Source organism: Acomys minous (genome assembly GCF_964271855.1).
Source record: "Acomys minous genome assembly, chromosome: 6".
Classification (NCBI taxonomy): Eukaryota; Metazoa; Chordata; class Mammalia; order Rodentia; family Muridae; genus Acomys; species Acomys minous.
Window position 1 is genome coordinate 106,091,871 of NC_140487.1, and position 70,917 is coordinate 106,162,787.

The following is a 70,917-nucleotide window of genomic DNA, read 5'->3' on the forward strand; positions in this document are numbered from 1 at the left end:
TGGTGGGCAGGTGTTACATGCACACAGAGCATTGTATACATTTTAAAAAAACAATCAAAAAACTACATTTACATCTATGCTGTCTCTGTCAGAGACCTATAGAACCCACCTACTGTTCCCCTCCCCCCCTTTTTTTTTTAGTTTTTTCAAGACAGGGTCTCTCTGTGTAGCCTTGGCTGTCCTGGGCTCACTTTGTAGACCAGGCTGGCCTTGAATTCACAGTGATCCGCCTGCCTCTGCCTCCTGAGTGCTGGGATTAAAGGCGTGCACCACCACCGCCCGGCTCCCCTTCCCCTTCTTAACCCACACTATGTGGATGATGCATGCAGGGATCCGTGTCTCTGGGAAAACTGTATGTAAAAATTTATCGGGAGGCAGCTGTCTCCACGGAAGTATGTCTTGCCATAGCTAATTAGAACAAATCCTTAGGACAAATCCTGGGTGTGCTGTAAAACAATGCCCAACTGTGACAGCACCAACGGCCGCAGATGGCTCCCTCTGTCTGAACACCCTGCCTCTGTTGACATTACTCACATAAGCATCTGACGGCTTTCTCCCTAGCTCTCTCACACTCTGGCTATTGTGACTCCCGGATCCTCCAGACATGACCGTCTACCAGCCTGTCCCTGGAGGCCATCTTAGTTTGTCTTCACAGCATTTCTCTTGAACCCGCATTCAGGTTTCCAGCCAAATTCGCTTAACGTCTGGGCGACTGCCTGCCACTTGGATGCTGACCCTGAATACGGATTTTTCTCTCCCCTGTTTTCCCTTCTTTCTTCTCCCTCTTTAAGCCCCAGTCACCGTGGTACGTGGATCAATTCTGGATTGAGTTCATCATGATGCCAGGGATGAAGGGTACCAGCCTCAGACTCAGAAGGACCTGGACCAGCTGCGTTACTGACTAGCTGTGCTGCCTTGGCTGAGTCACCGCCCATCTCTGAGTCCCCATGTCTACACATGCTCACCGGGGGTTACCCAAAGCTGTCTCGCAAGATTGGTGAGCAGACCCCAAGGCAAAAATATGTATTTCATCTGCCATTGGTTTCTGCTGATTGGCAGCTTTTGCTTTTTGTGGATATCACAGACACAAGCTCCCAAATCCTTGTGACTGACTGTGGCGAAGTGACTGAAGGCAGGTGTGCTACACCCCGGCATCCTCAAAACAGTCGGGGAGGGTACCAGACTGATAAATATCTACATGTCAGTGTCACTCAGCCCCAGAGATCAAAGAGCACTGATCCAGTGGACGAAGACCTGGGAATGTTCTCGATTTTGCCATGAAAATATTTCTGGGTCGTTCTCTGGCAACACGGCAACTCTACCTTCCTCCCACACTCAGCGACAAAGTAGCCAATGATCTCTCCGGGGAGACACAGTGCTGAGTGTCAACGGTTACTGTCACCAGAGGATGTCAGCCTTCGGGAAGGCATCCAATCATAGCAGTCAGCCCTGCTTTATCTATTGTGGGATCTTGTGTCCATGTACTCTGGAACTATCTGTCACCTCCTGCAGCGCCCAAGAGTCCGCTCCTGGTTGCCTAGGTTTAGTTACGGGGTCTCTAGGGCCTTGAAGTATGTACCTTGCAATTGTTCCCTTGGTACAGAATAGACTTCCCAGATACCTAGAAGAGCACCTCGGTCTCTGTCCTTCACCTCCCTTTTTTCTGGGGAACACTGAACAGTGCACAGACAGGGCCAATCCAGCACCCAACTCTGATCTCACTTCCTATAACTAGGCACCCCAGACCCACTGACCAACCTCTCCCTGAGCCCTGGGGACACCTGGATGGTGGCTACACCTGGCACCCACCTGGCTCCAGTGAGGACTTCTTGGCTATGATGTTCACAGCAGCTGTGCACACAGCCAGGCTCCGCAATGACCTCTGGGAAGTACTGGGCCAGGGCAGCATGGATCACTCTCGCCATCTGTGGCGACAGGTGCCACCCCTGCTGTAGCCTCAGTGGAAGCAAGTGTCCTGACCAGTCCCCCTTCCCTTTTTCCCCACAATAGGCATGAGGAGGGAGGGCAAGCTCACCTCCTCTTGTTCGGAGAGAAACAGGTAGAAATGAGGCTGAGAGAGCTCAGAGCCACAGCCAGTGCCTGGGCTCTGGCACCCTTAAGAATATGACATTGTGGCTGGAGAGATGGCTCAGTGGTTAAGAGCACTGCCCGCTCTTCCAAAAGTCCTGAGTTCAATTCCCAGCACGCACATGGTGGCTCACAACCATCTACAATGAGATCTGGCGCCCTCTTCTGGTGGGCAGGCATACATGAAGGTGAAACACTGTATACTTAAATAAATAAATCTTTAAAAAAAAAAAAAATATATATATATATATATATAAAACATTGTAAATAATTGGCACATGGTTAGCAGAGACAGAAAACCATATGTTTCTACCAGGCCTAGCCATGGCCAGTGGTTAATGACATGTCTCAAGAAGGACACAGTGGTTGGAGAGACAGCTCAGTGGTATAACATTTACCCGCCTCCAGCAAGGCTGAAGATGAAAAAGAAGAGAGGAAGAGAAGAAAAAGGGAGTAGGAAGAAGAATGGGGATGAGAGGGAGACAGAAGGGGAGGAGGAGTAAGAAGAGGGCGGGGAGAAAGAGAAAGAGGAAGAAGAGGGAGAAGAAGAGGAGGAGGAGACCATTGTTAGATGTAGCTCCTGATCTTGTATCTGACCTGTGAGGCTACAAAGAGAAATGTGATACACAGGTTTACATGCTCAGAAGCACTCACAGCCACACGTGCAGTCAGTGACGATGCCCACCAAAGGCAAACCCCGGGGCCCGCAAGCAGACTCCCAGTTACACAAGGTTACATACAAACATGTAGGCGTGCCCCTGTCCCCCAAGCCTAAGGTGCTACACCCAGACGGCCACTCATCCCCTGGGGCCCATCCTCCTCACCAATTCAAATTTGGCTTCCGAGCTCTCGATTCCCAGGAAGCCCCCTCCAAGATCCAGGAGGCTCATGTGGTGGCCAGCCTTGCGGCCCATCTCAGACACGTGATGGCAGTCAGCGATGGTCTGCCTGTATGTAGCTCTGGGGTGTGTAGCAGTCGGAACCCACATGGAAGCTGAGTACAGCCATTGGTGCGGAAGACACACACACAGGTCAGTGTGAGCACAGATGCACTGAGCAACACCCACCCAGGGACCTCGAGCCTGATGCTAGCCGAGGTGACACTGGCTGACTGTATGTGGCCTTGGTCACTTCAGGTGTCCTCAGGGAGACCCATGTCCTACAGCCACCCTGTCAGGGCTCATGACAGAGTGATACTTTTCCCCCAGCTGCCCACTCCTAATGCCTCTGTTGAAAGGGCTCCTCTTACCTAGAACCCACGTCACCAGAACCCCACAACCCAGTGCCCCCTGAAGATAAGCTGAGAGCCATATCAGGAGAGCCATTTCTCAGCAGACGTAAAACCTGCCTGGCCAGATGCCTCCGAGGGCAAAGGTGCTCACCGCCAAACCTGACTACCTGGGTTCAAGTCCCAAACCCCACATGATGGGAGAAGAAAACTGACTCCTAAAAGTTGTCCTCCGACCTCTACGTTTGCACCATGGCATGTGTACACACACACACACACACACACACACACACACACACACACACACACAAAGAGAGAGACAGAGAGAAAGAGAGAAAGTGTAAAAAAAATTTTAATTAAAAAAATTGTAAGGAGCCTATAATCCCAGCACTCGAGGAGGCAGAGGCAGGCAGATCCCCGTGAGTTCGAGGCCAGCCTGATCTACATCTTCAGGACAGCTAAGGCTACACAGAGAAACCTGTCCCCCCCCACCCCCACAAAAAATTGTAAGGGGCCATGAAAAAAACATAACGAATAAGAGCAGTCTTTTTTTTTTTTTCTAGACAGTATCTCATATAGCACATGCTAGCCTCCAACTTGTTTATATAGCTAAGGATAACCTTGAGCTTCTGACCTCTCTGGCCTCCACTTCTAGAGTGCTGGGACTTTGGGGGGGTATGTACCATGACTGGTTTTATCTAGTCTATCCCAGGCAAACGCTCTACCCACTGAATTAAGTCCCTAGCCCCGCCCCTTTTTAGAGACCAGCTCTCCTGTTGTTCAGTCTGCTGCCTCTGACCCGGTCCTGCCTCTGCCTCCCTGAGAGCTGAGATTGCAGCTGTGTGTCCCACACCCGGGGCTCAGAAAGAATGAAAGGAATGCGTGTATGCAAGAGGAACGAAATGTAAAAAATTAAGAGACTGGATCTGCAAGCGTGATTAGACCCCGAGGGAGAAAGGAAGTCAGCTACACCGATCCTGACTTCATTTAAAATTCCAATCTTTCTCAACACGGAGATTTTTGCATTTGTTTTGATTTTTTTTAAATACTGTTTGAAAATGTTGCATATCTGGACTGTTAAGCTTTTTTTGATGTTTACTTAAATTTTGTCCCCAAGGCCTCGCATCCTCTAGGCTTAGAAAACACACTAAGCAGAGGTGTCCCTGAGAGTCCTTTGCTGCCTAGGGCCAACAATAGAAATCAGGATGGGGAAGGCCAGTGCTCACTTACGCAGCCCCCATCACAGCCAACCCTAGCTCTCTCGCAGCCTGGAGCAGGCGTCCTCGTGCCTCCAACCGGGCTCCATACTTGGCGTTCAGCAGGAAGGTGTTTTGACTACCCTGGGTCTGTATCCAGAGGACCATCCTGGAGGAGGAGGGAGGATGGCAGGGATGCAGGAAACCCTGAGATCCTCCATCCTTCCCACCCATCCCTGCCTAGTTGCTCTCAAGGACTCAACATGGAGAGCAAGGAGCAAGGAGCACTCTTTACAGACTCTGCCAGGCACCAAGTGGGATAGAATCATATAGATATCATATAGATTATATTATATCAGACAAATAGGCTGAGCAGTGGTGGCAGAAGCCTTTAATCCCAGCACTCACACTCAGGAGGCAGAGGCAGGTGGGTCTCTGAGTTCGAGGCCAGCCTGCTCTACAGCTCGAGTTCCAAGGCTACACAGAGAAACTCTGTCTCAAAACAAACAAACAAACAAACAAGCAAAAAGAATCAGAGATGTTACACAGCTTTCCTAAGATCACACAGCATATGGCTTATGAATCTGAAATGTGAGCCTTGGTCTGACTCTAGCATAAGTGCTTCTTTTTTTTTAAAGATTTATTTATTTATTATTATGAATACGGTGCTCTGTCTGCATGTGTACCTGCAGGCCAGAAGAAGGCATCAGATCTCAGAGATGGTTGTGAGCCACTATGTGGTTGCTGGGACTTGAACTCAGGACCTCTGGAGGAGCAGACAGTGCCCTTACTCTCTGAGCCACCTCTCCAGCCCCCATAAGTATTTCTTTTATGACATCAGGATGCCAGACTTCCTCATGCCAACCTCCATCCAGAGTCTGCGCAGAGACAAGGTTTTCTTGGCACTCTTGTGTGCCAGAGAAGGCACTGGGGCAGCCTGACTGAACCCTTAGGCCTGCAGCCCAACCGTCTTTTTTTTTTTTTAAAGATTTATTTATTTATTACATATACAGTGTTCTGCCTGCATGCACACCTGCACACCAGAAAAAGGCACCAGATCACATTAGAGATGGTTGTGAGCCACCCTGTGGTTGCTGGGAATTGAACTCAGGACCTCTGGAAGAGCGGACGGTGCTTTTAACTGCTGAGCCATCTCTCCAGCCCCAGCCCGACCCTCTTGATGCCCAGAGGCTTTCTTGGGACAACCTTCTTCTACCTGGTTGCTGAGGCCCAGACCCATCTGTCGGAGTCCCCTGGCCCACTGTCTCCAGTGGTACCTCTGCCATCTCACCTAGCCCCCCAGGGTGGTGCTGGGCCACCTTAGTTCTTCCTCGCTGTCGAAGGTCAGAAGCTGCACCCCACAGCGGGCTGCATACCGGATGTGGGAGACAGCCTTGCAGGGGTTGGTGAAGATGATTCGGGAGGGGGCCACGCCCAGGGTTAGCACCTGCTCCAGCTCCCCCTGGCATGGGCAAAAGCCAGAGTTGGGGCTGAGCGGCTGCTCCTGCCTTTCCTGAGTCTTTGGGGACAGGACCTTAGCCGGAACTAGTGGGATCATCTTCCAACGAACCCCTGTGGAGCCAGACTCCTCACTGGGAGAGTGTCCAGCCCCACAGAAACCCCAGACAAGTCTCACTCAATACCTGTGGCTCCTCCCGGCACCTCTCACCTGCCTCCTACACTAAAACTCTCCAACCCAGAGGCTGGGCTTTCTTTCCCATCCCCCGGAGTCTGATTCTTACATAACTCAGCCATTTTTGTTATGTGCTTTCTGGTTCCCATATGCTCTCTTGGTCCCTTTGACCTCCTCATCTCTTTCTCGTCTCTTCCTCTCCCAATCCTCTCATGGCCCTGTCTGTCCTTCTGGCCATGTTCAGTATGGACTCTTCCAGAAGCCTCTGCCTGTTCTCTCTCTTATATCCACAATAAAAACCTCCTCAGCCATACCTAGGAGTGGTCATGTCCTCACTGTCATTCAGAGTTGGTCCCATTTTAAAGAAGGAGAAACTGGGCCCAGTGTGGCGCACGCCTTTAATCCCAGCACTCGGGAAGCAGAGGCAGGCGGACTGCTGTGAGTTCGAGGCCAGCCTGGTCTACAAAGCGAGTCCAGGACAGTCAAGGGTACACAGAGAAATCCTGTCTCGAAAAACCAAAATAAATAAATAAATAAATTTAAAAATTAAAAAAATAAAAATAAAATAAAGAAGGAGAAACTGAGGCTCAAAAGGGTAACTGGCCATGCCAGGCAGGTACCCATTCCTTGGTTTAGGTTGTCTGATCTTGTCGCACAGCCAAGTGCAAGGCTGGCCACAGCATGGCTTGCTTGGCTTGTTTGCTTGTTTACTCATTTAAAAGTACCTGAGGGGCTGGGCCTAGGGCTCAGCTGGTAGAGTGCTTACATAACGTGCACAAAGCCCTGGGTCCAATCAGCACCAAATAAACTGTGTGGCCTGTGCCCTGGGAAGGCAGAAATGGGAGGACCAGAAGTTCAAGATCATCCTCAGGCGATGTGGTGAATTCTAAACTGCATTAGACTCAGTCTTTGAACAAATAAAATCCAGCAGCAGCAGCAACAAAAAGTCTTGAGCCTTCAGCGTGCCAGTCACCATCTTAAGGGCCAGAGGCCCCGCTCCTGATCTCCTGACACTGGCAGTATTTCTCCAGAAAGTGATAGGCTCGTGAGGGAGGTGACTGGCAAGCTGGCACAGGCTCACCTGGCTGGCACAGTCAAAGCCAGTGCCCAGAGCAGCCTGGACGAGCAGCACCCAGGGCCTGCTCTTGCACTTTACTGCATAGAAAGGCTAGGCTTGGGGCAGGGCCTGGAGGAAGGTCTGGTGGCGGCTGGCCAGCACATCCGAGTCAGCCACTATGAAGGCGTCTTGGCAGCCCTGTTAGAACAGGAATAAGAGAGCGAGGTGGGGAAACAGGTTAGGTCCTTGAGTCCTTTCCACTCCATGACAAAAATATTACTGTTCCTCCAATTTTCTTTTCTTTTCCTGCCACTTCACTCTGTGGTTTTGTTTTGTTTTGTTTTAGACAGGATTTTACTAGTCCAAACTCCTGCTGTAGCCTTCCTGAATTCTGGGATTACAGGTGTACACCACTACATCTACCTTGTTTCTTCCTTTTTAGGGCCTGCAAAAACAGACTTGAGGTCACACAGCAAGAATATGACAAAGAAGATTTGATTTTTTTATTTTATTTTATTATTGCTTTTAAGACTTAGTCTCTATGTAGCCCTAGCTGTCCTGGAACTTGCTCTGTAGTCCAGACTGGCCTTGAACTTACAGAGATCCACTTGGTTCTGCCTCCTGAGTTCTGGAATTAAAGGAGTGCACCACCATGTCTGGCAAAGAAAAGATTTGAACTCTGGTCTTTTTATCTCTTGAAACAGAGATGCGTGAAGGCAGCCATCTGTCATCCAAAACTGGAGACAGATGACTTCAGCCCCAGACAAAGGCTTGGTTGGGGGTAAACTCCGATGCCAGGGAAGGTTCTGTGGACCAGTCTCTTCCTTCCTCAACTCCTGCTGTCCCTCCCCACAGCCAGGGTGGCCATGTCACTGAAGCCTGGGCCCCATTCAGCCCCCCAGAACTCCACCAAAGCCCTGCTGACATAAGCTTTACAATGAATGGCCTAAGCTTTACTAATGGCCTAGCCACTGACGCAGGTGACAAGCGGCCAATCCCTCAGGGTGGAGAATATGACCCTTCTCCAGGCCCCTTCCTACACGCTTCCATTCAAGATGACAAACGGAGACTCAGTAGAGTTGCACCATAGATCACAGGACATTACAAGTGAGACCTGTGACCCAGTCCCACAGGGGAAGGAGGGGGACTTGCCTCAGGTTGGGTGGTTGGTGGCACCTGGGTTCCCAGAAACAGTCAGAGATCCCTCAGACCAAAGTGGAATCCGTGATGGCCAGAAGGCCCATAGTAGAGGCTGTGTCCGTGACCCATCCACGCATGACTCACCCTGTGGCCGTCATGACCTGCTTCCTCAAGTACAGAGAGCTGGGACAACGGTGCTGCCTGGGCTGCGGGGGGAATATTTGTGGGGTAATCTGGTCCAAACAAGATCTAAGGGAACAGAAAGCCTATCTTCAGACCAAACCTCCAGAGAAGCTCACACCTTCCAAGGTGTGCCCACTGACAGGTGTTGTGGGTGGATGGGGACGCCTGTTGAAAGCAAGCACTGGCCACCTTCAGAAGCAGGAGAGCCCAGAAGCCCTTTCACCTCTCCCCTTAACTCCCCTAATGTGTCCACATCACACCACAGAGGGTGTGGGCCTAGGTATAGGATAAAGACCCCAAAACTCTAGTAAGATGTGGCCCTGCAGGCCGGAGAGTGTGCTGGGCCCTCGTGGTACCTCTTGCTCTGGGCTGCCTATTTAAGTGGGATGGTGAGCCTGCCCATGTTGCTCCATCTTACCTTTCCGCAAGAGCCTCTAAGGCCTCCCTGTGATGGAGCCACCACCTTGGGGGGCAGGGCCGACACTTAGAATATCAGCTGTCACTTTTGGAAGGCGTGCACCCCACCTTCAAGCTACAACCCAAGCAAGTCTGAATATAGTTTCAGCAGAGGATGGTTAAGGAATAGTCCTTTTCATCCATCGTATTATATCCTCTCTTCCTGGGCAGAGTGGGGACACCAGGGGGCTGGTGATGGAAGGGCCCAGTTCGTCCTTCTGATGATGGAAAAGCTAGAGACATGATTGGTCTTTTTTGGGGGGGGGTTGTTTGGTTTTTGTTTTTGTTTTTGTTTTCAAGACAAGGTCTCTCTGTGTGGCCTTGGCTATCCTAGACTCACTTTGTTGACCAGGCTGGCCTCGAACTCACAGAGATCCCCCTGCCTCTGCCTCCTGAGTGCTGGGATTAAAGGTGTGCACCACCACGCCTGGCTGATATGATTGGTCTTAACCCAGAAATTAACCCACTCATTAGTCCCTCCCTACAGCCTGTTTCCTGCCTGCAGCCCCTCCGGGGTCCTCCTCTCCCAGCAGACGGCAAAGGCTGCCTTCCCACTATAGAAATGTGGCCACGGGCGCATCAGTTGACTGTTCTGAGCTTTGGTTTCTTCATCTGGAGAATGGACAAGAGGAGGAAGGAATCCGTGAAATAATGTGCATGCGAGGCCTTGCCGCCGCCGCTGCTGTCTAGACGCCCACTGCTCAGAGGGCATAGAGTCTCCTGTGTTGGTTAAAATGAGAGCAGAAGGAAAAACAGTATGATTTTCCCAACCTATGGAACCTGGCATTCCGCTAGGATCATGGGAAAGAATGATGGATGATCCAAAAATGGACTCTGAGCAGGTCTCAGCCACTGCTCAGCAAGGACAGGCTCACAGAACACATTGTGGATGGTAAAAAGAAGAGCTTGTGCCAATAAAATCAGTGGGAAATTGTTCAGAGAGCTAGACGTGTGGTTTTTATTTTATTTTAGTGTTTGGTGTTGCTATCTGAGCAGCAGGAAATCTAGTAGACGCTTTATATCTAGGGTAAATATTACAATGAAATAGTTGTCCTCTATTGAAGAAGTCATTGTAGAAAACAGTGCTTGTTTCCTGTCATCTACAGAGTTGGTTTTCTGAAAGCGCGTTACAGCCTTTGCACGACCTTGGCCACAAGACAGTCCTGGCACACCTGCAATGTCTTGCATTATTGAGTGCTGAAACCTTCATACTGTACACAGTAAGGACTAAAGTCTCAGGGGTGTGATGTTTTCCTTCAGGAACCATATAGATTAGATTAGGGGCTTTGGTATGAGGAATTTGTTTTACCCAAAAAGCAACTCTTGTGTTGGCTCCAACTTTTCCAATCCTACTTTATTTGGGGTTCTTTAAATGCTTACACCTCCCTTCCAACCCACCTACCCTAGAGGGGACAAAAAGCAGGTTTACGGAAACAGAGGAAGTACACCTTGCTGGATTCAGTTCCTGGGAGCGATTCCCCTGGCATAGTTTGCACAATTTCAGCAGACCAGCAGATCCACCAAAGTTGCTGCTGGAACCTGGAGCAACCAGAACCCAGAACCTCAGCCGAAGCCCAAAGCCTCGAAGTCTTCAAGCCTTCACTGGAGCGGTTTTCTCCTGGAGCATCTTGAAGTGGAGTGATGAACAGCCAAACGATACCAAGACCCAAAAAGCACGCTCCCCCCACGAAGTGGCTCTACCTCTAAGTGGATAAACATCACCTGCTCTCTCACAAGTCTGTTCCCCATATCATACTTGGGATCAAAACAAAAACAGAAGCAACTTAAGGGAGAAGGAACTTACCTCAGCTCCTGAGTTCAAGGAATCCTGGTGAAGTCCTGGCTCTCCTGCCTCCCCGTCCAGGGGCTGAGATTACAGCCAAACCTGGCTTGAGCCCATGTCTTTATTTTCTTTTCTTCTGGAGACAATGCTTCTCTGTGTAGCCTTGGCTGTCCTGGGCTCACTTTGTAGACCAGGCTGGCCTCGAACTCCCAGTGATCCGCCTGCCTCTGCCTCCCAAGCACTGGGATTAAAGGCGTGCGCCACCACGCCCGGCTTGATGCCCTTCTTTCAATCCCTCATCTCCACAGTGGAAGCAAGAAGCTGACTTTCCCAGACACCCTTGGCAGCAAGGTACATGGGGATGTGATAGATACGTAACTACCGAAGAGGTTTTATTATTTCATGTGTGTGAACGTTTTGTCTGCATGTATATCTGCGCACCATGTATGTTGCATGTCCGGCATCCGTTGGGAGTTACAGATGGTTGTGAGCCACCACGTGGGTGTTGGGAATAGAATCCTAGTTGTCCATGTAGCTCCGACACCGGACCTGCTGACCTTCCTTAGAAGCCAACGTATTGCCTGAGAGCCTTTAGTGAGTTCCTTTTCTGCTGAAGCTAGCTAAAAGGATTGATTTTACAGTGGGTTCGCAACTGGGTCAATGGGAATTAATGATGAACAACACATGCGAGACACACACACACACACACACACACACACACACACACGCATACACCTATTCTTAATTACCTAGGAAGGTTGAGTTGAAGGTCAACACTCTGAAAAGAACATGTTGCCACAGTATATAAGAACATTTAAGTCCCCGGTTAAGAAAATTACCTAAAGCATCATGTGGTCGTGCACACCTTTAATCCCAGCACCCAGCAGAGGCAGGTGGATCACTGTGAGTTCAAGGCCAGGGTTCTGTGTAACGGAGAAACCCTGTCTTTAAAAAAAAGCCAAAACAAAACAAAAAAGAAAAGAAAGAAAGAAAGAAAAATGAAATGAAAATTACCTGTTGTCACTTAGATTAAAACTCCCATGAAAGGAAAGCTTTAGTGAGCTGGGGGTGTAGTTCAGTGGTAGCACACTGGCCTAACATACAGAAGGTCCCGGGTTCAATCCTTAGCACCACCCATAAAAAAAAAAGTAAGGCTTTTAGAGACAAAAATACCCTCTGCTCAGAAGTGCCACAAAAGACCTGAGAGACACAGATGGAAGCATGCATTAGGTTCCTCCAATTGGGCTCAAGACTGAGGGGAGAGACACGGCTCTTTGGTTAGCTTCAGTTGTCAGCTTGACAGACCACAGTTATGTGAGGGAGGGCGTGTTAACTGGGGCACTGCTTCCATCAGATTGCCTTGTGGGCAGGCATATCTGTGGGGGGGGGGGCATCTTCTTCATTGCTAATGGATACAGTAATGCCCTGCCCACCGTGGGTGGTACCGTCCCTAGGCAGATAGTCCTGGGGTGTCTAAGAAAGCACGTACCTAGAGTTTAGCACCAGGAGGTGAAGGATGCAGGGCTGCAAAGTTGCTGGGAAAGACCTCACTGATCCAGCTCCTCCCATAGTCACTCAGGGCAGCAAGGAGCAGCCAGCCACACCCAGCTGCTGTGAGGGGGCCCGGTAAACCCAGCATTCTTCTCCTCTGCGGTTCTTCACAGAAAGGCGAACCCGCCCCGGTCCCCTGTACACCCCGGGGCTAGAGCAGCTTCACTATGGTCACACACATCAACAAGGCCCTTGCTTGGCATCTGTATGACTCCTGTGTCCATTTTACATCTTAATCCAGCCTACTGCCTCCTGGCCAGGACCTCCTAGACCTTGACAAGTGAGGGGCGGGGCAGGGCGGGGCAGGGCGGGGCAGGGCGGGGCAGGGGGCGGGGCGGCATGGGGGGGGGCAAGGGGGAGGGCATGAGGTGCAGGAGGTGGAATGAGCTTCTCTTCAGTTTCCCCCTGTACTCTGCTGTCTGTCTGTCAGTCTGTCTGTCTGCAGTGCAAAGAATTCAATAAAGCTTTCTCCTGAATGAGATTCACTCATACCTGGTCAGAAGAGTGGCTTGGGACCCCTGGAACTGGATTTACAGGCTGTTGGGATCTGTGACACGGCGCCGGGAACTGAACCTGGGTCCTCTGTTAAAAGCAGCAAGTGCTCTTAACCACTGAGCCATTTCTGTAGATCTCATCTCCTTCTCTTGTAAATACAAAATGTTTAAGTGGGAGCCTGGGGAGACCAGAAGAGGGTGGGTGTCAGATCCCCAGAAACTGAAGTTACATGGCATTGTGAGCAGCCATGTAGGTGCTGGGAACCAAATTCCAGTCCTTTGGAGGAGCAGTATACACTCTCAACCACCGAGCCATCTCTCCTGCCCCCGTGCAACTGGCACTCTCTGGAGTGGGATTGTAAATTGGTAAAAAGCCACTTTAGAAACCATGTTGATAATACCTACAAGTTAAATGTGTCTGTGCCCTACGGCTTAAGGACTCCATTTGAGAGCGGATGTCCCGTTAGAAATCAGTGGACCTGTACTCACTAGTGTACCTGTCTACCAAAGACATGCACAAAATGGCCAGGCACAGGAGGGAGATTAATAATTTCCTCAAAGTAAAAACCAGCCAAAAATCCATGAGCAGTAGAATCTATAAGCAAATGATAGTCTATTCTATGGACTAGAACATAGGGATGAAAAAGGACAGCGCGAAATGGGAAAACATGAGTGAGTCTTCAACATAATTTTGTTTTGTTTTGTTTTTTCGAGACAGGGTTTCTCTGTGTTACCCTTGGCTGTCCTGGACTCACTTTGTAGACCAGGCTGGCCTCCAACTCACAGCGATCTGCCTGCCTCTGCCTCCCGAGTGCTGGGATTAAAGGTGAGCACCACCGCCCAGCCTGAACCCTTCTTTTGAAAGGCAGAATCTGGGTAACCGAGCTCCTGTGAAAAGAAGGGGAATCTGAGCTAACTGTGTGCCCGGGTCTGGCTCCCTTAACTGTGCACTGCTTCGGGTTCTGCAGGGTCTTGTTAAAGTAAATCCTCTAAAGCTTGCAATGATAGGGACTGGCAGCTTTCCCCTCCTGGGATCGATGTGGTCGCTGTCCCTGGGGGACCGGCCCTCAGAGCAGGAGGGATGGTGAGGTGGGGCAGGGAGGGAGCAGCTGTCATTTCCAGCTCTTTACGAGAGGGCAGCATGGCTCTTGGAGAGAGTCAGAAACGGCTCATCCACCCAGGGAAGAAGATTAATTGTGCTGACAAGGGAGGCGTGACGTGATCCGTGGGCCGGAGGTTCATGAGGCCCGTAAATCTTCCCAAATGACCCCATTATATATCTTGTGACACTGCCAACCACATCAGCTCTGATTTCATATGAAAGTCCAGGGCCTGATACGACAATGTGTGAAAGACAAATTGTGTTCACTTTTTTTTTTTTGCATGTCTATATGTGGTGTATGCATGGATATGTGTTTATGTGTGGATGTAGAACCAAGTGTTCACACAGAGGCCAGGCATCACAGCCTGTAGACAGCAAACTGATCAACCCAGGAGGAGCATACCATGGGTCCCTGGAAGGCCTGAGTGTTCTGACTCCAACTGGTGCCATCTTGGCAGCATCCACCTTGCCTCTGGGGTCACGTGCAGTCACTCAGCCTCCAATGTTCAACAGGACCTCACTTTTCCTTTGAGGGAAAAAGGCTCATCTGTTTCAGGCGTGGACTCTCTTCCCTCTGGCTACTGTGCAATACTTTTCAGAAGCGCGAGGACTCCTATGCTGATGCCAGCCTGGTGTCTCCCTCCATCCTCACTGTCCTGCTCTGCTTTGCTTTAGTAAACACCACACTCTACACTGGTTTGCTTAGGAATAATTTAAAATTGCTACCTATTTAAGTTGCATGTGATGTTCGCACACACACACACACACACACACACACACACACACACACACATATGTGAAATTATTTTTCTCTCTGGAGCTAATAAAGTTTCTCACAGTAGGGCCATTACATCCCACATTTATTGTGTGTGTGTTTATGTTTGTGTTTGTTTTTGTGTGTGTTTGTGTGTGCTTGTGTGTGTGTCAGTGTTGCATGACTTTTCCTGTTGGACACAAACACCATCTATCCACTCCAGATAGGGAACTCATGACAGACCAAATATTCTGCCCTAATCTAGTTTGGTGTGGTGATTTGAATAGGAATGGCCCCCATAGGCTCCTGTGTTTGAATGCTTGGCCCATAGGGAGTGGCACTATTAGGTATAGCCTCTTTGGAGTAGGTGTGGCCTCTTGGGAGTAGGTGTGGCCTCTTGGGAGTAGGTGTGGCCTCTTGGGAGTAGGTGTGTCCTTGTTGGAGGAAGTGTGTCACTATAAGGGCGGGCTCTGAGGTCTCCTCTGCTCAAGCTATGCCTAGTATGGCACACAGTCTCCTTCTGCCTGTGGATCAAGATGTAGAACTCTCAGCCCCTTCTCCAGCACGCTGCCATGCTTCCCGCCATGATGAGAAGGGACTAGCCCTCTGAAACTGTAAGCCAGCCACCAGTGAGATGCTTTCCTTTATAAGAGTTGCCCTGGGGCTGGAGAGATGGCTCAGAGGTTAAAGAGCACAGATTGCTGTTCCAAAAGGTACTGAGTTCAATTCCCAGCAACCACATGGTGGCTCATAACCATCTATTATGAGATCTGGTGCCCTCTTCTGGCCTGCGGGTGTATGTGCAGGCAGAACATTGTATACTTAATAAATGAATAAATCTTTAAAAAAAAAAAAATTGCCCTAGTCATGGTGTCTCCTCACAGCAATGACACCCTAAGACACTTGGTGACTCAATGAGCCTATTGGGCGTCTTCACAGCCATGTGTACCTGAGGGTCACTTACGGGAACATAAGTGCCTGGCACAGCTGCCTCACTGAGAAACCCAGGATTGTGTGAGCGCGAATCTCAGAAGTTGCACCCTGGGAACTCTCGGTCCAACTTGCAGGTGACTCCACTGAGGAGCCTCCTCTGTCAACAGTTATTTGCTGCTTATATAAATTCAGGAACAGGGGTGGGGGAAGCCGGGCATGGTGGCGCAAGCCTTTAATCCAAGCACTCGGGAGGCATAGGCAGGCAGCTGATCCCTGAGTTCGAGGCCAGCCTGGTCTCCAGAACAAGTTCCAGGACAGCCAGGACTTTCTTGTGAGTTTTGTGAACTCCCCCGCTCATTTCACAGAGGCATGTTGGAAACTGGAGGAGGTGGGACAAGGAGACGAGCGAGCATATTCAAGACTGCTCTCATCACGTTTCAGATACACAACCAGCAGGGTCACCATCATCCCCTGCAGTACACTCGGTCACCAGCGCTTACTCACCCTACAGAACTGGAAGCCTGTGCCCTCACCCCACCCATCCCCCTGCCCACTCAGTCCCTTCCCTTGTAGGATCGTTCGCATATCTTGGCCATTGTGAAGGACACTGTGTTAAGCACGGGACAGCAGCCAGCCGCCCTCGGCACACCCAGACGTGGGATTGTGGGTCACATCGTAGTCCTGTTTTTAATGTTTTGAGGACGTCCATGCTGCTTGTTCTACTGACTGGAACTATTTACAACCCCTAGGGACACCTCATGTAAGAGGCCATCTCCCACACACCCTCACCAGTGGGTCCAGTCTTTGGGCCTTTTAATAATGGCCACTCTAACAGGTGTGAAGTAATCCCTCACTATGGATTTAACTCACACTTCCGGGTTGATTAGTCGTTGTGAACAATTTTTAAATAAAATATTTTTTTTGTTGTTGAGATTTTACTTGTTTTTCTTTTATGTGTATGGGTGTTTTGCCTCCGTGTATGCCCAACATTCATACAGTGCAGTACCTCTGGAGACCAGAAGAGGGCATCAGGTGCCCTGGGACTGGAGTTAACAGGTGATTTTGAGTCACTCAGCGGTTGCTAAGACCAGAAGCTGGCACCTCTGGAAGAGCAGCCAGTGCTCATAACTGCTAAGCCATCTCTCCAGCCCCTTGAACATTTTTGCATGTATTTGATGATCTTCTGTTTATTTTCCTTTGATAAACATGTATTCTGGGGGTTTTTTTCTCCCCTCATTCTTTTTCAATCTTCTTCTTCTTTTTAAATTAGTAATTACTTTAAATTTATGATCAAACACGTGCAGCAGACTGGTGAGAAGTCAAGAGACACAACAGGGAAATCCAATGCTGACACTCCCTTCTGGCCTCTGAGGGCACCACGTATTCAGGTAGTAAGTACGTAGTCATGTGTGCAAGCAAGACACTCATACCCACAAAAATAACGAAGATAAATTAAAAACAAATAAAAAAGTGAAGAGCAATCAAAGAGAGACACCTGATATGGACCCTCTGCTTTCCACACACACATATACATGTGCATTGGTATGTGCATCCGTATGCACACATGCACAACACACACACACACACACACACACAGAGGCACCCTTGCAGAGCTGTGTTAGCCGTCTGCAGATAAGCCTGTCTCTGTCCAAGTCAACCATGATTTGCCTTCATGTCCCCAGTTCCCGCAGACGTGTCCTCTTCCTTCTCAGATGGAGATGATGTAACTCACCCAGGGTCCCAAAGACCACAGTCCAGTGTCATGGCTCAGGGCTCCTTTGACAGACAGGCAGGCAGGTAGGCAGACAGTAGAACAGGGACCCTCTCAGGGTGGTGCCTGTGTGTTTCACTGAGCTGTGACTCAGTTTCCTGGATGGCTCCACAGGGGGCTGGAGAAAGTCATCACAGAAGAATCACTGCCACAGCCACTTCTGATCAAGGATGGGGCAAGACCACCCATCCCTACCCTACTCAAAGCAGGGCCTGTGCCCTGATCTCTCTGGGCATGCTCTGGCCTGTTACGGAGCTCCCCTGTCCCCCATCCACTTTTCAGATTAACAAACTGAAGTCGAAAGAGTGCACTGACTCACCTTCGGCACCGGGAGCCTGGGATCTTCTGCTCCTGGAGTTATGTACACGGCGTCTGGTTGTAAAATGGGGACCAAAAGCAACTGCTTCGTGGGGGTGACTGTTAAGGCCAGGTGAGGTAGGAACCTATGAACCCCCCAGGGCTGGTGTTGATACATCTTAACCTCCTGCTGGTGGGAGGGGCCTGGGCTTTACCGGTGGAGCAGGTGCTGTGTGCTGTCAAGTTGGTGTCCAGATGGTGGCGCTATTTTTTTTAACTTATTTGTTTATTATTTGTACAGTATTCTGCCTGCATATACGCCTACACACCAGAAGGGGGCACCCGATCTCGTTATAGATGGTTGTGAGCCACCATGTGGTTGCTGGGAATTGAACTCAGGACTCTTGGAAGAGCAGCCAGTGCTCTTAACCTCTGAGCCATCTCTCCAGCCCCTGGTGGCGCTATTGCAGGGGGACTATAGAAACCGTAAGAGGTGGGGGCCTAACTGGAAAGAGCACATCACAGTCATTCGGAGAGAATGTTGGGGAGGGACCTTGTCCCTGGCTCCTGCCCACCCCCATCTCTGCATCCAGCCCATCACAACAGGACCCACTTCTGTCACATGGTCCTGTCACCATCGCATTTTCCCTCCGAATGGCCCCAGAAACATGGAGCATAAGACCATGGACTAAACCCTCTAGAAGTGTGAACCAAAATAGAGATTTCTTTTTAAAAGTTGCTTCTGCCATGTGTTTTGTCCCAGCAGGGTTAAAAGGTAACAGATGTAGTTTGAAGGATGCTCCAACTAGGGGTCAGGTGCGCCCAGTGGAGACTCCCTCAGGAATCTGATAGGTGCAAACAGTTCTATCTTGTGAAGCACCCAGCTGGTCTCATGGTTTGCCTACTCCCAAGCTCCATTGTATTCTAGCACCTGCTCTATTCACAGATGAAGAAATGAAGCTTAAGAAAATCTGAGATGGGAGCTGGAGAGATGGCTCAGTGGTTAAGAGCACTGTCTGCTCTTCCAGAGGACCTGAGTTCAATTCCCAGCACCCACATGGTGGCTCACAACCATCTATAATGAGATCTGATGCCCTCTTCTGGCCTGCAGGTGTACATGCATATACACAAAATTAAAAATGAATCTTTAAAAGAAAGAAAGAAAAAAATCTGTGATGTTAGCCAGGCACGGTGGTGCACACCTTTAATCTCAGCACTCAGGAGGCAGAGGCAGGTGGATCGCTGTGAGTTCAAGGCAAGCCTGGTCTACAAAGAGAGTCCAGGACAGCCAAGGCTACACAGAGAGATCCTGTCTCAAAACAAAAACAAAAACAGAAACAAAAAAAATCTGTGATGTTTGTGTGGTGCGGCAAGTTTCCGGCTGGTTTTAAACTTGCAACGTGCTTCATTGTCCGCAAACACAGGATCCTCTGGGCACAGGATCAAGTGGGGAGAAGTGAATGTGCTAGGGTCAGGCTGACTGGAATCTATAGACACTGAGTCACAGTGAACAGCAGAGGGCAGTGGGGGACGGGGGGACGGGGGGGGGGGGGAGCCACTGTTGGTATCTTATGAATGAGAAGCTTAAAGTTTACAACTAGGTGTGGTACTGTATGCTTGCAATCCTGACATTTGGGTGTTGGGCATAGTGAGTTTCAGGCCAGCCTGGACAACATGAAAGACTGTCACACACACACACACACACAGAGAGAGAGAGAGAGAGAGAGAGAGAGAGAGAGAGAGAGAGAGAGAGAGAGAGAGAGAGAGAGAGAGAGAGAGAGAAGAGAGGAGAGAGACAGAGCAGAAGACAAAGCCAGGCTTCTCTGCCCTGCTCTGTAACTCACTCACTCCAAGGGTAAAGACAGATGCCTCATGTGTGAGTGTTCACAGACACTGACAGGCTGCTCCGGGAAACAATGTTGCAATGCAATTGCAGGCCAGTTAAGGGAAAACCATTTCCTCCTAGTCAGTAGGAGTTAAAGCAGTTGGGCCAGTCACCTGGCTGAGGGATCGCCCTTCAGCAAGGCACATCCGTCCCCTTTCCCGCCACCCCCCACCCCACCCCACCCAAGCCGTACTGAAGAGATGAGTATTGGACCCTTTAATGAGTGAACATGCTTTCTTTCCCAGAAACTGCTCTCGGCCTGACTCAGAAAGGTGTAACTTCCCTTTCCTCCTCCTCCTCCTCCTCCTCCTCCTCCTCCTCCTCCTCCTCCTCCTCCTCCTCCTCCTCCTCCTCCTCGTCTGTGCCAAGCCTGGCTATACTGTCTCTAACACTGGGCTTCCTTCCTCTTTCTCTGGAACCCTGTCCCCTTCTGCCAAACTGCTGCTGGGTTACCTCGGGGCTGACCTCCATTGCTGGAACACAGGTGAGCAGCCCAAACCTCAGGGCTTTTTCTCTTCCTGGTCTCCATCTCCTTCCTCTAAGAAGATGCCAAGATTTAGGGTTTGCCTGCCCTGTAACTTTTCTTTTACATGTCACTGAAACTGTCCTTAAGCTTTCTTTTGAAACCATTCTTTTTTGTTTTGTTTTGTTTTGTTTTTTTGTTTTTGTTTTTATTTTTGAGACAGGGTTTCTCTGTGTAGCCTTGGCTGTCCTGGACTCACTTTGTAGACCAGGCTGGGCTTGAACTCACAGAGATCCTCCTGCCTCTATCTCCCAAGTGCTGGGATTACAGGTGTGTGCTACTATGCCCAGCCTGAAACCATGCTTATTTTTCTTTTTTCTTTCTTAAGATTTATTATTATGAATACAGTGCGCTGTCTGCATGTACACCCGTAGGGCAGAAGAGGGCATCAGATCATGTGATCATGTTACAGATGGTTGTGAGCCACCATGTGGTTGCTGGGAATTGAACTCAGGACCTCTGGAAGAGGAGTCAGTGCTCTTACCCTCTGAGCCATTCCCCAGCCCCCTGAAACCATTCATAAACGGCCTGGGACTGACAGAAACTGTTAGTCAGAGATTCTCTGCTCCGGAGTCTGAATTGGGCCAGGCTGCGGATGGGATGCCTTAGACCAGTGCTTCCCAACCTGTGGGGTCACTTACCATATGTTTACATTACAATTCCTAAGAGTAGCAAAATTACAGTTATGAAGTAGCCACAAAACAATGTTATGGCTGGGGGTCAGCACAACGCGAGGCACTGTATTAAAGGGCAGCTCTAGGAAGGTTGAGAACCACTGGCTTAGACAGAAGAGGTTAGAACTGATTGAATGAGAGCCAGAATTTAGGGCTGGAGAGATGGCTCAGAGATTTAAGAGCATTGACTGTTCTTCCGAAAGGTCCTGAGTTCAATTCCCAGCAACCGCACGGTGGCTCACAATCATCTATAATGAGATCTAGTGCCATCTGCTGGCCTTCAGGTGTACATGCAGACAGAACACTGTATACATAGTAAATATATAAATCTTTTAAAATAAATAAAGCCTAAATAAATAAATAAATAAAATAAAGCTGAGGCAGAAGAATGGCTATAGCCTGGAATTCAGTGTTGGAGCCTGGGTTGGTCCCTGGGCCTTGAGCGGTGTGATCTTGGGCCTCCAGACACTTGCTCATCTCTGTATGGACATAAAAGGGAGATCCTTGAGGCCAGCGAGACGGCTCAGCAGTCAAGAGCACATGATGTTCTTGAAGAGGACCCACACCGGGCAGCTCACAACCACCTGTGAGTCCAGCTTCAGGAGATCTGACATCTCCCTCTGGCCTTCTATGACACCATATACACATATACATAAAGTGAAATAAAATAAATATTTACCAAAAAAAAAATTTTAAAGGACATGTGTTGGCTGGTTTTATATCAACTTGACCCAAGCTAGCATCCTGAGAAGAGGACACTTCAGTGAAAATGCCTCTATAAGATTGGGCTGGTGGCCGGGCGTGGTGGCGCACGCCTTGAATCCCAGCACTCGGGAGGCAGAGGCAGACGGATCGCTGTGAGTTCGAGGCCAGCCTGGTCTACAAAGCGAGTCTAGGATAGCCAAGGCTAACACAGAGAGACCCTGTCTCAAAAAACCAAAAAAAAAAAAAAAAAAGATTGGGCTGGTGGTCCTGGGTGCTATTAGAAAGCTGGCTGGAGCCGGGCCTGGTGGTGCACACCTTTAATCCCAGCACTCAGGAGGCAGAGGCAGGCGGGTTGCTGTGAGTTCGAGGCCAGTCTGGTCTACAAAGTGAGTCCAGGACAGCCAAGGCTACACAGAGAAACTCTGTCTCAAAAAACCAAAAGCAAAACAAAACAGAACAACAAACAAACAAAAAAGAAAGAAAGAAAGCAGGCTGAGGAGGCCATGAGGAGCAAGCCAGTTAGTTTGCACTGCTTTATGGCCTCTGCATCATTTCCTGCCTCCAGGTTTCTGCCCCGAGTTCCCACAGTGATGGACTAGACTGCTACCACGAAGTGGAGGACGAAGCAAAGCCTTTCCTCCTCAGGTGGCTTTTGATCGGGGTGTTTTGTCACAGCAATAGAACCCCAGCTAACACAGGACCGTTTAAAAATTACAAGCCTCTTCTCAGCTTTCTGTTCTCAAAACACAGACTGAGAAGCCACCAGAGCTAAAGCTCATGCATCCTTTGTAACTCGGTCTCTGCTAAGCAGTAGTAACATTTATTTAACTTTCCCCATTCCTTCCCAGGCAGGCTTTCCGTTTTCTTCCAGCTTTGTTGTAAACAATGCTGCCCAACAGCATCTTTGATATTTTCATCCTGCCTGCATCCTTCCATCCCTGTGTGTATGTGGGGGGGAGGGGGGGGAGATACCTGCATCCTTCCATGCTTGTGTGTGGTACCTGCATCCTGCCATGCCTGTGTGTGTTCCTGCATCCCACCATGTCTGTGTATTTACCTGTATCCTTTCATGCTTATGTGTGTGCCTGCATCCTGCCATGCTTGTATTCTGTTACCTCTATCCTTTTACACTTGTCTTTTGTACTTCCACCCTTCCATACTTATGTTTTGTTCTGTTATACAGATTACAGAATTTTCTAGGTGGAAGCACGTGGGTGGCTTTCATTTAATCAGTATTGTAAGATTGCTTTGGCACTATACAATGAATTCAAGGCCAGTCCATGTAACTTGGTGTCTCAAAATAAAAAATAAAAGTAAAAAAAAAAAAACGTGGCTCAGTATATATATCCCAGTAGTAGAAAACTACTGGTCTGGCAATGAACCTAGAGGCTCTAGGCTTATTCTTTAATACAGAAAACAAATTGCTTTGACAGTTGTAATGACGAAGGACCACAAACAATGGGCATAGGTCCCTTTCTCTGCTCCCCACCCTGACTGTCTCAGTCCAAGTCTCTCCCTGTCACCACTCAACTGGCGAAGATTTCTTTGTTAAGCCTGAATAGAAACTGTGGATAGATAAAAGGTATACAAATACCGCTCCTGGGAGGCTCCCCACCCAATTCGTGTTTGGCTGCTGAGAGCCTGGGCAGCAGAGCCGTGTGAGCAGCGGGAGGGAGCGCCCTCTAGTGTTCAGGCTTCCAGCTCAGGCCTTTTGTCCCTTCCCAGCAGCCTGGTTAGCCTGGGTTGCTGCTGATCAGCGGGTGGTTCCCAGCGCCTACCAGCAGAGCCCGCCGGGTTCAGGACTGTGGGTGCAGCTAGTGGATGGTTCTGAGTCCTCAACAGCCGCTTCTTCAGCTATCAAGTGGCTCCTGTTACTTCAGCCCTTGTACAACGATTGCGGACGCTGTGCTGAGAAGCCAGGGCCTTGGCTCAGCAACCAGGATGTCAGTATCTGTAACACAGCGTCCTCTCTCAAACCGCTGGGCTGTTGCTGCTGTTATAATGATGGTGTCTGCCGCGGCTGCCTTTACGTTACCAGCGGGGCCTGCAGTACTGATAGTAGGCAATTCCGGAGTTTACTGGCCAGGAACGTGTCTCCCTGCCGGATAAGTCAGTGAGCCATTCGTTTTAGACCAATCACAGACCTTGTCTGGGCCGATCACAGATCTGCCTCTGTAGCACCAATCACAGTCTTTAAAGTTTGTGTTTTGGTGCAGTCACGACTTGGCCTCTTACACAGTTCCTCCACCAGGAGAAGGGCTCCTCCCGGGACCAAAATGGAGGAAGAGGTTGCAGGGTTAACTAAAACACCATCTCACCACTACCACCTTCTCCTCCTCCTCCTCCTCCTCCTCCTCCTCCTCCTCCTCCTCCTCCTCCTCCTCCTTCCCCTCCTCCTCCTCCTCCTTCCCCTCCTCCTCCTCCTCCTCCTCCTCCTCCTCTCACTCCTCTTCCTCCTACTGAAGACCGAGCCTCCTGGAGCACAAACTTGACTCAAGCTTGTCATACAGCTAAGGATGGCCTTCTGCTTCCCGTCATGTCTCTACCTGCCAAGTGCTGGGATAACCTATGCGCATGAGCACGCCCATTTCAGTCAGTGCTGGCAGTGAAGCCCAAAGCTCCGTGCATGCTGGGCACACACTCTGCCAAGTGAGCTGCATCCGAAGCCCCAAAGTGCAGGAGATTTTGTGTGTGGTTAATGTTTTTACATTTAAACTTTTATTTTCTATGCATGGGCGTTGGATCCCCGTGAGACGGTTGTGAGCTGCCATGTAGGTGCTGGGAATTGAACCGGATCTTCCGCAAGAGCAACACGTGAACACGTGCTCATAAGTGCTGAGCCATCTCTCCAGCCCCACAGCAAGCAAAGCAGCTTCTTCTTCTTCTTCTTCTTCTTCTTCTTCTTCTTCTTCTTCTTCTTCTTCTTCTTCTTCTTCTTCTTTTTTTTTGGTTTTTTGAGACAGGGTCTCTCTGTAGCCTTGGCTGTCCTGGACTCACTTTGTAGACCAGGCTGGCCTTGAACTCACAGCGATCCGCCCGCCTCTGCCTCCCGAGTGCTGGGATTAAAGGCGTGCGCCACCACTCCCGGCTAAGCAAAGCTTCTTAAATTGTGGGTGGTGACTCCATTCATATACAATCCCATAACTAGAGAGCACTCCTCTCTCTCTCTCTCTCTCTCTCTCTCTCTCTCTCTCTCTCTCTCTCTCTCTCTCTCCCTCTCCCCCCCCCCACACACACACTGGCAACAGGAAAAGGTCTCTGATTGGACAACAACCAAAACTTAATTCAAAACCAAGCGCATACTGAATTTGAGGTGTGTTGCCTTGTGAGACTCCACTGCAGCCTTGGGTCTGAACACATGACACGGACACTTTGGCCAGAGCGTGCCATCGGACCACACAACTCCAGTGCTGCCTGAAAACCTCAGTTCAGATTATACACTGTTGTGTGCTATGAACTGCAGGGTCTTCATTGAACCTCTGCCTCCCGAGTGCTGCAATTAAAGGTCTGCGCCACCACGCCCGGCCTGATTTAATTCTTTATATAAAAACAAACGTATCTATTACATTGGTATACAAATCTGTTTTCATTTTCATAATTAGAAAAAAACATCTGTATGCAAAGAACTATGGTTATATAAACCTTAGATTTACATATGTATATATATATATACACACAGATGTGGAGTTAAGTAAAATTTCTTGCATAAAAGGATGGTGAGTGGGAAAACTATAGGAAGTCTTAACCTACACTTATACATCAAGCCAAGTTAGATCGAAAAGCCTGGTACAAACTGTTCCGAGCAGCCCTGGCTAGGACTGTGCCCTCGGGAACCAAGGCAATCAGCGGCTATCTTTTGTACAGCGGCTGTGGAGTGTTTCAGAAGGCGGCTGCTGGCGTAAAGGGCGGTCAGGCTGGCTGTTTGCTCAAGGCAGCTGAGACAACAGGAGAGTTCAATGGCAGCTAATTGGTGAGTCAAGTTGCCCATTCCCAGGGTCTTCCCTCACATAGAGGGGGATAAACAGCAGAAGAGGTGCTACCAACAAAACTGGTCGTTAACACTAACCATAATTTTTTTTTAATTAAGATTTTTAAAAAAAATTTTAAGCTGGATGTGGTGACACACACCTTTAATCCCAGCACTGGGGAGGTAGAGGCAGAAGGATCTTTTTGAATCTGAGGCCAGCCTGGTCTACAAAGCGAGTTCCAGGACAGCCAGAACTGAAAGAAACACTGTCGTAAAACTTTTGAAAATATTTTATTTTTACATGTTTATTTATTTTTATGTGCATAGTTATTTTGCCTGTAAGTGTGTCTGTGCAAAAGACAAAAAGAAAGTGTTGGGTCCCCTGGGACTGGAATTACAGATCATTGTTAGCTGCTGTGTGGGCACTGGGAAGTGAACCCTGGACCTCTGCAAGAGTAACCAGTGCTCTTACCCGCTGAGCCATCTCTCCAGTCCTCTGTTTGTTTATTTTGAGACACAGTCCCACTCTGTAGCCCTGACTGGCCTGGAACTTGCAGTGTAATCCAGGCTGGTCTAGAACTCACAGAGATCCATCTGCCTTTGCCTCCCAAATGCTGGGATTAAAGGTGTATACCACCACTCCAGGCCTCTCTCCCTCTCCCTCTCCCTCTCCCTCTCTCTCCCTCTCTCTCTCTCTCTCCTTTCTTTCTTTGTATGTGACAGGGTTTCTCTGTGTAGCCACGGTTGTCTTGGACTCACTCTGTAGACCAGGCTGGTCTCAAACTCACAATGATCCTCCTCCTGGCTTTGCCTCCTGAGTGCTGGGACTATAGGTGTGTGCCACCACTCACAGTGCCTCCAGGACTTATTTCTTTACCTACCTATTTATTTGTGTGTGTGTGTGTCTGCTTATCCATATGTGCACCATGTACATGCAGTGCCCACGGAGGCCAGAAGAGGGCGTTGTATTCTCTGGAACTAGAGTCACAGGCAGTTGTGTCACTCAAGGTGGGTGCTAAGTACCAAACTCTGGTCCTCTGCAAGAGCAGCAAGTGCTCTTAACCACTGATCTGCCTCACAGGCCCCTCTTTAAGATTTAAGAGACAAGATGCAAAAGCACTCTATAAAAATCACTGCAGCAGGCATCTTTCTGTATGCTGCTGCCCCCTGGTGGACGGAGTGCTCACTGCTGAGGTTTGATGGCGGCAGGCCCTCCAGGAGAGTAAGAGGCGTTCCTTTCCCTACGTCTGCCCTGGGACCCTGGGGTGACACTGACTGTGACATGGGTCACCGCTGGGCACTAGCAACACTCTGGTTTTGTCTGTTTGCTTGCCCCTCACGACAACATCCTGGCGACTGTGTGATGATCGCAAAAGCTAGTGCTGTTGCCTGGTTCTGCCCTCTGTTCCCTATGTAGACACTGGATTCCTTCCTGCTTGAGTTTTTCTACTAGACCAGAGATTGCAATTGCACAAAGAGCAGTGTTTCCAGATCCCGGGAAGAATCACCTTCATCTGGGCTGGTTGGCGTTTAACTCTGCACTGTCCTGGATAGCTTTTGGGGTGTTTTGTTTTGTTGTTTGGTTGGTTGTTTTTTGGGGGGAGGGGTTGTTTGTTTGTTTGCTTGTTTTTGGTGAGACAGGGTTTCTCTGTGTAGCCTTGGTTGTTGTGGACTCACTTTGTAGACCAGGCTGGCCTCGAACTCACAGCGATCCGCCTGCCTCTGCCTCCCAAGGGCTGGGATTAAAGGTGTGCACCACCACACCCGGCTTTTCTCTGGGCTCTTACGGCGTCAATCCCAAGTACCGTGTGCAACAAGAGGAGGGGTACAGTGATGAGGTCCAGACTATAAATATGGGTCAGAGGGAGCCGAACTCCAGGTCACACACTGGACACATGGGCCCTTTCAGCTCATAACCCCCGCCCTCTATCCTGCCCACCATGATCTCCAAGACCCTCACTCCCAGGCATGGTGTCCCAGTCACCAGCCCCCAAGCTGGCTAAGGAGGTATGCGGGGGCGGCTTCACACCAAGGCTGAGGAACACAGGACATGGAAGGCGCACACATGTACAGGCGTGTTTATTGGATGAAGTCTCAGAGACTCGGTAAGGCACATGGTCTAGGAAGGGGGTCGGCTCCGGAGGCCTGGAGCACAGGCCTTGGTGTGGGCACTGCAGTGGGGTGCGCACCCCCTGCCAGCTGAGAAGCTCTGGGCCACTCTCTCTTTTCACGCCCTCTTCTGGAGACCCTGAGAGCAAGGTCTACTTCTGTCCCAAGGGTGGGTGTGCATGGCCGGGAAAGTGGGACTTGGGTCAGAGCAGAATGTCCCACGGACCCTGGAGTCCCAGGACTAGGGCAGGTCCTGGAAGAGGGTGGGTAGGCGTGACCAAAGGTGGGCGTGACCAAAGGTGGGCGTGACCAAAGGTGGGCGTGACCAAAGGTGGTGGGCTGGCACCAGGTGGGCAGGCTGCAGGGCATTCTCAGCTGAAGTCTCTGTTGGGCAGGATCAGGGGGGCCACCAGGGTCCACAGGTAGAGGAACAGCCCCGCCCAGCTGGCGCAGATCTTCACCCACACGGAGGTCCACGTGCTGATCATCTTCTGGGTCTCACCAGGGCTGGAACACAGCATTGGGCTCATGAGCCTGGCCCCCTGCGCCCTCAGTCTTGTCCCCTGACCTGGTGAGCCAGCTGAGACATCTAAATTCAATGCTAGCCCTTACCCTGTGACTCCAATCCCCGTGTCTCACGCTGGAGACACCTGGCCTGTGACCCTGGGCCACAGAACCAATCTTGACTATAGTTCTAGGCCTTGGCTTGACCTGACTTCCTGGCCGCTCACTTTGTCGGCCCTGAGCCAGGCATAGTGTTGTACACCTATAGTCCCAGCACTTAGGAGGCAGAGGCAAGAAGATCAGGAGTTCAAGACTACCCTTGGCTACAGAAGAAATTCAACAGACCATCTTGGGCTATAGGAGACCCTGTATCAAAACCAAAGCAAACAAGTCCAAGGCCCACTGGCCTCAGCAAGGAGGATCTCAAGTTCAAGGCTTGCTTGGGCTACACAGAGAAACCCCATCTTTAGTATGTTGTCAACTAGTCCTTTGACTCTTCATCCCTGAGGACTGATGAATTCCTGACCTTAATCCTGCTTGACCTTGACTTTGGTTCTCCCCCCCCCCCTTTTTTTTTTTTGGTTTTTTGAGACAGGTTTCTCTGTGTAGCTTTGGCTGTCCTGGAACTCACTTGCAGACCAGGCTGGCCTCGAACTCACAAAGATCAACCTGCCTCTGCCCCCGAAGGGCTGGGATTAAAGGCGAGTGCCACCACATCTGGCTTGGCTTTGGTTCTTAATCCACTAAGTCAGCCTTGGCCCCTGACCTTATTACCCTGACTTCCCTTCCTCGTCCCTTTACTGGTTTGATTGCCCCTGAACCTCAGTTTTAACCAGATGACCTACCTAGCCTCAGTGTATGCTGACAGACTATTGCTCCCCAATAGTCCTGACAAGATGCACCTCTCAAAGGTCCCCACCCCAACTCTAGACCTATTGACTCTGACTCTTTGGTTATTGCTTGAGACAGGGTTTTCCTGTGTAGCCTTGGCTGTCTTAAAAATCCCTTTGTAGACCAGGCTGACCTCGAACTCATGGAGATCCGCCTGCCTCTGCCTCCTGAATTCTGGGATTAAAGACTTGCACCACCACCGCCCGTCGACTCTGACTCTTAATTCTGTGACTGATTCCGGCCACCATATCCTAATCCTGCCCCTCCATGCTTCCCCCACACTGGACTCCCCCCACAATCCAGCCCTGATTTGCAAATATGGTCCCCCTGCTCATGCCAGCACCTCCTCCTATCTGTCCCTTCCTGTGTCTTCGCAAACGTATCAGAGCCTGGGCCAATTAAGACACAGCAGGGAAACTAAGGCAGATCAAGGTGTTTTAGGACCTAGAACAGGATCTGCCCACCCAGGTTCCCAAGCCTTGAGCAGAGACTGGAACACCCAGAAGCGTCCGCCTGGGGCTGCCTGGATCCTCCCTGCCCACCGCGCTTGCTGCAGCATACCTGTACCAGTTGGTAAGCGTCATCATGACGTGCAGGGAAGCCAGCACCAGGCAGAAGTGGAAGAAAGAGTAGCTGTAGGTGACACCATCCTGCTCGTTGTCATAGGCCCGGCCCTCGCTGACAGCCACCTGCTGCTGCTGCTGCATAGTCTCTACCGGACACTCCTCTGTCTGCATCAGGCTGTTCACCTGCCGGTGGTCAGAGGAGCGCAGGCTGGGGGAGAGGAAGGCAGGCTGTTAGGGCCACTGACGGGAGATGGGCAGACACAGCAGGCTGTGGCCCCGTGAGCCACGGAGTCGGCCACAACACTAGACTTAGGGAGTCCAGGCTCCTTGGAGACCCAGCAGCCAACAAACTGTTCAGACCCTCAACTCTACTCCAATTCCTTTTTATAAAATATTTATTTGGGGGCTGGAGAGATGGCTCAGAGGTTAAGAGCACTGGCTGCTCCTCCAAACGTCCAGAGTTCAACTTCCAGCAACCATATGGTGGCTCCTAACTATCTACAATGAGATCAGGTGCCCTCTTCTGGCATGCAGGTGTACAAGCAGACAGTGCACTGTATTCATAGTAATGAATAAATAAATCTTTTTAAAATTTTTATTTATTATTTATACAGTACTCTGCCTGCATGTGTGCCTGCTCACCAGAAGAGGGCATCTGATCTCATTGTAGATAGTTGTGAGCCACCATATGGATGCTGGGAATTGAACTCTGGACCTCTGGAAGAGCAGTCAGTGCTCTTAACCACTGAGCCATCATCTCTCCAGGCCTCTACTCCAATTCCTTATGTCCCTGGGTGAAATACACCCTCTGTGAATCCCAAATTCCCTCGGGGTGTCTCACGAACAAATGCCCAGCACAGGATATAAACTAAATAGCCATTTCTTATCATTACCAGAGCAGGTGCTGAATACTAAGTTCTGAGTACCAAGTCCTGAAAAGCACCAACCAAACCAGGAGCCTCATTCATCAAGGTTTTACTTGGTTAAGCTTTTGTCTTAACTGGGTCTGCTAGGAAGAGGGAGGCTCACTTGAGAAACCGCCTCCGTCAGAACAGCTTATAGGCTAGTCTTCGGGACATTATCCTGATTAATTGTTGATATGGGAGACCCAGAAGGACACGGCTCACTGTGGGTGGTCCACCCCGACAGGTGGTCCTGGTCCTGGGCTATATAGCTCTGTAAGAAAGCCGGCTGAGCAAGCCATGGGGAGGTGGGTAAGCCAGAAAGCAGTGTTCTCCGTGGCTTCTGCTCCAGTTCCTATTTCCAGGTTCCTGCCTTGAGTTCTTGTTCTGACGTCTTTCCGTGATGGACTATTTGTTGCCTGGAAGTGTGTAAGTAGATAAACTCTTTCCCCCCAAATTGCTTTTGATCATAGTGTTTATCAAAGCAACAGAAAGAAAGTTAATACAGGTTGGTATTTGGGTGGAGGGTGTATGTGTTATGTGTGCACGTGTATATGTGGGTGTCATTGCCTGTAGTAACAGTGTGTATGTGTGTGTGTGTGTGTGTGTGTGTGTGTGTGTGTGTGTGTGTGTATACATGTGTAGGCCAGAAGATGATGTTAGGTTTCTTTCCTCAACTGCTCATCGACTTTGTTTGCTTGTTTGCTTATTTATTTATTGTTTTTTTCGGGACAGGGTCTCTCTGTGTAGCCTTGGCTATCCTGGACTAACTTTGTAGACCAGGCTGGCCTCGAACTCACAGTGATCCACCTGCCTCTGCCTCCTGAGTGCTGGGATTAAAGGCGTGCGCCACCGCCGCCCGATGACTTTATTTTTTAAGACAGGGTCTCTCACTGAATCTGGAACTTGACATTTCAGATACATTGGCTGACCAGCAAGCTCCTCACACACACACACACACACACACACACACACACACACGTCCATCCTGCAGTGCTGGGGGCTGCAGTAGCATGCTACAGATATATGCTGGGGACCCAAACTCAGCTCCTCATGTTTATACAGGTTGTACTTTATCCACTGAACTATCCTCTGGTTGTTTTGCGTGGCTGTCTCACGTAGCCCAGGCTAGCCTGGAACTCCATCACTATGTAGCCCAGGTTGCTCTAGAACTCACAGCAAATCCTCCTGCCTCTGCCACCCACAGGTTGGAATACAGGCATGAGCCCCATCTGAAAACCTTAAGCTGTATTAGTGTTCAGTATTTAGTTTTAGCAGTTGCCTTTATATTTATGAAAAGAAGGCAGAGGGGAGGGTCAGCAGCCGAGCACTGGCCTGGCACATGGAAGGCCCTAGCTGGAACCCAGTGCTGAAAAGAAAGACCAAAAACTCCCATGGGCCGACAAGGTGGCTCAGCGAGATAAAGGTGCTTGCTGCACACATCTGGAGACCTGAGTTTCATTCTCAGAACCCATGTGAGGGTGGACAGAGAGAACTGACTTCCACATATGTGCCATAGTACATGCACTGCCACACACATCATGCTCACATATACAAGAATAACAATTAAAATGCCTGTACTTTATTATCTGGGTGCTGGCCTTTCTTGGCTTTTGATTAGTTAATGAGTGAGTCAATACATTAGATACGTTGGAGTTTTACTTGTGATTTTTCTACAGCTTATGCCTTAATACTTTAATATTAATTTAATATTAATAAAAACCTTAATTCTTTCTGTTTCCATTGGCCCATAACATTGTTTTAATAAATGTGTTTTATATTATATATATATATATATTTTTTTTTTTTTTTTTTTTTTAAAGTTTTCATGCAAATAATTAACAGGACCAGGGACATGGCTCAGCAGGTCAAGTGACCTGTTGCCAAGCCTGATGTTCAATCCCCATGTGGAAAAGCAACTAAAAGGGGCATTTTCTTGGTTAATGACTGATGCAGGAGGGCCCAACCTACTGTGGGTAGTGCCACCACTGGGCAGATGTATAATGAAGCAAACTGACAAGTCACCAAAAGCAAACCAGTAAGCAGTGTTTTTCCATGGTGGACCATAATTGAGATGTGTAAGCCAAGTTGGGCTTGGTGGCGCACACCTTTAATCCCAGCACTCGGGAGGCAGAGGCAGGCAGATCTCTGTGAGTTCAAGGCCAGGCTGGTCTACAAAGGTGAGTCTAAGACAGGCAAGGCTCCACAGAGAAACCCTGTCTTGAAAAACCAGAAAAACAAAACGAGATGTGTAAGCCAAATAAGCCTTTCCTTGCCGTGTTGGTTTTGGTCATGGCATTTACCACAGCAGTAGAGGGCTCCCCAGTCCTCCCTCCCTCCCCCGACTCAGTGCCCCTCCCAGAACCCAGGCCCACGGTACCTAATGAAGAAGGTGCACAGGATGAAGATGACAAGACCCACGATGCTTGGGGCATCCCACCACACGGTGCTGTAGTCCTCCAGGACCACCTGGCTTGTTCCATTTTTAGTGGGCAGATGAGGGTTGCATTTTTGGTCTGGGGAAGGTACACAGACACCTTTAAACTCTAGCTGACTGTATCTCAGAGTCAGAGAACTCTGCGGTTAGGCAGAGAGCTGACCCAAGAGGGCAGACAGATAGACAGACAGACAGACAGACAGACACACACACACACACACACACACACACACACACACACACACACACACACACACACACCTCTAAGGCCCAGCCAGCAGCAGACAACAGACAGCACATGGCAGATACAATGAAAGACAACTTCAGGAATAGGTGAGACCCTCATGGCCACCACACCCCCACCTCCACCCCCAAGACCAAGCCTCTGGGTGTCCCGGATCCCTATGATGTCCTTAGCACTTCAGCAGGCCACTGCTGGACCAGCAGCCTGTCTCACACTCACCAGGGACGTTGGATAGGGCAGACCAGGTGACAAACATGGTATACAATGTGATGACGGAGGCCTGCAGCAGACCTGAGTTGGGCTGGGCATCCTGGTAATAACAATTCATAGGTAAGAAGAGCTCAGGCCACTCACCTCACCCGTCACTGTCACTCCTTCCCACCCAAAACCAGAGCCCTAACTCTTTCTCTTGATACCCCAGGGACCAGCACCCTTACTTCTGCAAATGCTCAGGTGGGCTTCTCTAGTTTGCTCAGCTTCCCCTGTCCCTCCCCCAGTGCCACACTCCAGACCCCCCAACACGGCAGCCTGCTCTGAAAACCTCTCCCACCTCAGTGGCTTCGAAGCTGGACACATGCCTGGCCCCTCTGCCTGGTGGGTGGGTGGAGGTGAGCTGGAGAGGGGGAAATAAGCCCCTGAGCCCCTGCTGTGGCGGCTCTGCCCTACCAGCCTTTGCTGCACAATGCTCTCCAACCAAACTTGCTTTGTTTGTCCTTGGCTCCTATTGCTGGATTTTACCCGACTCCTCAGAACATGGGGAAGCTCTGGAGCCAGCCTGAGTTGGTTCAAAACCAGCTCCACTGTTTACTAGCCTTGGCTAAGTCTCCTCTCTGTCTTCTTTTTGTAGAAGGGTATGTGTGTGTGAGTGAGTGTGTATGTGTGTGTGTGAGTGTGTGTGTGTGTGTGTGTGAGTGTGTATGTGTGTGAGTGTGTATGCGTGTGCAAGCATGCACACAGAGGCCAGAAGACAACCTCAGCTGTTCTCCCTCAGGAACCATCTTTGTTTTTTGAGAGACAAGGGCTCTCAGCAGGCCCTGCTGCTTGCCAACTTGCCTAGGCTAGCGGCCCCTCCCTCCCCACCTCTTGGACTATAGGCACACCTGACATTTTTGACATGGCTACTGGGGAATCAAACTCGGCCTGTCAGGCTTGCACAGAGAGAGCGCTTTCCTGACTGAGCCATGCCCCAGGCCCTCTTCATCCCTTTAAGCCTGTCTGCTTCTCAATACAATGGGCTTGACAACAGTGTGAGGAACGAGAGACTAAAGGTTGGCTCTTCCTCTCCTCCTTCCTCTACTTCCGCACAGCCGTACCCCCAACATGCATAGCAGAGCTTGGTGACAGCGGGTACCCACCAAATGAGCCCCACATGCGTCACCATTCACGGGCCTCAACTTTCACCGTGGGCAGTGAAGACTCTGAGCGGGAGAGCGGACCCCAACCTATGTACTAATGATTCCCCAAACCTTAAGCTACCTGTGAGCACCGAGATCCAAACTGGGAAGTCGGCCCGGGTATATACTCTCTGGAGAACAAAGGAGCATCGTGCCAGCCCCGCCCATTGTCTCAGAGGGTCTGGGATGGGACGTCAGGAAATTGCACCCCACACCCCCATACCTCCTTTTGAGCTCTGAGAATCATTTCTGTTGACTGGCACAACATTAAGACTGCAGCTATGGCTGGAGTCTGCTCAACACCTGTGTACCTAAAGAGACCTCCGCCTGAGAGCAACCCCAAAGAGCATTCTATGCTTGGGGAGGGAGGGGCACAGTACATTTAAAGCACTTTCCCAAAGATGCCCAGCGCGGAGATACAACAGTCAAATCACGAGACCAGGGGCTTAGAGGCCTATAAACCCAGCCCGAGTTTCTGTAGCCCGGCAGCCCCTGCCCGGGGACCCGACTTCCTTCATGAGGTCCCGCCTGTAAAAGGACTGGGCCAACCGGCAGGCTCACCTGGACCTTGGGCAAGACGGCGATGATGGAGACACAGACGCAGAAGGTGAGGTTGAGGCTGATAAAGACCTTGCCCTCGTGGCAGGCCCCGGACTCCGTGTAGTAGACGAACATCAGCGCCACCGCCGCGATGGACACCAGGTAGAAGAGGAAGGTGAAGAAGAAAAGGCCTGGGCAGAGCGGTGAGGAACCAAGGCTCAGATCCCAGAGGCAGGAGCAGGAACACCGACTACCCCAGGGGGGCTGCAGCCGCTCTCCTGCCACAGGCCTCAGTTCCCTAACGTAGGCAGGCAGTGGCTCCCCACGGCACCTTTGTGACTTCCTGTCCCAACCCAATCCATCGTGAGTCACGTGCTCTAAGGAGGTGATTGTCACTCTGAGTACAATAAAGACAAAACAAGATGTCCTTGCACCTGTCATTCAAAAGAATTTGCGGGTAGGGCTGGAGAGACGTCTCTGAGGTTAAGAGCACTAGGTGCCTGTGATGGCACATGCCTTTAATCCCAGCACTCGGGGAGGCTGAGGCAGGTGGATCGCTGTGAGTTAGAGGCCAACCTGGTCCTCAAAGTGAGTCCAGGACAGCCAAACCTACATAGAGAAACTCTGTCTTGAAAAACCAAAAAAAAAAAAAAAAGAAAGAAAGAAAGAAAAGAGCTCTTACAAAGAACCAGGGTTCACTTCTCATTGTCTACATGGTGGCTCACGACCATCTGTAACCCCAGCTTCAGGTGACGTGACACCCTTGTCTGACCTCCATTGACACCAGGCACAGACAGTGAGCATACGTGCATACATGTTGGCAAACACCCACTCACATAAAACAAAACAATTCAAAGTGATTTTTGGTTAAAAAAAAAAAATCCTCAGGACTACATAGAGTATGAGCGATCCAGCTTCACCCTCATTACCCTGTTTAACCTCCACCTAAGGTTCAAGTTGGGGTTAGACAACCTCAGCTGCGTTGTAGCTTAAATATGCTACAAGTTTGTAATCTAGAAAAATTAACTAATAATGAATAACACAGCAATAATCCCAGGCTCCATTTCAAACTCAAAATATTCCATTTTTTAAAAAGATTTATCTATCTTTCTATCTATTTATCTATTTATTATTATGTATACAGTAGTCTGCCTGCATGTATGCCTGCATGCCAGAAGAGGACACCAGATCTCACTATAGATGGCTGTGAGCCACCATGTGGTTGCTGGGAATTGAACGCAGGACCTTTGGAAGAGCAGCCGGTGCTCTTAACCCCTAAGCCATCTCTCCAGCCCAGAATATTCCATTTTCTAATCTGATCCTCCTTTTGTTATTGTTGTTGTTGTTGTTTTGAGACAGAGTCTCTCTATGTTGCCTGAAACTTGCTCTGTAGACCAGGCTGGCCTCAAGCTCACTGAGATCCACCTGCCTCTGCCTCCTGAGTCCTGGAGGCACCACCACACCAGCACCCTTTCTGTGTTTTTTGAGAGAGGGTGTGTCTCATGTAGCTCAGCCTGGCTTCCAACTCATTATTTAGTAGAGGCTGGCCTTGAACTCTTGACCCTCCTTTCTCCTCCTCCCCAATGCTGGGATTATCATACCTAGGTCCTTTACTTTTAATTTTTTTTAAATTACTATTCTGTGTACCATGGCACACACGTGAAAGTCAGAGCGGAACTCCATGGAGTCAGTGCTCTCCTCCCACATTTACGTAAGTTCTGGGGATCAAAATCCAGGTCACTAGGTTTGTGTGACAAATGTCTTTTATCTATTGCCGATGTCAGAGTTTGCTTTAACTGTCAACTTGGCATAACCTAGAGTCACTTGAGAAAGGAGTCTCAGGGGAGACTCAGGGGAGAGATGGCTCAGCGGTTAAGAGCACTGACTGCTCTTCCAGAGGTCCTGAGTTCAATTCCCAGCAACCACATGGTGGCTCACAACCATCTAGAATGTGATCTGATGCCTTCTTCTGGCCTGCAGGTGTATATGGAGGCAGAGCATTGTATACATAATAAAGAAAGAAAGAGAACAAAAACAAAAGCAAAGAGAGAGAGAGAGAGAGAGAGAGAGAGAGAGAGAGAGAGAGAAGGAGTCTCATATGAAGAGCTGCCCAAATCAGATTGGCCAGTAGGAGGCCAGCATCTGTGGGAGATTGCCTTACATTGATGTAGGAGGGGCCAGCCCACTGCGGGCAGCTCATTTCCCTAAGCATGTGGTCCTCAGCTGTATAAGATGGCTAATTACGCACGAGCCCATGAGCCAGCCAGCTAGTTCTGTGGACTTTCTCTTTCTTTCTATCATACCGTTGTTGTTTTCTTTTGTTTTTCTGAGACAGGGTTTCTCTGTGTAGCCTTGGCTGTCCTGGACTCACTTTATAGACTAGGCTGGTCTTGAACTCACAGAGATCCTCCTGCCTTTACCTCCCAGAGTACTGGGATTACTGACATGCACCACCACGCCTGCCTGGCCTGCCTGTCTTTCTTTCTTTCTTTCTCTCTCTCTCTCTCTCTCTCTCTCTCTCTCTCTCTCTCTTTCTTTTTAATGAGACATGGTTTCTCTGTGTAGCTTTGACTGTCCTGAAACTTGCTCTGTAGACCAAGCTGGCCTTGAACTCAGAGATCTGCCTGCCCTCTGCCTCCTGAGCATGTCACCACATTGTGCTTTTTATGTGGGTTCTGAGAACACAAACTCAGGTCCCCATACTTTGGAAGGGCAATAAACCTAGCCCGACCTTTCTTGCAGACGTACAACAAATGCAAGAGATTCGGCAGAGCAATCTGCTGTGAGGATTGCAACTAGACACCACTTAAAGCACGGTTAAGCCACCACCAAGAGGGCCTGGCCCATCGCTTGCTGTGTGCAGACTCTCCTACAGAAGCTACTGACCTCAACCCCTCAGAGCCCCTCAGGCAGCTTCCGGCCATCAGTCTCTTCCTCCCCTCACCCTCAAACATCCTCAGCTCCACACCCCGATTCCTCAGGCACCCAGCCCCTCGCTGGGAAGACCAGCATGGCACCGACCTGCGTACCAGGCTGGGGAGTCACGCTCCTCCGCCTTGCACAGCCACCGCTGGTTCCAGGAGTGGGCAAAGTCAATGAACAGGATCAGCTGGATGAGGATGAAGAGGAAGGAGCCCACGACGCCGAAGTAGAACCAGACTGTGGGGAGAGGGCAGTGAGGTAGGTGGTTGGGGCCAGAGGAGCAGCTGTGGGGACAGCAGGTCCCATAGTTCCTTGCATGGCTTCCCTCGGGTGTTCTTTCTCAAACACACCCACCTATTCAATAATCACCCCTTCACGGTTTAACCGAGTAATAGTCCCCCAACCAGAGTTACCCTAAGGCTTCAAAACCCAGCGCCAGGATGTTATCTAGCGAAGGGGATGTCGAGGACCACCTGTCATCTGGAGTCAGTATGATGCCACCCACCCTCCTTGCTGCCCCTCCCTTGTCCCTGAAGCCACCTACTCTTTGGAAAGGAGCCATCGGGAATGTAGAAGGCACCCACGGTGATGCCCACAAGGATCAGGAATTTAAAAAACCAAAACCTGCAGGAGAAATGAAGGGAAAAGCTGAGTGGGGGCGGGGGGACATACAGAGCCAGAGCAGAGGCTGCCCAGAACCTCCACCCCCAGGAAACAGGTCCTAAGAGAGGTAAAGGGTCTTCCTGGTGATCTGATAGACACAGGGTCTTCCCCACGCCTAGAAAAAGCCTGGAGCTCAGGGCAGAGGGAAGAACCGAGCAGTGAGACTGCCACTAAACTGCTGTGTGATCTCAGGCCAACCTCTAGCTACCCTCGCTGAGCTTTTTCCTCATTTGAAAAACGAATTTGAGGGTTGGAGAGATGGCTCAGAGGTTAAGACCACTGGCTATTCTTTCAGAGGTCCAGAGTTCAATTCCCAGCAACCACATGGTGGTGGCTCACAACCATCTGTAATGGGACCTGGTGCCCTCTTCTGGCCTGCAGGCATATATGCAGGCAGAATGCTGTATACATAGTAAATAAATAAACCTTTTAAAAAGAAAAAGATAAAGCTGGGCATGGTGATGTGCGCCTTTAATCCTAGCACTCGGGAGGCAGAGGCAGGCGGATCACTGTGAGTTCGAGGCCAGCCTGGTCTACATAGTGAGTCCAGGACAGCCAAGGCTACACAGAGAAACCCTGTCCAAAAAAAAAAAAAAAGAAAAGAAAAGAAAAGAAAGAAAGAAAAGAAGAAAGAAAGAAAAGAAAAGATAAGAAAGATGAGTTTGAGCGACGGCTAGGAAAATAGTTCAGTTGGTAAAGCGGTTGTCATGCAGGCATGAGAACTGACATCTGATTTCCAGTAACCACGGAAGAACTCAGACATGCTTGTCCCTGGGGGCTGGACACCCAGCCTAGCAGAATCAGCCCCAGGTGAGAGACCCTGTTTCGAAAAAGAAAAGGTGTGGATGGCTCTTGGGAAAGCTGGAGCTGATCTCTGGCTTCTGCTAGTGGATCTGAGAGGGGTGGGGGTGGGGGCGTCTAGAGATCTCTGGGGACTGGCAATCGGGAGAAAAGCCCTCCAGGGGAGTTGCCAGGGTGCAGGCGATCGCTCCTCACCCGTTCTGGATGGCTGCTCGCGGGTCCCGGCTACTGCGGACACAGACCATCAACAGCATGAAGAAGAAGAAAAAGGCTGCCGTGGCAAAGCACATGCGGTAGACAGCCCGGAAACCCAGCAGGGAGCCGCAGTCCAGGGGGCCTTGTAGGACCACGGGCTGCTGGGTCCTGTCCTCACACACCCAGGGCAGCTGTGGAGACAACAGGGCGGCTTGAAGGCCCCACCCACCAGAACACTGCAGCCTCCCATCAGATCTGAGCCTGCCTCCGTCTTCATAGCCTGTTTCCTATCCCGTGTTAGGCTGAACCCTAAGAGAGGCTGCCCAGACCCCCTAGCCCATCACAGCTACCACCTAGCTGACCATTTCTCTGTTGTCACCACCATCCAGACCCCATCACCCACCCCCACCCTCCGTCTCAGTACTGCGGCGGGTGAAGTCCTGCTTCCAAGATGGTCTTCACTTCCTGCCTTCAGTAGAACCTCTAAGAGGCCTGTGGCCTCTCTACAGACTCCTCAGGAATCCACACCAATACAAAAGCCGAGATGTTAAAGTCTTGGGTATAAAAGCCCCAACTGGAGTTGCGCTAAGGTCAAGTCAGGATTCCCACCCTGGGCTTCAGCCTTCAAGGGGAGACGCACTCCCAGGACCTGCCTATAGAGGGCAGTCGTGAGGAAGAGGTGTCTCCACAGGAAGCGGGCTCCTGAGAAACTGCGGTCTACCTCGTAGAGGTTCAGTTCCTCCACCCCTGCGACCTGCGTACCAACAACCCCCCCCCCCCCGAACTTCAGTCACCTTACCGTGTCTGTGGAGGGCGGGGCAACCCGGGCGCCTTCCAACCTCCCTCCGCGACACTCACCTTGTAAAGCTGACTCTCCACCCCTGGGCTCAGCATGATGATGGACACCAGTACGCCCAAGAAGAGAAAGCTGGTGAAGAGGAGGCGGCTCACGGTGGAGTTGCGGGTGGAGGGGCAACAGCCGCATAGGATGCAGGGTGCAGAGCCACAGAGGCAGGATGCCTACGGGAGGTAGAGATGGCAGCCATCAGTCCCCTTCCCCCACATGGGCAGGCAGCACCCACCACCTACTGTATCTCAGTCTTCAAGTCTGTACTGAGCTGGGGAGGTGACCCCCACTGACCTTTCTAGCCCGGGACTGAAACTGAATCCATATGTGACCACAGAGTCCATGGGCAGCATAAGAGAGAACTGGGGGTCACACTATCGCTCAGGCAGAGGGAGTGATCAAAAAGAAAACCAGAAGACCAGCTGCCCCTGATGAATGACCCTGGGTGACTGTCATTCAACCTCTGAGCCAGGGGATCACGACAACAGCCATTCTTCACAGGCAGTTGTGAGAATGAAGCATGGTGTTTAAATAGTTCTTGGGTTTTAAAAAAAATTTTATTTATTTTATGTATATCAATGTTTTCTTTGCATGCACATCTGCAGACCAGAAGAGGGCACTAGACCCCATAGATGGTTGGGAGCCTCTATGTGGGTGCTGGGAATTGAACTCAGGACCTCTGGAAGAGCAGCCAGTGCTCTTAACCGATGAACCATCTCTCCAGCCCTGGGTGTTTAAGTTGTAAACCCAGCCAGGTGTGGTGGTTTATGCCTGTAGTGCCTGAACCAGAAGAATCAAGAGTTCAAAGCCAGCCTTGAACTTAAACAGCTCCTTGGGGAACCCCTCCCCCACCCCACCTCCCATTTCTTCCCTGGTTCATTTTTCTCTATAGGACTCTAAAATTCTTTGTTATCTTATTTGTCTATCTGCATCTTCCTTATAGCAAGGGTGGGGTTTTTTTGTTTGTTTGTTTTGTTTTGTTTTGTTTTTGCCTGATTTGCTCACTGGGTCACATCCAGAAACAATACACATAAACTATGTGTTCAAATGAACATGAAGTGTCCAGCATAGAACCAGATGCGTGCTAAACCCTAAGAAACCAACCAGGGCATTCAAAACATCTGGAATTGAGCCTCCCCCAGCCACTGTGTTTTGCCTGAGGCTGAACCCATTCTGGACAGCAGATGGTGATCTAACACTTTCCATCATCCACCTCTGAGTGACTAAGGAGGCTGTGTCAGTGAAGAGACTCACCCCTCTGGGAAGCCGGTCCCCAAGCACAAGCCTTGAGGATACAGCCTCCCAGGCCAGCCACAAACAGCCCGAGTCCTCACCCAGGCATTTAAGAACCCAAGAGGAACAGTCTTCCGTGGACATAAACCAAAAGTTGCCGGCACTTAATAAGCTATTTGGGCTATTTGAGAGATGCCCACTTTTCTACGACAGAGCTGGTTTGGACTGAATTCTGGCAGGTAGGTCCTAGAAGGCCTCCTTGAGGGAGTGACAGAAGCTAAGGGCTGAAGGATCAGGAGGCAATGCCAGACCCAGAGCAGGAAAGTGCTCCTGCCCAGGGCAGCTTTTGAGGAAGGAAGCAGGAGAAGGCACAGTGAGCTGGCGCTGTGCTGCTTGGCGGGCTGACGGGACCAGGCACCGGGCTGCACATGGGACCCTGGTTTTCACCCACAGGACAATGGACAGCCTCTGAGGGTACACAGGCCCGGCTGCAGAAACGACCTCACCCAGCAGGATCAGCTTGGCTGAGAGAACTTTCTGAGAACTTTCTGGACCCGTTGCAGGCACAGCATTCTCCGTGTGGCTCCCTTCCCAATCTGCCTCTTCTCCCAGACCGAAACCTCCCTGGGTAAAATCCCCGTCACTCACAAAGCCACGTGCAACATGGGTGCTAAATGCAATACAAAATTATTCTTCACTGTCCAAGTCACAGGCACCACCCTTCCAGCAAATTCGGGTCACAGTGGATGATGAGGTTAAAGGTTAAAGGGCTTAGCAGAAGTCGTACAGCAACACAATCACAGCACGGAGGCTGGGAGACAGAAGTGATAGGAAGGGTTAAGCTGTGTGGTGGGTGAGAAGCATTCCATCCACCCACGGCCTGCTTCCTGTCTTAAAAAAAAAAAAAAAGGAAAAAATTAAGACTCAAAAAGGTGACAGCCCAGCACTTGGGAGGCAGAGGGAGGCGGATCACTGTGAATTTGAAGCCATCCTGGTCTACAAAGTGAGTCCAGGACAGTCAAGGCTACACAGAGAAACCCTGTCTCGGGGGGGGGGGGGTTTGGAGGGAGGGAGGTGACAGGAGACAGGGCATGGCCACGCACACCTGTAATTTCCAGCACTCCAGAGGCTGAGAGCTGAGGGAAGAGCATCATGAGTTCGAGACCAACCTGAGCTAGATAATGCATTTGGAGCCAGCCTGCCCACCCCCAACACTGCCCCAAAAGAGGTTCATATGACCAGGACCCGTTAGTTAGCCCAGGAGACTGGCAGGTCTGCACTGCCAGGGTCAGACTTTGCCCACAGACACACTGCTTCACAGTCCACTGGCTCCTGGACGGGAATGCTGTTTAATTTCTATCCGCCCCAGCCATGCAAATAATCCCTGAAAGGCTAGAGCAAACCATGATGTCCCTCCCACTTCAGGGACCTGGTTCCCTTAGGCCCCACCTCTGGCCTCGGGACACTTTCAGTTTGTGACACTTGGAACAGCTGCCTCCTACCCTGGTCCCGCCTGGACCAGTTCCCACTAGACCTGCTTCCCATAGACACACTGGACTCTGGACCAGGTGGGAGAGCCACCACGTGAGCTCACAGGAACACCGGAAGTGCGCTGCTGTGGGGGCAGTACACGCCAGGAAATAACCGGAGGAGGCTGACAAGCCGGTGCCTGTCCTGTACATTAAGGTCCTCCTCAATAGGGCTGCTCTACTCTAGGACCATGTGTGATAATACGTGGGAATTAGATAACGTCCCTCTTAAAAAGGAAAAACACTAGGTGTGGCGGTGCACACCTGTCAGCCCCAGCAATTGGAGGGCAGAGACAGTTCAGGGCCAGCCAGGCCACACAGTGAGATGTGTCACAAAAGATAAATAAATAAATACCAACACATGCTACAGCCTGCACAACACGATTCTGAATGACATAATCCAAGCACAAAGGACGTGAATGACATAAGGGACCCGGAGTAGCCGAACTCATGGACAGGAAGTTTCGGTGAGCTGGCTTGGTGACCAGGAACTGCAAAGCCAGCACACAAAAGGGTTTCCGCCTAAGGAGGTGAAAAGTTGCTGCAGACGGTGCTGGCAACAGCTGCATGTGAGCATGAAGCGGACGTCCCTGAACTGTACTAAAACTGGCTAAAACGAAGCCCAGGGAGGCCGAGGCAGGAGAATCCATTGAGCCCCGGTGCCCAACGTTGTCAGAATCCCATTTTGAGGCCTGGCTCAAAAGAAATGACTACAGTGGCAGAGCTTATGTGTATTTTATCACAGCGGGGGGTGGGGGGGGTGTCTGTGATGTAGCTCAGCTGGTGCCTAAGCTGCACAAAGCTTTGGTTCGGGTCCTCCTGGGTGAGGTGGTGCACACCTGGACTCAGGAGGTGGAGGCGGGAGGACCAGAGGGTCAAGGTCATCCTCAGCTACATAGTGAGTCTGAGGCTAACCTGGGGTACATGAGACCCCAAAGGAGAGGGAAGAGAAAAAGAAGAGAGAGGACTGAGGGAAGGGGAGGGAAAGGAGAAAAGAGAAGAGGAAAAGAAAGGAGAGGAGAGGATTCGAAAGGAAAAGTGGGCAAGCATTTTCACCTCCCTGAACCTGTTGCCGAAGCTGGGAAGTTAAACTGCAGCTCAGAGGCAAGGCCATTTGCCTAGTACATGACGGCCATGAGTTCAATACCCAGCAACGCAAAGAGACGGAGCTGGAGGTGGTAGCCCACACAAGTACTGCCGGAACTTGGGAAGCTGAAGCAGGAGGATCACGAGTTCGAGGTCATCCTCAGCTACCCAATGAGTTCAAGACCAACCTGAGCTACGTGAGACCCTGCTTCAAAACACAAAAGCCAGGAGAAGGAGGCGGAGGAGGAGGGAGAGAGGGGAGGGAAGGAGTGCAGCCACAAACACCACTGTACTCTCAGGACCTCCAGGGTGGCTGGAGTGGTACTGGAAGGTAGCCACTGTCCTCGAAGCTTACGCCAGGGAATCTGGATTTCACCCCAAAGGCAATGGACTCACTGCCAAAGAAGAGTGACGGCAGATTTATACTTAGTGTCGGAACTGTGGTCCCAGAATGGGGAGGCAGATGGTGGAGTGGGGGTGCAGAGAGAGAGTCGCTGGCTGCTCTGAGTCACCCAGAAGAGAGAACTGACATCAGGAGACAAGATGGCACTGGCAGTTATCACTGAATGTCTGAAGTGACAATATCCACTCTGACAATGCCACTTGCTTGGGCTGGGACTGTCTGCGGAGATGAGTGACAGGTCCTTGAAGACTATAACAAAGATCAAAGACCCAAATGGTAAGCATTATACTATATAATACAATATATACTATATAATATGGTATGGCATGTTATCATCATTTAAAGGCCAAAACCCTGGCACAGGGATGCACCCTGCAGCCTCCACAAACCATGGTTCCACTGGCTGAGCCACACCCCCACACCCCCACACCCCGCCTCCAAGCACAGAGGGAGAGGCAGCTGGAGGCTCCCACACCTCTCCTGTAGGCTCCAGAGCTGGCTTGGTGCCAACTCTTCCAGTTCTGACCCGAGGAAGCTCTTCCCCACTCCCTGCATTCAGCATCTTTATCTATGAGTCGGGCCCTTGGGCAGGAGGACACCAGTTTGGACAAGCTCAGGCTCCGTATCGGGACTACCCTGTTGCCCCCGGTGTCCCTCCTTCTTTATTGGCAGTCCTCAGCAATTCACCACTGTGTGGTGTTTATGGCTTGGCTGCCACATGCCAGCTTGATGCAAAAATTCGTCCACGCACCCCTTTCTCAGTCCTGTTCAAACTTCTACAAAGGTGAGGGGCAGGTTCCACTGTTCCTCTGACTGACAGGGAGGACAGATGAAAAGAGCCCCCCTCAAACACACAGCCCTCCCTAAAAAGCTGCTGGCCATCCAGGCTGTGTGACTTGCTTAGTGACTCCCACCCTCCGTGAAGCCAGCCTGTCTCCTTATCTAAGGCAGGACTCACCTGCCCAGTGCAAATGCCAGGAAGAAGTGGACATCTGGGCCACAGCCCAGAGAGAACACAAAAATCTCCTATCCACCCAAGGCACCCAGAAACACTTGGGACCTTTCCATCAGGACTTCTCCCAGGGACCAGAGAAATGGCTCAGGGGCTAGGAGCGCTTGCTAGACAGTCACGAGGATCAGAGTTCAGGTCCCAAGAAACCTACGTAATGAGTCATGGGTCCCATGAACACCCGTAACTAAGCTTCAGGGCAGGGTAGAGACAAGAGACTAACTTGCTCAACCTCGCCGAGAAAACATGAGCCCCAGGTTCAGGGGAAGACCCCCACCCCAAAGGAGTAGGTGGAGAGTGACAGAGGACACGGCATGTTTCTGGCTTCTGCAAGTGCGCACATGCACATGTGTGTATAGATACGTGCACATTCATTCACACACACCAATAAATAATCTTTTAAAAACCTCACTCCCGCGGGGGGCAACTTTTCACGGAAGCAGGTTGAGGAGGGTTTCCCCCGCTGTACCACCTAATACTGCTTTGCTGTGAGGAAATTATTGACTCTATCTGATCCAGCTGCTTCATCATCAATAATGCTGAGGTTATAGCTATGCACCATCATGCCCAGTTTATACACCATACTGGGGAATCGAACCCAGGGCTTCATGTACGCTAGGAAGTACTCTCCCAGCTAAGCCACGGCCGCAGCCTGAAACGGGAATGACATCAACCACATCACCGGGTCACATACACAGAGTGACAGTTACTGTCGATTGGCAAACCGACAGACCCGTCTGAGAGAGAAACCTCTAGGCGTGTCTATAAGGGGGTATATAGATTAGTTACCCCCTAACTAGGTGGGCAGACCCATGCAAGTGTGGGTGACAACATTCCTTGGGCTGGGGTTCAGGACTGTAGGAAGAGAACCGAGCACAAGACTGCGGGGCCCTGTGACCGGTGGCCATAGGCTCCTGGCACCAAGCCTGTCCTGCGGAAACAGCCAGTAGCCTGGAGCTGTAAGCCAAACTCCGTGGGTTGCCTTTGGTGGGCACTCTGTTGAAGCAAAGAAAGTAACTATTTACTAATAAATAAGTATCCTTCTTGCAGTGCTGGGCCAGTGCCACACGACAGCTCAATTCCACAGTGACTGGTGGCCACTGTTGGCATGGTCACCTGTAAAACGGAATAACAATGCTATAGGGCTTCAGGGAGAATCAGTGAGACAGCATCACCAAGGACCTTGCTTGGTCCAGCACCAGGCACACTAGACGTCAGAGGAAACCAAGGCAGGGGCAGGTCCTTTACAGATGTTAGACACTAACTAGCTTACAATTCTCCCCTAAAGCAGCTCAGTCTCCAGGCAACCAGAACATGGTGAGGGTGTGGGTAAGGGAAGAAACCTGGACCAAGAGTCAGACTTTTTTTTTTTTTTTTTTTTGAGAGGGCATTATGTATCCCAAGGCTTGCCTAATACTCTGAAGCCAAACATAGTGGTGTATGTCTGCTCTACATTCTGAATACCGGGATTGCAGACACACCCCACTACGTTTGGCTTCAGAGTTTTATATCTTTAAGAAAATATTTAGGGGCCAGGTGTGGTGGCGTACACGCCTTTAATCCCAGCACTCGGAAGGCAGAGGCAGGTGGATCACTGTGAGTTCAAGGCCAACCTGGTCTACAAAGTGAGTCTAGGACAGCCAAAGCTACATAGAGAAACCCCATCTCAAAAAAACAAAAATAAATAAATAAATAAATAAATTTATGTGTATGGATGTTTTGCCTGTATGTATATCCATATATTGCGTGAGTGAGTGAGTGCGTGCGTGCATGCATGCATGCAGTGCCCAAAGGGACCAGAGAGGGCATCATATACCTTGGAATTGGAGTTATAGATGGCTGTGAGCTGCCATGTGAGTGCTGGGAATCAAGTCTGGATCCTCTGAACCAGCAGTCAGTGCTCTTAACTGCTGAGCCATCTCTACACCTCTCTGGCTTCAGAGTTTTTGGGTTTCTTGTTTGTTGTTTTTCGAGACAGGATTTCTCTGTGTAGCCTTAACTGCTAGATCAAGCTGGCCTGGAATTCACAAAGATCCAGCTGCTTTTTGTTTGGTTTAGATTTATTAATTATGTATACAGTGCTCTGCCTGAAGGCCAGAAATGGGCATTAGATCACATTATAGAAAGTTGTGAGTCACCATGTGGTTGTTGGGAATTGAACTCAGGACTTCTGGAAGAGCAGTCGGTGCTCTTAACCACTGAGCCATCTCTCTAGCTCTCTCTGTAACTCCCGCATCCTTGAACTGTGCAATCTGAGGCAAATGACCTACCCCACCACCAACACACACACACACACACACACACACACACACACACACACACACACACACACACACACACTGAGGATCTGAGAAGCCTGTCTGGCCTCAGCTCTGGAGACTGCAGACTGGGTGACTCAGAGCAGTTCTTGGCTCCCGTCTCCAGATGGAACTCTCCACCTTGAGTCCCACAATGCCCAGTCACTGTACACAGGAGCCAGGCGGCAGTTTCCTCCTCTCTCATCTGTCCATCTCCTCTGCTGTATACCAAGGGAGGTCACTGCTGTGGCCTTCACCTCACTGATGGGGAGACCATGACACCAGGATTGGCAGGACTACCTTCACGACCCCTTCCCCGGCTATGGGGTATGGGGTAACCAGGCCAGACCAGATGTGAGTGGAAAGGTCTCCCTCCCTAACCCGGAAGCAAACGTGTCCTAGAAAGGGGTATGGGCATCAGCAAGCAATATCCTGATTACCGGCTCAGGCTAGTGTGCAACACACACACACACACACACACACACACACACACACACACACGCTTCAGTGGAAAGAGAGGCCCAAGAGAGGACATGAGCTGTGTCCAGGGACCCACTCCATTGCCTCCCCAGGCTGAGCTCACTCTCAGAAAATGGCTACAAAGAAAACCTCTAGATGCCCAGTTCTTGCCTGGGTACCCGCTCCTAACGCGCACTCAAATCAGGGACAAAGGAAGCAAAGTCCTGAGCCTTCCTTCAGCAGCCAGACACCGGAGCCCCTCTCCGCCCCTCTTTGTGTGGGGCCAGAAGGGGAGGGAGCTGTCTGAATGAACCTCAGATTTAATGAGGGGAGGAAAGAGAGGAAAGGGGGCTGGGAAAGGGAAAGTAGGGGCCTCCCAGCCGGGTATGGCTGAATCCCCTCCCCTATACTGATTGCTGCCCCAAAACAGCTGGCGACCCTCCTGGTCCCCAACACAGGCGACCAGGTGGACACACACATCCTCCCTTCTAGGTCTTCTCAAATCCAAAGTTTGGTCCAGGTGGTCAGTGACAACCGACACCAACCTCTCTCCAAGAACGGGGTGGGAGAGAGGGGCTCCTTCCCACCCAACCCCCAACCCCTTCCTAGCTCCGGCTGGAGGGAAAGGTCCAACGCTAGCAAAGGGGGAGGGGGGCTGCCCTAGAGTGAGTGGGGCCAGACTGCGCGCTGAGAGAAGATGCTGATAGACGGACAGAGCCCGAACCTTAGAGACAGAACAAACACAAAAGAGCAGACGGAGCCAAACGACCTGGGCAGAAAGAATGACGGACGCTCTGCCAGAGGAACCAAAGCGCAGGCAGAGTGGGCCGGGACCCTGCCAGTTACACAAAGAGTCCCGCGCTCCAGAAAGAGACGCGCCACGCATCCAGGGGCCGCTCTGGCGCGCGGCGACCGTGGGGGCTCCCTGTTTCTGCTGCGGGCCTCGGTGTCCCGGGTTCCCAGAGCGGTGGCTCCGAGGGCTCCGGGCCGCGCCCCACCCCTCCCCCGCGGTCACCCGAGCCTTGACACCAGCTGTCCGGTGCACCGCGGCCAAAGTGGAGCGGCTGCGAGATGAGGATAAGAAGGGCACCGGTGGAGCCCCAGAAAGACAACTTTGGAGGAAGCAAAAAGAAGAAAGTACTTGGCGAAAGACGGTAAATAAAAAGTGCCCGGGGCCGTGGCAGGGAAGGGTTAGGCACTCACGCAGCTGAGCAGGGAGCAGGCCCCCAGACAAGCCCCCATGGCGGTGCGGGACGTGGGGCTCCCGGCGCCGGTCTCTGATCCCGGATCCGGTGGGACTTCAGGCGGTTGGGTAGCCCTACCCCAAGCCGGGCCCCGCCCCGGCCCCGCCCCACCTGCCGAAGGCGCTCGACACTTTCCGGCGACGCTCGGGCCTCCGAGGACTCACCTGGAACAGGTAGGTGCTAGTACGGAAAGAGGTTGAGGTGGGGAAAATTCCAGCAATAGCGCGGACGCAGTCCCACCCAGGTTTGTATCTGGAACCAATGCGAGGGTTTGGAACTACACTTGGATTTGAACTTCATCAGGGCCATTGTGTGACCAAGCTTACAATACTGTCACTGTTAGAGGAAGGATCTAAGAGGTGGTCCTCCCTGACCCCCTTGGACCTTGGCACAAAACCTCTGCTCAATGATAAATTGCTGAACGATAAAGTACTGGGTAAAAAGCAGGGGTGGTGACGCAGCTGAGTTAGCAGGGTGCTTACAGAACCACGCATGAAGTCCTGGGTTTGATTCCCACAACACTGGGCATGGTGGCAGAGGCAGGAACCACAAATTCAAAATCATCCTTGGCGGCATAGCCAAGCCCTGGTCAACCTGGGCTACCTGATATCCTGTGTAAGGAAAGAAGGGATGAAGGGAGGGAGGAAAAGAGAGAGGGGCAGACAGAGGGAGGGTAAGGGAGGCTATTTTACTTCTCTCAGTTTCCCCTATTGCACTAAAAGTGCTTGCCTCACAGGGCTGTTAGAACACACAGCAAATAAAAGCCCTCGCCATCCCATGCGCATAAAGGCCCCAGCCTCCTACTTGCTCAGATCACTTCCTTTCCATCCACCTGTTCTTCAAGCTACTGGCTCTGTCTTGAGCCACACAGTCACATGTACACAGAAACACACACACGCGCACGCGCATGCACAGACACAGACATACACACAACTCAGCATTCCTCACTCCCTCCCTAGCTAAGGAGGTCACTGGGAGAAGGTCATCCCCAGCATCAGGCGTGAGACCCAGAAGCAGGGTTCTCTATAATTATGGTAGCTCACCCCAGCCTTCCCCCCCCTCCACCAACTCTAGACCAGATAATGTTAGGGAAGGAAATCCATAGGCTTTAGCTGGCCCCAGGGGCCAAAGATCCTGCCCAACGGCTTCCTTGGATGATTCATACAGCACCTGGCTGGGCTGGTAACTGTGCCAGGGCTGCTTTGCAAACACCCCGCACTTTCCCTCCTCCACACATCCTCCTGATGGTGCTGTCAAAGCTTTGCTCACATCCCACATCTTCTGGAGGAAGGGAACAATGACCTGGCCCAAGTGGGGATGACCCTCTGCCCAGTCCCCTTGTGCATCTACAGTAACAGACATCACATATAACAGAGCTCAAGCAAGGGGCACGCACGCTCTTTCATGGCTCCGTTTGGGATCCGTGTCCGTCCTGAGAAAGTAGATTCGTTCCCTGCCCCCAATTACCGATGAGGAAACTGAGGTCTTGTTGTTAGTAAACTTGGCACTGGCCAAATGCTGGTTGCGGTCGCAGAAATTGCTGCTATCATTGCTCCAATCCACACAGCTCAGAAGGAGTAGAGCTAGGAGGCCATCAAGGGTGGCCTTGACCTCAGACCCTCAAAGCCTGTCTTCAGCCCTTTATACCTCTCTTGGAAAGTGAAGGGATTGAAAACAATGTGCCCCACCCCCACCCCCCTTCACCTCTGGCTGTACGCTTGTGAGCAACACACAAGGAAGGTACATGGCAAGGCAGGGTAGGGTGCTTGCTGACTGGATATGTGAGCTTTTGCCCCAAGCTTCTTCCTCATTCTGCTATGACAACATCTGGACCCTACAGCCTCACACAGTCACCTTCCACGCAAGCCTGTCCTCGAAGCCTGAAGTGCCTCCCACCCTCCGAATAGGCCCATCCCAGGGTCTGCTACCTTCAACTCCCCTGTCCCATCAACTACATCTTCGACCAACAGCACCTCCTTTCTGTGGCCCAGAGATAGAGAGGGGGTGACACCTGGGGTTCTTATGCTGCCCCAGCCTCTCAGAGCCTATGCCACCCTGGGGACACCTCCATGCCCTTGCCTGAAGTAGGGGTGGTTACTATAGTGAACCCCACAAAGCAGACAGGAGCATCTGAGAGCATTGTCTAAGAGACACTTGCTTTTTGAGGTGGTGGGGTGGTAGAGACAGGATCTCACTGTGTAGTCATGGCTAGCCTAGAACTTGCTTTGTAGACCAGGCTGGCCTCAAACTTACAGAGATCTTCCTGCCTTTGCCTCCCAAGTGCTGGAATTGACGATGTGTGCTACCAAGCCCGGCTAAGCAGCTGCTTTATGAGGGTAGAGGGCATTAGTATGGCTACAGAGAAGGGAAAAAAAAAAAGCCCCAGAAAATTTCCCAGCAGGGTACTGTGCTGCCTGGCCTTACCCCTGCCCGAGACAGAGGACAGCTAGGTTCTATGATCCTCCTCATCACCCTGTAGGGGGGCGACCAGCCCTGTGCAGGCTACTCACTGTGCGGTCCTGTCCGGGGACCTCCTCCTCTTTCAGCCTCACGCTTCTCATCTGTAAAATGAAAACAATCATTTTGCTCTGGTTACCTCAGGGGCTGTTGAAAAGGTGATATTAAAAAGTAGATCAAAGCCAGGTGTGGTGGCGCACGACTTTAATCCCAGCACTCGGGAGGCAGAGGCAGGCGGATTGCTGTGAGTTCAAGGCCAGCCTGGTCTACAAAGCGAGTCTAGGACAGACAAGGCTACACAGAGAAACCCTGTCTCAAAAAGCAAAAAAAAAAAAAAGTGGATCGAGGGCCGGGCATGGTGGCGCACACCTTTAATCCCAGTGCTGTGAGTTTGAGGCCAGCCTGGTCTACAAAACGAGTCCAGAACAGCCAAGGATACACAGAGAAACCCTGTCTCAAAAAACCAACAAAAAAACAAACAAACAAACAAGTGGATGGAGCCAGGAGGTGGTGGCAACATATTTAATCCCAGCATTCAGGAGGTAGAAGCAGGCGGCTCTCTGAGTTCAAGGACAGCCTGGTCTACAGAATGAGTTACAGGATAGCCGGGACTATACAAAGAAGAAACCTTGTCTCAAACCCAGCAAAAATGGGTTGAAAGGCTCTGCCTCTCACACCTCCAAAGATAAGATCACAGCACGCAGCTGTGTGGCCATGACAAGCCCGTCTCTCCCATCCTCACAGGAGTGATCCCATACAGGGTTCAGCTCTGCCACTTAATGCCATGGAAACCATATCCACTGAGAAAAAAATTGCCAGGGTCATTTGGTCCATCCCCTTGTGCCTACCCAGTTGAGACCTGTTCAACCCCCTAGTCCCCACAGGAAGCAAGCCTTGCCTTCCATGAGCCATTTGCCCCAGGGTTCCCTGGGACTTACTTTCAAATCTGAAACATAACCCTCCCCAAGTCCTCAATGCCCTCCTAACGTCCCACAGTCCTCACCATCCTCCCATCCATGAGGACTCAGCTGCGCGCTCCTGCTTTGAGCCTCCTGTCCCCTGGGCCCGAGATCTCTGCACTGGCCTCTACTTCCTGCCTATGACCCATTTACAGAGTAGGGATGAGGCCATCCCTTATGAATATGCATGTAGGGTAATGAGGGCTTGGGATTGGGGAGCCCCCTGGGAAGAATCATAATCACTATCTATATACAAATTCCCAAACGGGATGGTCCCTCTTCTCAGAGGTGCATGGGAGCTGACGCAGCAATCCCAACATGGGCAGTAACTGCTCCTAAGTGCCTGTGGCTGCTGGCACTTGCATCTCCTGTAAGATGTACCAAAGGTGGGTGAACTCAGTGGCTATGAGCAGAGCTAGGGTGGAGCTCAGGTCATTCCAGAGGATGGGACATCAGAGCTGCAAAGTTTAGACCCTGCTGCCAGATGCCGGGCTGAGAATACGGGCTCATAGAGCCACATCTGGGCATCACATGCCAGTTACGTGACCAGGGTCTTTGAGGAAGATTCGTGGGGCATGGTATCTCATGCCCATCATCTCAGTACTGGGATGATGTAAGGCAGGAGGATTGCCATGAATTTGAGGCCAACCTGGACTACAGCATGAGACCATGTCTTGAAAAAGCCAAAAAAGCAAGAAGGAAGGAAGGAGTAAGGGAGGGAGGGAAGGAAGGAGGGAAGGGAGGAACGGGGGGAAAGGGAGGGAGGGAAGGTGTGAGGGAAAGAAAGAAAAAGGAGAAAGAGAATAGGGAGAGAGGCAAAGAGGAGGGAGGGAGGAAAAGAAGAAAAAAGGAAAGAAGAAGAAGGAAGGAAGGAAGGATGGATGGAAGGATGGATGGAAGGAAGGATGAAAGGATGGATGGAAGGATGGAAGGAAGGACGGAAGGACGGAAGGATGGACAGCCTCGGTACCTGGAAGAGGCAAGCTGAAGATACACCTAGAACCGCAGAGACAGCCAGGTACGTATTCAACACATGAACAGCACAGCATGTTCAGCGCATGTGCAGGCATACACATACGGTGTCACACATGCACAGATGTAAGTGCAGATGTCCGACGTACACGCCTCTAGACCACTTTGGGACCTTTTTTCAGGTGACAGTCACAGATGCCAGGGTGTGGCCGGGATGCTGAGGATGAAGCAGTGGCCTTTTTGATGGTCACTCTTGGCAAAGACAGAACGACCTGGCGGGCTTTGTTGTCCGTTCCAGAGGGCTCCCACTTCCTGTGGGGGGAGTAGCCGGGATGAGAAAGAAAAGGCGGGTGAAGGTGGAAGGGCAAACAGTGGGGCATTGTCAGACGCGCCGAGTGCCGAGGGTCTGCAGATGTTTCCCTCAGAGTCATCAAGAGTGCAGGTGAGCAGCTGGGCATGGTGGTGGAGTTCGAGGCCAGCCTGGTCTACAAAATGAGTCCAGGACAGCCAAGGCTACACAGAGAAACCCTGTCTTGAGAACAAAAACAAAACAGAAGCCCAGTGTGTGTGTCACATCTCATGGTCTTAAACTATTCTTTCCTTCTTTCTTTATCTATCTATGTTATGTGCACGCGCGGAGCTCAGTTCTCTCCTTCCACCGGTGGGTCCTAGAGATCACACTCAGGTTGTTGAGCTGGTGGCAAGCACCTTTACCTGATGAGCCATTTTGCTGGTCCACAAACTGCTCTTTTTACAGAGGGACACTCCATTCCAGAGGGGGCCAGGGAGCTGCCTGGGGTCATCCTGATAGGACCTTTCAGAAATGCTGGGATGATAGCCCAAGCCACAAGCTGCTTTCCGTTCCCTTCCTGCCTTAGGTCCCATGCATAAACTATGGGCAGGAAGGTAGGTACTCTATGCCTCCTCCCTTGGTCAGTAGGACCCAGGTCCTTCTCCTGCTGGACCCCTGGGCTGTGGGCTGCTGTTGCTCCTGGCTAGCTGAAGCTAGTTTCCGCACAGTGAGCTCCTACTGAAATCTTGGACCTAAGTCCCAGGGCAGGGGCGGATGATGGGCAGAGCTGGAGGTAATGAATGTGTGGGAAGGAGAGAGAAGCCGCTGCTCCACAGAGCTCTGGACACCTGCTTTTGCCCTGACTTCCTCCAGGAAACCCCGGGGTTTCAGACACCCACACTTCTGCCGCTCGCCAGGAGACGCCGCTTGGTCAGAGCGTGTCCAAGCTGTAGATGACAGAGCTCCAGGTCTCCATGGCTGCCCTGGGGCTGGTGGCTGCACTTCCTCAACCCTAGTGCATCCCTTTTACCTAGGGAATTATTCAGGCTTCATAGATACTAAAAGACTGTGGTGCAGGTGGTCCTGGGCATCGGCCCAACTTTCTGTGTGATTTTACCTCACTGCCCAAGTTCTGGGATTGTAGCCGTACTCCAGCAAGCCTGGATTTCTAACTTAGTTTAATTTTTGATGAAGTATGATCACGTAGCCCAGTCTTCCAGTAGGTTAAAAAAGAAGAAATACCTAAATAGAATAGTCATAATTACTACATGCCTTGCTTAATAAGTTAGCATTTCAAATACACACACACACACACACACACACACACACATACACACACATACACACATACACACACACACACATACACACACATACACACATACACACACACATACACACACACACACATACACACACACACACATACACACACACACGGGGTGGAGGGAGCAGCAAGCAGTGACATGGAGACACTCACATGATTATTAAAGAAATTATTTTAAAGAATAGGTTCATAAACTGGGCAGTGGTGGCACAGGCCTTTAATCCCAGCACTTGGGAGGCAGAGGCAGGCGGATCACTGTGAGTTCGAGGACAGCCTGGTCTACAAAGCGAGTCCAGGACAGTCAAGGCTACACAGAGAAACCCTGTCTGGAAAAACAAAAAACAAAAAACAAACAAAAAAAGAATAGGTTTATATAACACTTTAAGAAAATATTTTTTAAAAAAGAATAGGTTTATAACTATGTTGTTTGGTTTTTTGTTGTTGTTTTGTTGGTTTATTCTAAATATAAAAAAATCTTTCCGATGTCCAGAAAGGTTAAAAGAATTGTACAGTCTGTCTGGGCAAGGTGGTACGTACTCAGCACTTCGGTGGAGGCTGAAAAACCAAGAGTTCAGGGCTGGCTTGGGCTACGTAACAAGTTCCAGGCTGTGATAGGCTACACAGTGAGACTTTATCACAGAGACCCAATAGCTAGGACAAACAAACAACAAAAAGAAGAAAGGGAAGAAAAGTGAGTGCTGACACACTTACTCCCTGGAAGCCACAATGAGCACTGTGTAGTATTTTTTGCTCTGTCATATATCGGTCCTTCCATTTATCTCTCTACCCACGCTTCTACCCATCGACCACCAACCTGTCCCCTCCTCCACCATCTCCCGGTCCATACAATGAATGTGAAGACCCAGCCCAATAACTTTACTTTCTTTCTTTCCCACACTAATATATCTTGTTACATGTGTGCACATACCAACACCCACACACTCACATGTATACCTACTGCATATGATTTATTAGCACCCCGAATTCACATGTGCACTCTCCATGTACCCTCATAGCAAACAGCACCCTGCCTTGTGCACCGCACTCTTTGCTCACTTGCACTCTTTTGGGTTTTTTTCTGTTTGTTTGGGTTGGGTTTTTTGGGGGGGTTATTTTTTACAGGGTTTCTCTGTGTAGCCTTGACTGTCCTGGACTCACTTTGTAGACCAGGCTGGCCTCAAACTCACAGCGATCTGCCAGCCTCTGCCTCCCGAGTGCTGGGATTAAAGGCATGTGCCACCATGCCCGGCTATTAGGCACACTTGTAATCCCAGCATTTAAGATAGAGGCTGAGGCAGAGGAGGGCTATAAATTCAAGGCCAGTTTGGGATTCACAAGTGGGCTTGGACTACAGTAAGAGATCTTGTCAATACGCAAATAAATAAATCTTTAAGCAAGAACGGCTTTTATTACTAGTGTCCCCGCACCCACCCCACAGTGTTGTGAATCCACTGGCTTCACCACAAATCAAACCCACCATGCTCCCAAATCCCCAAGAGCAAAGCGTTTGGGCAGCTGCTTCCCAAATTCTTTAGGCCCACCTGTCTCTGCAGCTGCTACAGAACAGCTGGGGCATCATGGGGTTGCTGGGAGGCTCCCTGGCCCTGGGGATGGGAAGCCCGGGATTCCCTATAATCAGGGCAACCTCAGAACCAACCCATTTCATCAGAACAAGCCAGCCCGTGGCAAGCCATAATTAGCACTGTCAACCTGCTCAGCCCCGGGGGCCGTGACCTGAGAAGGAGGCAGGTAGTTTAGTCAAAGTCTTTCATTCCGGGGAGCCCTCCTCACTCAGGGTTCATGGAAGACCGACACAAGCAGGAAGGACAGTCTGCCTGAAGCCAAGCAGCTCCTTCACCCTTACACACACACACCCCAAGCACACACCCCCTGCACACCCAGGCAGCAGGCAGCCCAAGCAAACAGAGCTTTGTCATGGAAGACCTGATGGGTATCCACACAGAAAGCTCTTTTCCACCTCAAAAAAGTGGGGGTGGGGGTGGGGTGCCAGGTGAGGTGGCTCAGAGAGTAAAGTGCTTGCTGTGCACTGAGGACCAGAGTTTGGATACCTAGAACCCAGGCAGAGCCAGATGTGGTAGTGCACATCTGCAACCCACCGTGCCTACAGTGAGAATATACTCAGAAACAGCGGAGTCCCTAAAAGCGCATGAGCCAAGCCAGCCTGTGCAATAGTGACAGGGATCTTGTTTCAGGGTGGGAAGGAAGGACAGGCACCCACGGGTGTCCACTGACCTCCACACACGCATGGCCCCACTTGGATGCACAAGAACTCACAGACACACACTACACACCCATCTTTAAAAGGAGAATAAGGATGCCATGGTGGCACACACCTTTAATCCACGCACTGGAGAAGCAGAGGCAGGTTTCTGTGAGTTTGAGGCCAGGACCAGACAATGAAACCCTACTTGAAGACACAGAGTGCTTCAGTCATTAACATGGAGAAATCAAGTCCATATTGACCTGGTGTACATGCTAGGACAGCCAGGGCTACACAGAGAGACTCTGTCTCGGAAAAAAAAAAATTAAAAGGAAGAAGGAAAACCAAGGGTGATGAACCACAGAAGAAAACCAACAAGTATAAAAGGGCTGTAGGAGGAAGGGGAACCCTTAACAATCTGGATTAGCACAGACCTAAGGGAAGACAGTATAGAAGGTCCTCAAACAAGTTAAAAATAGAACTGTCATATGAATGGGAGGGAATATTCCAAGCAGAGGAAATAGAAGGAATAGAGTGTTAGAAAGGGGGAAGGAGCTGGTCGTGGTGGCACACACCTTTAATCCCAGCACTCAGGAGGCAGAGGCAGGTGGATCACTGTGAGTTCGAGGCCAGCCTGGTCTACAAAGTGAGTCCAGGACAGCCAAGGCTACACAGAGAAACCCTGTCTCGAAAAACCAAAAAAAAAGGGGTGGGGGTGGGGGTGGGGGGAGGAGAGCTGGATGTAGTGGTGCACGCCTGTAATCGCAGCACTCAGGGTGACAGAGGGAGGCAGATCTCTGTGAGTTCAAGGCCAGCCTGGTCTACAAAGTGAGTTCAGGACAGCCAAGGCTACACAAAGAAAACTTGTCTCAAAAAAAAGCGGGGGTGGGGGGTGGGGGAGAGAAGGGGACATGGTAGTGGTGGTGGTGGAATAGAATAGGAAGGACTGCATGATTACATAGGGTGGGGGATGGGAGGGCAGGGTAGAAGAGGAAATATGGGGACAAGTGACACTGAAGGCCTTTGGGGAAAAAACCTTATAGAAACCTGCTAATGTGGAGGCTTCCTACTATATGAATATATAAAGCATGGAACAAAACCCCAAGTAGATACCACATGCTAGCAAGCAAAAACCCAGAAATGGGTGACCTGTTTTGTTTTGTTTTTGCTTTTGTTTTTTTCAAGACAGGGTTTCTCTATGGTTAGCCTTGGTTGTCCTAGATTCACTTTGTAGACCAGGCTGGCCTCGAACTCCCAGAGATCCGCCTGCCTCTGCCTCCCGAATGCTGGGATTAAAGGTGTGCGCCACTGCCACCGCCGCCGCCGCCGCCGCCACCACGACCACCACCAGGCTGGGGTGACCTCTTTTTAAGTTGTTGGCCAACGAGACTTCAAACAGCAAAGGCTATTACATTACTCTTGGTTAGCCCCCACGACTCGACAAGAAGACCCTATTGTTGGAAGCTCCGGGGAACTTGAATCATTAACATGGACACACCAAGCAGACACTGACCTGGACGCTCCACTTACTGACTAGCCTTCATCGTGCTGGAAGGGGCTGGGCGCGCTACTAGAGAAATAAACCTCACTCGCACCAGCCCATTTGGTAGCTGCCATCTCTCACTTGCTTTTATTTTGTTTTGCTTGGTTGGTTTTTTTTTTTGAGTTACAATCTGCCCTGGGCTCCGGGGTGCTTGGATCACATGTGCACCACTACACTCAGCTTTTTTTTTTTTTAACTTTTATCGAATGTCTCTGATTTACATGTCATGCACCGAAATCCCTCTCCCCCCCCCCCAGTAAATAATAAAGCAAACAGACAAGCAAAATATCTTGTCACAGAAGCTGTAGCCTCTTGCCCACCTATGTTTACTTTCAAATGTTCATTGCTAAGAGTCATGCATCTGGTTGGAGGCCCACACTATCGTTACCGGATTCTCACTGGGACTGCTGTCGGATATCCCATTGTTGCTGTGTGCCAAGGAGATTCTTAGTCTTTGAATCTGCAGATCTGGCCCCTTCATGTGTTCCAGCAGGTCATACATGGGGTAGATGTTGGGGTGAGGTTCACTCAGAGCCCTGGATCAGAGCTACTCCTGTGTCCTCAGGGCATGGCCCACTCTCCTGCTTCCATGTCATCAGGGCAAGGCTGGCTCACCCGCTCCAGTGACCTCAGGGCAGGGCCTACTCTCCAGCTCCCATGTCATCATGGCAGGGTCAGCTCACCAGCTCCCATGTCCTCAGGGCAGGTCCAGCTCTCCATCTCCTGTGTCCTCAAGGCAGGGCTAGCTCTCAGGCTCCCATGTCCCCAGGGTTGCCTCACCTGCTCCTTCATCCTCAGGGCCAGATCTGTTCTTGTGTCCCCAGGGTCAGCTCTCCTATTTCCATGTCCTCAGAGTCAGCTCTCCTGCTCCCTTTCAATTCGCCAGATCATGGGATCTTGTGGGACATCTAGCAGGTGGCAAGTAGAGGTCCCTCAAAGCCTTCATTGAGTAGCTCACAGAAACCATTGATGTTGGCCCAGCTCAGCTTCTTGTCATGAGGAACTTGTGGCTCTGTTGATTCCATCTCCTGAGTCTCTGGTTCCATCGAGTGTTCCATCCGCCATGAGTCCCCGCCTTGGTGCTGGCCCCAGTATCCACCTCTGCACGATCCAGCTCACGGCACTGAGCATGGTCTCGGCCCGTGAGAGGAGGTCCGTGAGGCCTGTGGTGTGGGTGGTAAGGTCCTCGACTCGAACAGCACCCCCTCCTCGAACGCGATATCTCCTTGGAGTGCACTGCACTGGGCCGCAATCCAAAAGGCGGCCTGAGCGTGGTCTCATGGTCCTGCAGCGGGAGGGCATGGATGATCCACATGACAGGATTTCCTTCCTTCTGGGAAACACCAACCCTGTGTTTTGGAGCTCTCAGTATGGCCCTTTGGTGGCTGTTCCGAGGATCTGACACGGTGTGTGATTGACGCCATCTTGGATGATCTCGGATTGGGTATTTCTAATACATTGCGCTAAGCGTTTCCTCCCAGTCAGGGCGCTCTCAGGGGTGAACATTTCTGTGTAGTTCTGGAACACAGTCCTCCTCCTCAGAATGCATTGAGATCCTCATCTTTCAAACACTGAGACCTACTGTCGAGCGAACCCGCCTTTTTTGACTTTTCAAGACAGGGTTTCTTTGTGTAGCCTTGGCTGTCCTGGACTTGCTTTGTAAACAAGGCTGGCCTCAAACTCACAGAGATCCACCTGCCTCTGCTGGGATTAAAGGCATGCACCACCACACCAGGCTTTGTCCTGCATAATTTTAACAGCTGAAAAGCATGCAGACTGCTTTCACTTTGGTCTGCTTTGAGAGTTCAAATACAAGTGATTGTGTGCGCGTGATTGTCAGTTCTCTATGGGAGCAACTGGGAGGTAAATTGCTGGGTCATATGGAAACCCTAACCCTAACTTTTGAGGAGCTGTCAACCAAACTTTTCCAAAGCTGCTCCCCCAACCCCGACCACCATCACATGTTTGCAGCAGCAGCAGCACTGCAATAGGGAAGTAACTTCCCTCTCCCCAGCCTGGGGCTTCTCCCTAGAAACCTGCACGTGCTTCTGTTTCTTTCTTTTCTTTTCTTTTCTTTTCTTTTTCTTTCTTTCTTTCTCCTGCCCCCCCCTAAACAGAGTTTCTCTGTGGCCCTTAGCTATCTTGGACTCACTTTGCAGACCACGCTGGCCTCAAACTCATAGCAATCCTCCTGCCTCTGCCTCCCCAGTGCTGGAATTAAAGGTGTGCTCCACCACTCCTGGTGTGATGCTCACTTTTGAGCTTTAAAAATGTCTTGGCCTGCTAGGTGTGGTGGTGCATGCCTTTAATCCTAGCACTCAGGAGGCAGAGGATCACTGTGACTTCAAGGCCAGCCTGGTCTGCAAGCGAGTCCAAGACAGCCAGTGCTACACAGAGAAACCCTGTCTCAAAAAACCAAAAAGAAAGAAAGAAAGAAAAGAAAATGTCTTGTTGCCGTGGGACAGACCCGCTGCTGTTAGGAAGTTTCTCTCCCATCCTTGCTGTATACCTTGTTCTTGATTTCGCAGTAAGGACTGGCATTTGTATCCCTAAAACCCACATGAGAGCCAGGAGGCTTTGCAGCAGCCTGCAACTGCAGCACCTGAGAGACAGAGAAGATCCCCTAGCTGGCTAGCTAGACTGGCCAGAATCCCTCAACGATAAAGTGGGAAGAAAAAAGGGAGGAATACACCTGACATCAACCTCTTGCCTCAACACACACACACACACACACACACACACACACACACACACACCTCATACATACACACACTCTCACAAGTCATACACACTCACACACATCTACACACTTAGACACACTCACACACATTGACACACACTTACACACATTCACACTCACATACACTCACACGCTCACACACACAGACTCATACATACACAATCACACACATTCACACAATGCGGGCACACACTCACACACTTACACACACACACACACACACACACACACACACACACACACACACTCTCAGGCCATGATGGCATGCCTGCGATCCCAGAACTCACAGGCTGAACAGGACTGCATAGTGAGTTCAAAGCCACACTGAGCTACAGAGACTCTGTCTCAAGCAAGCAAATAAACATGATCACGTGATCAGAGCCACTTAGAATTTTGGGTTCTGTTTCCACTCTAATTAAAGACCCATCTGCGGCCAGGCATGGTGGCGCATGCCTTTAATCCCAGCACTCGGGAGACAGAGGCAGGTGGATGGCTGAGAGTTCAAGGCCAGCCTGGTCTACAAAGAGACTCAAGACAGCCAAGGCTACACAGGGAAACCTTGTCTCGAAAAAAAAAAAAAAAGAAAGAAAAAAAGACCTATTTGCAAATGGACATGGTCACTCAGACCTGCAATCCCATCATATGCGAGGCTGAAGCAAGGATGGCTTGAAGTTCAAAGCCAACCTGGGCTACATACCAAGACCCCATCTCACAAAAAAAAAAAAAAAAAAAAAAAAAAAAAAAAAAAAGGAATTCCCTCCTGGCCCTCAGACCTGACTGTAGCTGTCCTCCGCCCTTCTCTCTCTCTCAGTGCTCTCTGGGAACTCTCAGTTTCCCAAATTAGGTGTGCAACCTCTCTCCTCCTGGCTTTGGCAGTTGTGGATATGACCTCAGCTCCAGAGAACCGCCCATCACTTACACACACACACACACACACACACACACACACACACACACACACACCCGTCTCTGATGGAGTCCCTGCTAGCAGGGCCAGCTTCCGGGGTGCACATAATCCACAGAGGGGCCCTTTGGTCAGAAAGAGCTCCAGGTTGCCTTAACTCTCTACTGCCACCCTTGAAAAGCATCGGGGGTGTTTTAACACGGGTCACCAAGTTTTCCTTCTGCTCTGCGATGGAAGCTGCCAATTAGGTGGCAGGCCACGCTTTGCCTCCCGCCTCTCACACAGCATGAGCTCTCTGGCCTCAGGGATGGTCCGGCCTCTTTTCCAATCACAGTGCTTGGTGGAAAGAGAATGAGAGAATGCTCAAAATGCGTGACAGAAGAGAAGTTGGGGTGAGGGGGGGCAGGAGGGGGCCGGGGAAGCAGAATGGAAGGAAGCGAAGGAGGGAGAAAAAGAAGAGAGGGTGGACAGGGAGGGTGGGAAGGACAGAAGGAGCCTGCTGGACCATCATGAGTGGGGTAGTAGGAAGTTCAAAGTAAATGGAAGTTGGGTGGGCATTGTTAAGTAGAAGAAACAGCACAGGCAAATAATCCTGAAAAACAAAAAAGTCCTGAGAGAGAGCCTTCTGGGCAGAACCCCACGGCTGCACTGGCCTCAGTTAAACCCCAGCTGTGATGACAGTAGGAGAGGAAGGGCAACGGCTACCTTCTGGAAGCAACCATTTCCCTGGCTCAGGATGGAGATAAATGCCCGGATGCAGAAGAGAAAGCATTAATTAGTGCCCTGAGAGGCCCTCTCCTGTCACCGTGGAAGTGGCAATAGGTCAGGCTAGGAAGTGAAGGGGACTGATGGGATAGCTTGGCCCACAGTCAGACCTCCAGGGCTCGGCCAGCTGACTGACCGGTCAAAGCGCCTTCACTCCTACTGTGCTACTTCTGGGTCTGGGTCAGCCGTTCCGAAATGAATCGCCTCCCGTCTGCTGGTAGGGTTCCTCTGGGCCCCAGACCCTCTATCTTAGCCAGCTCTTGGCTTCCTGACTCCCTATTCCAGAGCCTAGATGGTCCTTAGGGCCTTTGGACTGGAAGAACCAGTGGGAGATTACAGAGTGGCCCCTGCAGTGTGTGTCCTAGTTGCCCATGGAGATGGGGTGGTAATGACCTGGGGTGGTGGGGGGGTTAATGATCTCTTAGCGTTTATGAACTGAGACCTCAGCAGGGCCTAGCAGAAACAAAGAGTCCCAGATAGTTGCTAACTACTAACCTTCTGAGAGGTTTTGTAGCCATTATAAGGATTGGCTGGCCCTGGCGCAGGAGTGTGTTTCAGACTTTGGATCCTGAGAGACAAAGAAAGGAAGCTGTCTACTGTTGTAGACTTTCACTTTGGGCCTTCCTCCCTTGAGTCGGGCCTCTCACCAAACCTGGAGCTAGGCTGGTGGCCAGCAAGCCCCAGTGACCCTCCTGTCTCCACCCCACACAGGGCTGAGATTAAACAGGAGCATGAGGCCGGCCATGCCAGGATTTTATATGTGCGTGCTATGGGTTTGAACTCACGTCTTCACACCTGCCCAAATACTTGCCCAGCAAGCACCCTTCCCTGCTGTGCCTTCTCTCCAGTCTCTCATCTTATAATTCTTTCAGTTTGATTTTTAATTATGTGCATGTGTGTGCGTGTGTGCACCCAGCACAGGTGCCTGCTGAGGCCAGAGGCATCAGATCCCCCAGAGCTGGAGTTAAAGGCAATTGTGAGGTGTCTGACACGGGTGCTGGGACCTGAATTCTGATCCTTTGCTTTTGTTTGTTTGTTTACTTGGGTTTTGTTTTTTTGGTTTTTGGGGGGTTTTTTTTGTTTTTGTTTTTGTTTTTTTTGAAACAGAGTTTCTCTTCAGCCCTGGATATCCTGGACTTATCTTTGTAGACCAGGTTGGCCTCAAACTCACAGTGATCTGCCTGCCTCAGCCTCCCAGAGTGCTGGAATCACAGGCATGTGCCACCATGCCCTTTAATTTTGACCCTTCTCAAGAGCACTACAAACCTCTAACGGCTGAGTCGTCTCTCTAGCCGCCAGGCTCTTCTCATTTTTTTTTTTCTGAGATGAAGGTCTTTCAGTGTTAGCCTTGGCTATCTTGGAACTTGCTCTGTAGACCAGGCTGGCCTCAAACTTACAGATATCTGCCTGCCTCTGCCTGCCTACTGAGTGCTAGGATTAAAGTCGTGTACCATCACTACCCAGTTTAGTTTTATGCTTATCAATATAACCTGAAATATCTTTTATATGACTTTTTTTGGTGTTTTTTTTTTTAAAAGAGGTTGTTTTGTTGTTGTTGTCTTTGCTGTTATTTGGGTTTCTTTTTTCTTTTTCTTTCTTTGCTTTTTTGTTTTTGTTTTGTTTTGTTGTTGTTGTTTTGGGGTTTGTTTGTTTGTTTTTCAAGACAAGGTTTCTCTGTGTAGCCTTGGCTCTCCTGGACTCACTTTGTAGACCAGGCTGGTCTCAAACTCACAGAGATCTGCCTGCCTCTGCCTCCTGAGTTCAGGGATTACAAGCGTGAGCCACCACGTCTGGCTTTCTTTCTTTCTTTTAATTGTTGTTGTTGTTGTTTAGTTTAGGGGCTAGAGAGTGCTGACTTCTCTTACAGAGGATCTGGGTTCAGTTCTCAGCACTACATGAGGCAGCTTGTAATGACCTATAACTACGGTTCCAGGGGATCCGTCACCTCTGACCTCCACAGCATCAGCACGGTACACATGAATTCATGCAGCCTCATAGGCACACACAAATTAAATGCGTATGTGTGTGTGCGCGCACATGGACACACACGTGTGAACACACACACGTGCACCCTCAGAGGCTATAAGAGGTCATCAGGCACCCTGTAGCTGGATTACAGGTGGTTGTGAGCTGCCCGACAAGAATGCTGGGACTAATTTCAGGTCTCAGGAAAGAGCAAGAAGCACTCCTAACCACTGAATCACCTATTCCGTCCTTTATGCTGGTCTTACTTTCGTTTGTTTGTTTGTTGTTTTTCCAGACAGGGTTTCTCTGTTGCACAGAGCCCTGACAACTTTGTAGACCAGGCTGGCCTCGAACTCACAGCGATTCACTTGTGCCTCCACCTCCCAAGAGCGGGGATTTATTTATTTTGAGTGTGTGTGAAGGTGAACGTGTGTGGGCACACGCATCACAAGAGACACAGAGAAGTCAGAGGGCAATTTCAAGAGCTGGTTCTCTTTTTCCCCTGTGAGATTCTGAGGACCAAGCTCAGGTCAGCAGGCTGTGCCACACACCTTTACCTGATGAGTCACCTTGCTTTCCCTTGCTTTACTTTCTGAGATGGAGTCGGGTTACCTAGCCCTAGCCCGGTACTTACTATGTACCTCAGGCTGGCCTTAGAGTTTTATCAGTCCTCCCGCCCAGCCTCCTGAGGACTGAGATCAGTCATCAGTGACGTACTCAGCTGCACAAGGTTTCAGTAACTTTGTGACTAAACAGTGTTTGCACATTGAGTCATCAGAAAGAAAAAGAATCATCCATGCCAGGTGTGGTGGCGCACGCCTTTACTCCCAGCACTTGGGAGGCAGAGGCAGGCAGATCTCTATGACTTCAAGGCCAGCCTGGTCTACAAAGTGAGTCCAGGACAGCTAAGGTTACACAGAGAAACCCTGTCTTGAAAAACCAAAAAAGTTAAATTAAAAAAAAAAAAGAAAGAAAGAAAGAAAAGGAATCATCCATGCCTGGCACAGTAGCGCACACCTGTCATCTCAGCACTCAGGAGGCAGAGGCAGGTGGATCACTGTGAGTTCAAGGCCAATCTGGTCTCCAAAGCAAGTCCAGGACAGCCAAGGCTACACAGAGAAACCCTGTCTCAAAAAACCAAAAAAAAAAAAAAGAAGTGGCTCATCCACTTGCAACATAGCATTCTGCTTAATGGATGGCTTTTTTTCTCTGTTTGTTTTCATGTCTTAGATATTTTTATTTACGCACACAGGTGTTTTTCCTGCATGTATGCGTGTGTACCACCCATGTGCCCTGGTGCTGGGGAGGCCAGAAAAGGGCACTGGAGTTCAGTGCTGGGAACTGAACCTGAGTCAGGCTGGCCTGGAACTCACAGAGAGTCACCTGCTCCTGCCTCCCGAGTGCTGGGATTAAAGGCGTGCGCCACCACTGTGGTTGTCCCAGAAAGTACACGGTGGTTCACTGCTGTCATCCCAGCACTTGGGAAACTGAGGCAGGAGGAATGCCAGGAGTGCAAGGCCAGCTCGTTCAAGACTAGGGAAGGGAAAGAATCCTTTTCATATTTATCCTTGTGACACTTATGACACTCACCCTAACGACCCTTATGTTCTCACAGCAGGGCAGGAATGAGTTAGAATGTGGGTTCAGTGATGGCCAGTGCCCAGGTGTGTGTGTGGGGCGGTAATGCCACACCAGATCTTAGGGATAAGGACACCGTCAGCCACCCAGAATATGCAGCTGATTGGTATCAGAAGGCCCACCTCAAAGGCCAGCTCTGTCCCTAGCTCTCAAAGTGACCTTTAGAAGTCTCCTTGGGACCCAGTCTGGCCCAAATGAGGATGAACCAGGGATGGCTCCTTGGTGCCCCCTGGTGGACACATTGGTGCATGACGCCATCTGATTTCTAGTACAAGGCTCTCGGCCCTGGAGAAACTCAAGTGGTCCAAGCATTCTATTTCCAGGTCTCGAGAGGAAGAGAAGGATGTCTGCGTGCCAGAGAAACCTTCAGGTCTGTTCCTATTGCTTACTCTCAGTTCTCTCTCTGAACATGTTTTCTTTTTTTGGGGGGAGGGGGTGTTTGTTGGTTTGTTTGTTTGTTTGTTTCGGAACAGGATTTCTCTGTGTAATACCCCTGGCTATCCTGGAACTCTGTAGACCAGGCTGGCCTCAAACTCAAAGAGACCCGCCTGCCTCTGTCTCCTGAGTGCTGGGATAAATGCACACAAAATTAGTCACTGATACCATGAAAAAAAAATAATTAATAAGGCTGAGTATTGCAGATCAACACCTTTAATCACACCTCTTGGGAGGCTGAGGCAGGTGGATCTCTGTGAGTTTGAGACCAGCTTGGTCTACACCTACCTTCCTAATGCTAAGGACATTTTAATACAGTTCCTCATGTTGTGCTGTGGTGACCCTCAACCATAAACATATTTTGTTGCTACTTCATACATGTATTTTTGCTGCTTTTATGAACTGTAATGTAAATATCTGTGTTTCCCAATGTGGATCCCTATGAAAGAGTCATTTGACCCCCAAAAAGGTTGTGACCCATAGGTTGAGAATCTCTGCTCTACATGGTGCATTCCAAGTCCATTAGAGCCACACAGTGAGACCCCCATCTCAAAGAAAGAAAGAAAATGAGCCAGGTGGTGTAGTGTACACCTTTGATCCTAACACTCCAGAGGCAGGCAAATCTCTGTGAGTTCTGGACAGCCAGAGCTACACAGAGAAAACCTGTCCAAAAAACAAAAGAAGCTGGGCGGTGGTGGCGCACGCCTTTAATCCAGCACTTGGGAGACAGAGGCAAGTGGATCTCCATGAGTTCGAGGCCAGCCTGGACTACAAAGCAAGTTCCATGACAGCCAGAGCTGTTACACAGAGAAACCCTGTCTTTAAAAAACAAAACAGGGGCTGGAGAGATGACTCAGTGGTTAAGAGAGCCACCTGTTCTTCCAAAAGTCCTGAGTTCAATTCCCAGCCACCACATGGTGGTTCACAACCATCTATAATGTGATCTAATGCCCTCTTCTGGCATGCAGGTATACATGAAGGCAGAGCACTGTATACATAATAATAAATAAATAAATCTTTAAAAAAACAAAACAAAACAAAATGTGCCGAGCGTGGTAGCACTCGCCTTTAATCCCAGCAAGCGGATCTCCATGAGTTTGAGGCCAGCCTGGACTACAAAGCGAGTCCAGGACAGCCAAGGCTAACACAGAGAGACTCTGTCTCAAAAAACAAAAAACAAAACAAAAGAAGAAGAAGAATAAGGAGGAGGAGGAGAAAAGAAAGCAAGATGTAAAGCTTGATTTGCTTTTACTTGTGGAGGTGTGGGTAAGTGTGCACTTGTTGGGGTGGGGTGGGAGCAGAGAAACCCTGTATCAAAAAACCAATAATAGCAGGGTAAGGTGGCTCAAGCCTGTAATCCCAGCACTCAGGAGGCAGAGGCAGGAGGATCTCTGAGCCCAGTATGAGTTCCCGCTATGGCATCCTAAGTGGGGTTCTACTGCAGAAGGGGTTATAAGAATAAACGCTTTCAAGCCAGGCAGTGGTGGTGCACACCTTTAATCCCAGCACTGGAGAGGCAGAGGTAGGCGGGTCTCTATGAGTTCCAGGCCAGTCTGGTCTGCAGAATGAGTTTCAGGAGAGCCAGGACTTCATAAAAGAAACTCTATTATCTCAAAAAAACAAAAAGAACAATGCTTTCTTTTAGCTGTAAAAACAAACAAAAGTTATAAATCAACACGTTTACCAGTTATTTGGATAAGAGCATCAGATGAGAGGGTGGGGTGGGCTGCAGCAAACCAGGGAAATCTCCTCCGGGGGCTCAGATATGGTTTTCTTAGGTTCTTTGCCTTAGGGCTGGTGCAGGCTGGAGGTCTGCAGAGAAATGTATCTGTTAGTCACAGGAATGTCAGGTCCGGGGGAAGTTAATAGGGCTCTTGAAGGAGTCAAGCTGGCCAGGCAGTAATTTTACCTTTAAGGATTTGAGATAGCCTGTGATAATTTTGTCCTAAGGGAATCAAGACGTCTGCTGTAATTCTATCTTAAAGGAATTAAGGTGGCTCCAGATAATCTTATCTCGTGATAGCTCATGGCAATTTGGGTCCAGAGCCGAAATTACCATGCTACATCTCCACAATCACCGTGTTCAGCCCAGACGACATCTGCAGCTTCTCCAGCGACGTCCCCGTCACGTCCTCCACGCATGAGCAATGTTATCTATAATACAGTGTTATCACTGCGCCTTCCTCCTGGGGTTGCTGCCCTCCCTTCTGTTTCCTCGTATCCAGCACTCCTGGAGTCCTCTACTCTCCCCCCCTTTATTAGACAAACAGGGGAAAGGCAAAGAAAGGAGAGAAAGGAGTGCCAGCGGGTCAACTCAGATGGACAAGGATGTAATGCCTTGCCTTTCCAGAAGGAGGCGCGTCGTCCACGTACACACCAACATGCTCTAGTGGGAAGGTGCTGCACTGACTTTTGTGCTCTTGTTTGTTTTGGTTATTTGGTTGATTTGATTTGTTGTTGCTATTTAGTTTTGTTTTTCTAGACAGGGTTTCTCTGTGTAACAGCTCTCTGGCTGTCCTGGAACTCACTCTGTAGACCAGGCTGGCTTCAAACTGACACAGATCTGCCTGCCTCTAGCTCTGAGTGCTGAGATTAAAGGTGTGTGCCATCACCCTCAGCCTGGTTAGTTTGATTTTTTTTTTAAAGATTTATTTATTACGGGGCTGGAGAGATGGCTCAGAGAGAGGTTAAGAGCACTGGCTGCTCTTCCAGATGTCCTGAGTTCAATCCCCAGCATCCACATGGTGGCTCACAACTATCTATAATGAGATCTGGTGCCCTCTTCTGGAGTGCAGATGTACTTGCAGACAGAACACTATACATTATAATAAATAAATAAAATCTATTATTAAAAAAAAAAAAAAAGACAAGGTCTCACTATATAGCCTCCATTGGTCAAAAGCTTGCTATATAAACAAGGCTGGTCTTGAACTCACGGAGATCTTCCTGCCTCTGCTTCTTGAGTGCTGTCTTTCACTCACTTTGTAGACGATGCTGGCCTCAA

At 50.3% G+C, this 70,917-nt stretch overlaps 1 protein-coding gene and 1 pseudogene across 3 annotated transcripts in view; both read right to left on the reverse strand.

Moving 5' to 3' along the window:
- Positions 1–8,479, reverse strand: part of LOC311599701 (antizyme inhibitor 2-like) — an 11,874-nt pseudogene extending 3,395 nt beyond the window's left edge. Inside the window, exons 1-6 of the transcript in view lie at positions 8,414–8,479; positions 7,227–7,400; positions 5,832–5,974; positions 4,547–4,719; positions 2,913–3,082; positions 1,810–1,925 (exon numbers count right to left, since the gene is read on the reverse strand). The product of the transcript in view is annotated as an antizyme inhibitor 2-like (transcript). The remainder of the gene's footprint in view (positions 1–1,809; positions 1,926–2,912; positions 3,083–4,546; positions 4,720–5,831; positions 5,975–7,226; positions 7,401–8,413) is intronic.
- Positions 8,480–27,476: 18,997 nt separating this feature from the next.
- On the reverse strand, positions 27,477–53,234 carry SERINC2 (serine incorporator 2). 2 transcript variants are annotated; one of them, XM_084787668.1, is made up of 11 exons: positions 53,156–53,234; positions 52,206–52,256; positions 40,447–40,608; positions 39,589–39,779; positions 38,474–38,553; positions 38,029–38,166; positions 35,029–35,198; positions 33,293–33,383; positions 32,773–32,908; positions 29,486–29,698; positions 27,477–28,036 (listed from the first exon to the last, which is right to left on the reverse strand). In XM_084787668.1, the coding sequence occupies exons 1-11, from the start codon at positions 53,168–53,170 to the stop codon at positions 27,901–27,903; spliced, it is 1,383 nt and encodes a 460-aa protein (XP_084643794.1). In that variant the 5' UTR covers positions 53,171–53,234; the 3' UTR covers positions 27,477–27,900. The 2 variants fall into 2 exon arrangements, with proteins under 2 accessions (XP_084643794.1, XP_084643795.1); XM_084787669.1 differs by lacking the exons at positions 52,206–52,256; positions 53,156–53,234 and adding an exon at positions 49,655–49,787.
- Between the last annotated feature and the right edge of the window lie 17,683 nt (positions 53,235–70,917).

What these genes read in the sequence shown, in the direction of transcription:
- SERINC2 (XM_084787668.1), bottom strand. An exon ending in TCCCCGGACAGGACCGCACA is followed by an intron (nt 40,609 to 52,205) that starts GTGAGTAGCCTG and finishes TACCTCCCGTAG; the next exon opens with GCATCCTGCCTCTGTGGCTC. An exon ending in TGGAGAGTCAGCTTTACAAG is followed by an intron (nt 39,780 to 40,446) that starts GTGAGTGTCGCG and finishes TTGTCTCCACAG; the next exon opens with CTGCCCTGGGTGTGTGAGGA.